This window comes from Lotus japonicus, chromosome 1 (genome assembly GCF_012489685.1).
Source record: "Lotus japonicus ecotype B-129 chromosome 1, LjGifu_v1.2".
NCBI lineage: Eukaryota > Viridiplantae > Streptophyta > Magnoliopsida > Fabales > Fabaceae > Lotus > Lotus japonicus.
Genome location: NC_080041.1, coordinates 133,816,655 through 133,887,320, shown reverse-complemented (window position 1 = coordinate 133,887,320; position 70,666 = coordinate 133,816,655). Strand labels below are relative to the sequence as shown.

Below are 70,666 nucleotides of genomic sequence, written 5' to 3'. Positions count from 1 at the left end.
TTAATTCAAATACAAGTATCATATTTACATGAAAATAAATTAAAAGTATAAATTTGCATTACAATAAGAAATTAAAATAAGATCAACTCATAATTGTTAAGTTTAAAATGAGTCTGATCGTTACACTTAAAAAACTACAAGATCATACGTATGCACATACTTGTCTTGATTTATTTTATATTCAGTTGTTCACAACATTTGTTATTGAAATGCATTTTAGAATACAAGATGTAGTTTGAATATTAGGATTGAAAAAAAAATCTTTATCTGTTGATATATTTTCATTCATTGCAGGAAGGATAACAAGTAGGAAGATTGAGTAAAAAAACTGGACCAACCATAATTCCTTAGTCCACAAAAAGAAAAGTCCATCGCTCTATTTTGTATATCTATTTGCACCAGTGAAAACGGACATTAACACTCAACAAAAAATGTATGAAATTCTTATTGTGAATTTGAATGAAAGTTTGTTCACATTGATTAAAACACACACTAGGACATACCGTCAATCATCCAATCTAGACATATCATATGTCACCAACTCACCATACACATATTCATTCACGTCATCCAAACAACCATTTCAGAATATTTCGTATCACCAGCATGGCATATTCCCAGACTTCTTGATAGATACTCATCATCTCTCCAGGACCACATTCAAATTCAACGCAAAACCATACAAAGGCAACCTGAGAAGTGCAGACAGTCTAATGATGCAATCACAAGAGAAAACAACAAAAGAATAGGCTAAACAAGTTCCACACCAAACTATTATTCCCGCAGGAGCAGACATCTCACCCTACAACAGACAGCAACAAGAGAAGTAATATTCTAATTCACCACAACATGAATTCAAAACTAGGCTACCATAACACTAGTAATTGCACAAACTTGTGTCCAATAATATGCTTCCTTTATTATTTGCTGACACAGTTCTAACCCCCAGATATTACTGGGTTCAGGGTTCAGATAAATTTAAAGTTATACAAACACCATCAGAGTTTCACAATAACTAGCAACAATAATACTTATAACATGTTTGAATTGGTAGTCCCACACAATAACTCAGTGTAGCTTCTTTTCTTAGAAATGATTATGAGACTTCCCACCGCAAAACTAAGAACGCGCACATCACTTAGTAGAGCTCTTCCTCCTTATGGGTGTAAATCACACAATCTGATTTTGGATATGAGACACATGTCAGGAGATAACCCTTCTCCACTTGCTGATCATCCAGGAAGGATTGATCTGACTGATCCACAGAGCCTGAAACCAACTGCCCTGCACAAGTAGAGCAGGCACCAGCTCTGCATGAGTAAGGTAGATCCACTCCAGCATTCTCAGCTGCATCCAGGATGTAAGAGTCATCAGGGGCTTCGAATTCGCTCTCCGCACCATCTGGTCCAATCAGTTTCACTTTGTATGCTGCCATTGCACACACTCTAAAGGACGACGATTTCAATGCAAATGCTTTAGACACATTCTTCACAGAGCCAAGAGATGATGCACTCTTGGTAAAAGCACAAGATCTCCTTGTGTGTGCTGTTCCGGGCAAAGGAGCTGTTGGAAGTCTCATGGCGGATATAGTCGACATTCTTGCACCTGAATCAAAGTAAATATATGTAGATTTTTTAGAATTAAACAGATTGAAAAACAACTATCAGTCTGGTTTCAAATTGTGGTCCACAATGTAAGGGGTTTTGCAGTCCCCCGCATTGGCGCAGCAACCGCAATTGCAGCCACATCGCATTTTTTCAAGTTGATATGTAAAATACAACAGTTGTGCAGATCTAACTTCATTCTCAATTATGAGCTAACAAGCAACTAAAATAACCAGAAAAAAGAATAAAAGCATCTGAAGTAAAATGAAACTAGCATCATATTTACAACATGTGAAAATGACATATGGCAATCTTTTGCGAAGTTAATTTATCCACTGTTAGAAGACAGTGTTGGCTATTATACCATAAAAATTGCAAGGTCATAGTTCAAGCAATTCCTTTTGCTTTTAGTCAACTTTAGGATAAAGGGTGACTCAAAATTTTCAGAAGTTCTATCTATCTAGATAATGGTCACTGGAATTAAGATTGTACTACCAGATATGGTGCAAAAATACAGATATAGTTTAAATAAGGTATATATGAAGTCCCAAACTAAATGTATCTTAAAAATCATTCCTGGGACTACAAGGGTATGCTCATTACACTAAAATTGCATGTGTCACCACCCACCTACAACAGCTAAAGAAATTGTAAGGTGAAACAACAGAATAACACAGACTATAAATGATCATCACCCTATAGTAAATTTATCTCTATCCTAAATCTTTCAAGTGAATTAATAAAAGTGTATAAAGTTGGTATTCAAGTGAGGTGATTCCTCCTGTCTATACTGTACCCAAAACTGTGTTTTCCTCCTTAGTGTACACTGATAATTCAAGTGAGGTGATTCCTCCTGTGTTTTTCAAATGATCTCGCATATCATATTGATCCCTATCTTTCCCCCTCTTCCTAGCCAACGGATTTTGAGATTGATGTATAATTCATAGAATTGGCCGTAGATCAAACAATTCAAAACATCAATTATATTACAGCATGTTTGAATCAGCTTATTTTTCCACAAAACCAATTCTGACACCTAGAAGCTACCACAGAAACTTTATAACACATGCAGAAACACAAGCACAACATAGATTTACATGGGAATCAAGAGCCTAAAAAACGTTATATTCATCATGTGAAATCAATCAAAATCTAAGATCATGAAAAAAGATTTAGCAAAAGAATATGGACAGAGACTTACAATGAAGTGAGTGATGAAGAAAACGGAAGAGGCGGCGGGGGTGATGAGAAATTAAGAATGAAAAGTTTGGTCAAAGGGTGTGGGAATATATAGAGATGAGGAAAATTGATTGATATTGGAAATGGAAAGTGACCTTTTGTGTGTTCGGCGGGTCAGGTCAGGGTGGGTTTTTACGAAGTCCCTTTGTTTTTATGTTTCACGTGCCCTTTGAGTTTGTGGCCATTAACTTGAACGAAACCTCATAGATTTTAGCCACTTGACATAAATAACTTTGAATTCGGACTCAGTCAACATGTTCCAAGTTCACTTCAGTAATGTGCATACTTGGATGAATTTGCTGAGGACCCCTCCCTTGATCATCATGAATATGCGACATTGATTTGGCAGAGCATTAGAGACCTCCTTAATCTTTGATTAAAGACAGCGCGACAATTGTTGGATTCATTTTTATTTTGGGCTCAAATCCCTTTTGAGCTTCCATCTCTCCTTTTATGGATGCTATATGGACTATGGACTATGGACTATTTTTGCTCGGGCCTAGTTGCCTTGTATTCTTTCTTTCCCTTGCTTGCTGTTCTTTCTTTGTTTTATTCTTGCCACAAAAACAAAAACAAAAACTCAGGAGTTCACATCAAATGTTCAAGGAGTACTAATTCAAGTCCAAAGATTATCTTAAGATGACAAAGTCCAAGCTCATCAAACCTTTAGAGTTATTCTAAGTCTTGTCTAGTTTGATAAAGGTTTTTTCCTTGTTAGTACTGCTTTGGAACTAAACCCTTATGATTCAATCATAGCAAAGTAGATACGGATATATCGTCCTCAGGGATTGTGTGAACATTGGTTCCACGAGCTAAATATTGATTTGAGCAGATGAAAATATGTTTGATAAAATTGTTTTTGTTGTTTTTGAATATAAATGAAAGCAGTCAAAGAAAGTTTACGAAGGTAACAAAGAAGAACACATATTCAGATTGCATTTTAACCTAATCCTCTAATTGTTTCCACTCAATCACTTATGTAAAGGTGCATTTCACTTATGATGCCGAGAGTTATCCACCTAACTATCCCTAGTCTAGGTGAATCTATCAGTTGGAATTCCTAGACGTAATCCCTTACCATCTAGAAAACCCAAAAAGAACACTAAAGCTCAAATTCTCTCTCAAAGACATTCCCAATGACCGATTCATCCTAAGACAAGGTACCCTAGGTTTGCGAATCTCTGTTGTCACTCTGGAAACTCCTGTTAGAACTCAGAACCACACCTGTCACGTGGAAGTCCACTATTGTTCCTACCTAAGATGTTCTAACCTTAAGACAACTAGTTCATTGAGTGGTTTCTCTCTTGAACCGGACCCGCAATTATCTCCCGATCTCATGCTAGTCCTTGGAAATCTAACGCAAATCAATCGATACTTGAAGCGAAGAAAGTAAAACTTTAACACAGTGTTGTGACCTAAGACATAGGCGCTCTACTTTCATTTATCTAAGCATTCACCAACTCATATCAACCTCTCGATCTATTTACAAATTAGTGAAGCTCATTTGACTATCAATTGATTGGTTAGAAGCATGAAGCATAGAAAGAAACACCATACATGAAATATTAACATTTACATTCATGAAAAGAGCTTACAACAATCAAAGCATCAAGTTATAACATCCTAAATACAAAAATAGAAACAAAAAGTACAAGGGATAAGGAAGAAGAGATGAAACCCAGAAGAACGGCGAAGCACCCACGGCGATAGAAGCTTTCCCAAGCTTTCCATCGCCTCCGAGAGGTTGTCACGGTCCTTCGGCGGTCGCTGCCACGCTCCAGAGCTTCAATCTGTCAATCCTAGACCCATGGACCCTTCCCCCATGAAGCCCAGCCTCCTCTGAATGGTTTAGGGAGGAAAAATGGTGAAGAATGGAAGAGATATGGAAGAGATCCTGAAAATTTCGTGGTCTGGCCTTTTATAGAATTTCTGGCCGACCTTAGTTGGCTCAAGCCAAGCTAAGTTGGCTCGAGCGAACCTTTCTTCATGCTGAAGTAGTTAAGACCGCCTTCAGTCCGCTCAAGCTAACTCAAGTTAGCTCAAGCGAACTATGCTGAAAATCTACTGTAAAGTGGTGGCTTGAGCCAACTTTTGAGCGAACTCTTTCCTTTGCTTATTTTTCATCTCTGTTTCCAGTCCGCTCAAGCTAAATTTGAGCCAACTTTCCTCACTTTATTTTCTTGCTCAAGATTCAAGCCTTCTTCAAGTGATCATCTTACTCCTACATCAAAATTAAGACATTAAATATTAAAAGCATAATATTTACATTATTTTTATGCTAAGACTAAATATTTTCTAAGCAAGCTACTTTGGGGATAAAATGATCAACAATGCAAGCATACTAGTCAAATAAGTGCCTATAATGATAATGAAAAACACGTAAAAATTGCACTTATCAACTCCCCCCAACTTAACACTTTGTTTGTCCTCAAACAAAAGGTCATGACTTTCATTCAACAAGCCTGGTCTTTGAATCCTCAAAAGCTCAAATTGCAAGATTTCTTAAGATTTTAAATTGAAGGATCCAAAATTAGAAATGTGATGCCCACAAAAGAAAAACACAACAGCGATACTAATGCACATCCACACTGAAAATCAATAGGCATACAATTCATTCCTATCTATCCAAAGAATACTCATTCACTCATCAGTTCATTATGTTCAAAGGAAGGCGAGTGTTTCACTCATTTCACTCACTGAATCACATAAATAAACTTTGTTACCCGTCTCCGCAATTATCAAGGCTGCATGTTCAATCAAGGATCTCTAAGGTCTTTGAGGGTTGTAATGTGGTTAGGCTTCAAAGAAATTTGGTTTTTCTGGATATGCAAGATACTCAACAAGCTAAGAGAGCAATCACAGTTCAAACCATTCACAAATAATAAATCACTCTTGTAACACCCCAATTCTAAACGGTATATGTATTGCAAATATCAGAGTGATAAATATTCTAACACCCATGGGGCATTACATAATCACTTAAAACATTATCATAATGCTCCTGTAACAGATACATAGCACATAAACTTTGAGATGAACTCATAAATAAACTTAAATGCTCTTGTGACAGTTAATTAGTCTTTGAACTAGTTCACTTTGACAAATAGTTATGCAGCGAATCCAGTGTCTTTAAAACTTAAAGAAAACATAGTATCTTGCCCACAACTTAAAACAGAAACAACTTCTCAAATAACAACTTAATTCAAATTATAACAGAAGGAAAACAAGCGTCCATTTCCCCCCCGAGTGCTACGTATCAGAGCAAGGACTCCAACTCGAAATAAAGGCTATAGACTACTCCTCCTAATTACCTGCACGTTACCAACAAGGGTAACATTCAAACAGAAGGGGTGAGATATCGAGTATCATAAATATAAGAATGGCAATAAATATGCTAGATTAATGCCACACCACTTCTTTTTATATTCATATAGCTCAGTTACTAAAACAGTCACAAATAACGTCATCGACTCGGATACAATTCGAACACAACAATGACTATGCATATGTATGTGGTACCAACAGGGCTTCAGCCCTCATCACGAATTGCCAATTATTGGAGGCACAAGGCATAAGCCTTCATCACAAATCGCCAATACAGGCCATCACAGAGTATGCAGATGCTATGCGACTCAAAAGGACGTATACATCTCATAATCATCACTTCAACATGAGGCATTGCGCCTATATCACTACATCACTAACATCGCTTAAAACAACACAATTCAGCACACATGCATTTTTATCAACTATACAATTACCCTGACATCTTAGGCAATTTTGGCACCAAATCAATGAAACAACTCACTTAAGCATGCAATCATGGAAGAAGCTATCACATATGGTAAATAAATTATGGATTTCATACTAAAGGTGTTCAGCCACATGCATCATTCTCATAGCTAATACATGGAACATAAAGACACTAACTTTCATACAACATGTAAGCTAAATCTAATTATATTTCCAAAACAATCAGAATTTCCGTAATCTGGAAAAACAGCAGGAACACCAGCCACTAAAAGCGGTCTCCTGAATTCGTTACTGAACCAAAAATCATGTATTTTATATGCCTAGAAAGCTAACTTAAAGTCCTACAATTTCTTAGTTGATCACATCTTCATTTGAGCACTCTAACTGGGCGAAAACAGGTCTCGAAGTGTACTGTCCAGCCCAGGAAATTTTGGACAGCAGCACAGCATCATCAAATCCGTGCATAAATCATATAGCAGTTCAGGAATTACGCTCACAGCAGAAACATATTTCAGTAGAGATAACCTACAGGATTCGTTACTTGTTCAAAAATTACAAATGACCTCAATTTGAAAAGCTAACAGAAAACTCTACCTCTTTCTAGTTCATCAAAGAATTTTCTGGGCACATTAACAAGGTGAAAAATCACGTTGAAGTTCACTGGCAGAGATAGCAGATACAGAGCGCAGAAAAACATGGTTTACTAAACTGAACTTACAGACCTCGTCTCTCAACCAAAAATTATGTACCATATCATTCCAGAAAGCTCTTTCAAAGGCCTACACTTTCTCAGTTCAACGCAACATTATTCGAGCACTCTAAACAGGCTCTAAAAGGCTTCGAAAGTCACGGTTCATACCAGGAAAATGACCAGTCCGTTTTATGTTCCAAAATAAGTGATTAAAGTTGTTTCTCATCAAACAAGACACAAAACCTAACAAGCATGCTACCTAACAGTCCTTATGTGCGTGATCATAAAGAAAATCAAAAGGGAACCTCAACCCAAAACTCCTAGCATACTATGGTTCTGCCCTCACCCCATTCAATCACACAAAAGAAAATCCCAAAATCAATGGATTTCAAATCAGATTTCCAGAACATCATTAACAGAAACAATTCTACATCTCCCAAATCCCTAATATCATTCACCATAATTCCATTAGAAACTCAAAATCCCACCCTTACCTTTGGATTGAGTGCAGCTCCCCGTTCCCGATCGAATTCTCCGAAGCCGATCCGCTCTCCCTCTCTTCCTGCTACTTCACGCACAACCTTCTTCTTTTTTTTTTCTCCTTCTTTCACGCGTCCTCTTCTTTCTTATTTTTTTTTTCTTTAGCTGCTTCCCCATCCTTATTAAACCATCTAAACCTAATTCCTCAAGGGCTAAACTAAAAATCCTAAAATCTCTCCTAGTCCTTGTCTCTATTTTTAATCCTAACTTTCACCCCCTAGCTCTCTTCCATTTCATAAAACACACTCAGCATCACAAAAAAATTATTTTATTTCATTAAAGTATTAATATATCACCTATTAAACCCCCCATACAATATAATCTTAATTAAAATAAAATACCAACATTATTTTAATTAAAAACGGGGTGTTACAACTCTCATGCTCTTACCAACTCTCTCATTCACCTTTTTCAATTATGCTCACCCTTTTGTTTTTCTTTCTTTGTCAATCTCTCTTCTTTTCTTTTCTTTTTCTTTCCCTTTTTTTTTTCTTTGCTTTCAAGTATGTACAAACAGATTGATACACAAACCACACAAAAATAGCACTATTATTCTTCTCTCCCCAACTTGAATACAATCATATCATGAACAAGTGCTCTTAACCTATTCAGCTTAGGAGAAATCATTGTCTTTCTTTTAAGGCTCAAGGTTATAAACAAGAACAAATCAGAAAAATATTCTTTTCCAGGCTCAAAAGGGCTAACAATGGAATTAACATGTAAATGGTAGGCTATATGGCTAAGTGGCTGTATATACCGAACAAAATATGCCTTGATCATTTCCAAGAAATTGCATACAACAATGATAACCAGAGACTCAAACAAAATCAATCATGCAACACAATGAGGAATCTCTCAGCTCACATGTGTTTAGGAACACTCCCTCACATTGGTTTGGATTCAAAGCATTCCCTGATTTTCCAAAAAAATTTCATGTTATGCCTTTGAGTTTCATGTGAATCATACAATCATATCAAATCATGCTATCTCTGAGTGCAAACACCAGTTAAATCAAGGAATCAAACAATTTAATTCATATTTGAACACATATCATGCAATTTAATTGATATTTCATCAACCATGCCCTATGAAATCAGTCAGATATCAATGACTACATAAAGTTTTAATTTATGCATATACCAAAATGCTAATAAGATATTGAAAATAAAAGAAAGAAGAACAAAAAGTACTCCCTCATAATGCTTTGCATTTGATCCAAGGTTGATCATCAAAGCTCTCACCCCCTCCAAGAAATATGGATTGTCCTCAGGCCAAACAATATAAGTATTATCATGAACCTGCCTTCAAGACACTTAAAATCATGTTAGAACACTAGATAGAGGAAAGGATAATCAAATCATGGGCTTAAGCATGAAAAAATTCAAACAACACCCTTTTTAGCTCTTCAAAACTCAAAACAGTGTTTTTGGGTGTGTAGTGCGCTTAACATTCGCTTGAGCCAATCTTTTCCAGGAACAAAATCATTTTCAGGGTCAGCATTTCGCTTGAGCTAAATTCACTCTCGCTTGAGCAAATTATGCAGAGAAAAACAGAATTATGCAGAAAAATAGTAGGGTGCAGGGGAATTTTCTGATATTTTACAAGTCTAACCCTCAAATTTCATTCCAAGCGTAATTCAAGCTCATTAATGATCAAGAAGCCTTTCAAATACTATTTTGGACTTGTGACAAATCTTAATTTCAATTTGTTAGCTTAAAAAACACAAGATCCTTCAATTCACATGCTATTTGCCACTTTTTCACAACTCACTGCCCTAAATTTTGATTTACTCAAGTTTCTTTCCCCAAAACTCATTCAAACCTCTATATATATCATGAGAAACTTGTGGAACATCTAGAAATGCACAATTAAGCTTACTTTCCACAAAAGCAAAATCTAAAGTCTAAGAGATAAAACTCAACTTATGAACTCAAAAAGTGCTAAAACACACTAAACTTGAAATTGAACAAATCAAAACAACAATACACAAAACATAATACATAAATATACTAAACTAACACCAACATGAGAAAACACAAAGGTCTTGGAGAGCAACCTGCATATTTATGCAGCAAATTCACTTAGGGGCATGGATTTCTTCCATTTTAACACAACCTCATACCTCAAATTTTGCAATACTTACCATCCTTGCTTTCCATTCATCCCTATGTATGAAAAACACTATTTTGGACCTGTGTCAAGTCTCAATTGAAGATTGTTAGCATTAAAAACACATGATCCAATTCACATTCCATTCCACATGCAAATTCAACAAGTCACACCCCCAAAATTTGATTTTATCACATTTGTTGCATCCAAGTTCATTGAACAGTCTTAATATGCTAAATAAAATTTGTGAAGCTCATAAAAACTCAGATTTTGGCATAACTTCACAAAATCACTATCCTAGTTCTAAAAACACATAAAAAAAAAACTCATGGTTTCCAAGACTTATGGTTCTATTGTGATTCAAATAACTCAAAAGAGGATATTCATATAAACTTGCAAAAGATCACTCAAGAACCAAAAGTGAGGAATCCTTAGGGAATTTAAAAACAAAAACAGGAAAACAAGAATAAGAAAACAACAAATATGTACAATTCACATATATAAAACAAACCTATGTATCAAAATCATCATTTCATGACTAATGACCTAATTGAGATTAGATTCACTAGCTGATTCATTCTAGGTCAGATTCAAAGAATTTCAAATCTCAAATCATGTTATAGGTGATCAGGCTACAACTAGCATTAAGAACGAGAACAAATAAGTGAAATTGACACATAAGAACAAAACATTGAATATGTACATTATTTACATTTCTTACAACTCAAATCAACATTCCACTAGTTTCACCAACATTTCAAACACAATCCCCGGCAACGGCGCCAAATTTGATAAAGGTTTTTTCCTTGTTAGTACTGCTTTGGAACTAAACCCTTATGATTCAATCATAGCAAAGCAGATACGGATATATCGTCCTCAGGGATTGTGTGAACATTGGTTCCACGAGCTAAATATTGATTTGAGCAGATGAAAATATGTTTGATAAAATTGTTTTTGTTGTTTTTGAATATAAATGAAAGCAGTCAAAGAAAGTTTACGGAGGTAACAAAGAAGAACACATATTCAGATTGCATTTTAACCTAATCCTCTAATTGTTTCCACTCAATCACTTCTGTAAAGGTGCATTTCACTTATGATGTCGAGAGTTATCCACCTAACTATCCCTAGTCTAGGTGAATCTATCAGTTGGAATTCCTAGACGTAATCCCTTACCATCTAGAAAACCCAAAAAGAACACTAAAGCTCAAATTCTCTCTCAAAGACATTCTCAATGACCGATTCATCCTAAAACAAGGTGCCCTAGGTTTGCGAATCTCCGTTGTCACTCTGGAAACTCCTGTTAGAACTCAGAACCACACCTGTCACGTGGAAGTCCACTATTGTTCCTACCTAAGATGTTCTAACCTTAAGACAACTAGTTCATTGAGTGGTTTCTCTCTTGAACCGGACCCGCAATTATCTCCCGATCTCATGCTAGTCCTTGGAAACCTAACGCAAATCAATCGATACTTGAAGCGAAGAAAGTAAAACTTTAACACAGTGTTGTGACCTAAGACATAGGCGCTCTACTTTCATTTATCTAAGCATTCACCAACTCATATCAACCTCTCGATCTATTTACACATTAGTGAAGCTCATTTGACTATCAATTGATTGGTTAAAAGCATGAAGCATAGAAAGAAACACCATACATGAAATATTATCATTTACATTCATGAAAAGAGCTTACAACAATCAAAGCATCAAGTTATAACATCCTAAATACAAAAATAGAAACAAAAAGTACAAGGGATAAGGAAGAAGAGATGAAACCCAGAAGAACGGCGAAGCACCCACGGCGATAGAAGCTTTCCCAAGCTTTCCATCGCCTCCGAGAGGTTGTCACGGTCCTTCGGCGGTCGCCTCCACGCTCCGGAGCTTCAATCTGTCAATCCTAGACCCATGGACCCTTCCCCCATGAAGCCCAGCCTCCTCTGAATGGTTTAGGGAGGAAAAATGGTGAAGAATGGAAGAGATATGGAAGAGATCCTGAAAATTTCGTGGTCTGACCTTTTATAGAATTTCTGGCAGACCTTAGTTGGCTCAAGCCAAGCTAAGTTGGCTCGAGCGAACCTTTCTTCATGCTGAAGTAGTTAAGACCGCCTTCAGTCCGCTCAAGCTAACTCAAGTTAGCTCAAGCGAACTATGCTGAAAATCTACTGTAAAGTGGTGGCTTGAGCCAACTTTTGAGCGAACTCTTTCCTTTGCTTATTTTTCATCTCTGTTTCCAGTCCGCTCAAGCTAAATTTGAGCCAACTTTCCTCACTTTATTTTCTTGCTCAAGATTCAAGCCTTCTTCAAGTGATCATCTTACTCCTACATCAAAATTAAGACATTAAATATTAAAAGCATAATATTTACATTATTTTTATGCTAAGACTAAATATTTTCTAAGCAAGCTACTTTGGGGATAAAATGATCAACAATGCAAGCATACTAGTCAAATAAGTGCCTATAATGATAATGAAAAACACGTAAAAATTGCACTTATCATAGTTCGAAGCACACATGGTCAAGGGCACATGCCCACGGCCAGATCAACCTAGCTAATGTTAGGTTGAACAAACATCAACCTTGAAACGAGCCTCAAAAATCAGAATCAACTATAAGAGGAAGTTTGAGATGACAATGTATAGGTGGTTCGAAGTCATCCTCATGCGGGGAATGGCTAGCCTATTGGTTAATAAAAACCAAAATGTTTGATCTCCTAATTCTCCTAATTGAAATAATGATACAAAATAACCTTGAGGGCCGTTATAGCACAAATTGTTGAACAACTACTAAAATTTAAATTTGAATTATAGCTCTAGAAGTATAATTTTCTAGCTTGATATTATCAATGATTCACTTTCTACTATATTAATATTTCCTCAAATTATTTGTTTTAGAGTTGTTATAGTGGGGCCACCCAAACTCATTGTGAGCAAACCTGCCAATTTTTTATATTAAAATATTGAAAAAAAAAAAACAAAATAAAAATCTTAAAATACAAAACAACTATTAAGAATTATTTTTGAAGTTTCTGAATGGTAGCTCAAGCGGTAAGAGTTGGGAGACATATCGGTTGGGGAGATAGAGGTCCATGAATCAATCCCGAACGGTGTAATTTATCTTTTCATGTAAAAATAATAATTTTTTGATTTTTTTTTACAAAATGTGATAATTTTTTGAAGAAATAAGTAATAATAAAAAATTATACAATTTGTAATTAAAATAAAAAAAAAATAGCGATCTGACTCGCGAACCAACTTGATTTAAATACTTATAACCCAGACTTGTTGACGGGTTAGGTGACCCGAGATAAAATAATACGAGGTTCTTTGTGAGCCATATTTCTATCAACCAAACTCACCAATTAAGTTGGCTCGAAGGTTCCATCCCATATTGACAACTTTATTAAATTTAATATTTTGAAGATATTATATATTAATTAAATTAAATGTGAAATAAGTAAAAAAAATCAGTTTTTTCTTTTTGAAAAAACCTTATTTTTATTCTTTATTTTTTTAAATAGTCTTACTTTAATATTTATGTGAACAAAATAATGGATCAAACAATTGAAAAATATTATATTAATGTTAATAGTTTTTTTAGATAAGCCAAATTTGTATTGATCAAGAAGTACAAGGGGGTACTCCAACTCAATAAAAGAGGAGAAACAAAAGCTAAAACACAGAAAAAAGAAAACTAAAAACAATAAAAAAACCAAAGCTCCACCACTGTTAACAACCAGCCTGCGTCTACCCCTAATTGTAATAGTAATGGCAATTGCTTGTTTAGTGAACTGAGATCTTAAACTTTGGGATAATCGAGCTCAGAATCTTTTTTTTTTTTTTTTGGTCAACTGATCAGGATCTAAGTGGAATAAGAGAGTGGATTTTTTTTTTTTTTTTTGAAATAAGAGAGTGGATTAGTCTTTCCTAACTTTGAGGCCCTTCTTATACGCTATTTCCCTGCCTACGTATGATTGTGTTGGGCCTGGATCCGATGGAATGGGGCCTTTGAGGCGATGGGCTCGTCTTTAGCCCAATACAAGGTCTCTAAGACGAGCTCTATGACCAACTAGATCTTCACGTGGACAGGAGAAATCAAAGTCTTCCAAATTCGTAAACATGAACGCTTACTGGCTTATGGTGAATCTGAGGGAGTGCCTTCCAAGCTCTTAAACATGTGTACTTATTAGGCTTATAGTAAATTGAGGGGATCAATAATATTTATAATATTGCACCTGTAAATTACAATTGTTTAACATATACTAATCTACAATAAAATTCAGAAAGGTATAGAAAAATAAACATCAAGGACTAATAATAAGTTAAAAAAAAAAATAGCATGAACTTAGAATAAATATGAATTAAGTTATTTTTTAGATAAATATGAAGATAGAAAGCACTTTTTTTTTTGTTGAAAATAGAAAGCACCTTGAACTTTTTGAATAAACATGGTTGGGGTGGGTATATACCGTCCTATATACATGCGTACGGTGTGGCTCGTTCTCTCGCCAATCAATTGTCGTTGAATATTGGGATGTGGTCCTTAGAATCAATCCGGATTTAAATGGTCTGGCTACCAGAACCCACGCGCCTAAGGCGCGCCAGCCCACGCACGCTCAGATTTTTTTCACATGCACACACAAACATTTTTTTTCAGGGTTATATAAAATTAAATTTATGATTCTATTTTAATAACTTAAAATTATAATTATAAAAAAGTAACTCGAAATTATTAAACACCGTACATAAAACATTATAAAGTCATGTTTCATTATATTAATTTTTGTTTCATTCTATACTTTTGGGTATGTTTGGTTCGGAAAGAAAAGGGGAAGGAAAGAAAGGAAAAGAAAGGAAAGGAAAAGGAAAGAAAGAGAAAAGAAAGTGAGATGATTTTTAAGGTTGTTTGGTTGAAAAGAAAGGGAAAGAAATAATGAGAGGAAAGAAAAGTGTGTATATATGAAATGACTTAAACATCCTCAACTATTTTATATTATAATCATTATTCAAAACTAATGTGAAAAATTATCTATTTTAAAATACTATTTTATTGTTGCACGCATTAATTTTTTATTATTATAAGAAATAAAATTTTCTTCCCTTTACGTAGAAAGTTTCAGAAATATAAATACTTTACACCAATTACAAAATAAATTAAAAACAGTTGTAATAATAAGTAAACAAATGGTTATTTAGTCTTTTCAAATTGAAGCACCAATAAGCTGCAGTTTTCTCTCCAATTTGGAAGGAAAGCTTTTTTGTTGTGGGTCCCTCAAAAATCAGTCTTTCCATCCACAGTAATAATGCAAGCAATGCACAATTTTCGATAATGTTTTCGTTCCCCTCACCCTTCTTTCCTCTATCCATCCACCGTTCCAAACATAGCATTTATGTCATGTTCTGCTACCAACCTTTGTTAAAATAGATTTTCTATAAATATATATGTCCAATATTCTTTAATTTAATTATAATTCACTTCTGCTATGGCTAATAATAAAACAAAGTGGTTACTGTCAAAAATAAAATAAAACAAATGGTTGGTAATCTTTCTAGAAGAAATGATAAATATGTATGGCAGAGTGTGAAGTTACGTAGCTTGCAGAGCACCGCGAATAAGGTCTGCAACAACTTCGTACTGTTGTTCCTTGGATTTAATTTGTGTTACTGGAATTTTGTGAAGTTTGGTTTTCCTCATTAAATTTGGGGTTGAAAGGTGGAGGATATTCCAGATCCACGCATACTTCTAATTTCCGTGACCTGGTATTCATTTTCATACTATCCTTTTTCTTCTAATTTGTCATTTCTTCTAGAAATATTATCAACCATTGATTACAAACTAACTCTTCCTCTTTGCCATGTGAGCTGTGTGATTTCATTTGTGTTCAATTTTAGGCCCACGGCGTATTCCATTGAACCAAAGACGTACCCATGACAACTGTTACACTTGCTCTATTTTTTTTCTGATGTACCTCGTGGGCTATTTAATATTTTCATGAATTAATGCCCATGCTTCTTAACTCTTACAATGTGTTTGGTTACACCTTATCGTTTTTGTGCTTTTGAAAAGGAAAATACTCCATACACGCGTATTAAAGGATACAAAAATAGGAAGAGAGGTGGGGTGTCTTCGGTCCCTCACGCGTTGGGAAGCACGGGGGTGTCTCCCCCCTTCAAAAAACAAAATAACTCTGATGGATTGGGATTGGCGGAGTCTGCTTTGCAGGCCCGCCCTCCTCAATGAAACTCATATCTTGGAACTGTCGTGGGCTTGGGAACCCACGTGCAGTTCGAGCCTTGCAAAGGCTCATCCGTTCATAAGTGCCCGATATGGTCTTCAGTATGGAGACGCGGAGGTTTTCCCATGAGATGGCTTCTTTGAGGAATATTGGTGGGCTTGGCAACCTCTTTCCCGTTGGTTGCTCGGGCTCAAGTCGATCTAGAGCGGGTGATCTTTGTCTTTTTTGGCGAGAGGGGTTGGAGGTGGAATTTATTAGCTCTTCACTCAATCACATTCTATGTATGGTGACAGACCCAGATACTAGCTCCAGTGTTCAGGTTCTTGCAATTTATGGGTGGCCAGAGGAGCATAACAAATGGCGCACGTGGGATTTAGTGAGGAGATACAAACCAGATGATTCGGTTCCGTGGTTATGCATTGGCGATTTTAATGAGGTACTGAGTCCCAATGATAAATTGGGGGGAGGCCCAGTTGATGTGGCGCGCTTGCAGGATTGTGCTAGAACTATAGCGGATTGTGGTTTGAGAGATGTTGGATACTCCGGTTACCGTTTTACTTGGTCTAATAAACGCAAGGCTCCGGGTACTGTGGAGGAGCGGTTGGATTACGCCTTAGTAAATGACAAGTGGCTTGAACAATGGCCGGTGTCTCATGTTTCTCACCTTCCGAGATACAGATCGGACCATAACCCCATTCGCATGTGGTTTGGTGTTCGACGTAAGCAGGAGGAGACTAGACGTGAGAGAATGTTTCGCTTTGAGGAGGTTTGGCTCCAAAAAAATGAGGAGTGCATGGAGGTTGTCGCGGAGGCTTGGAGCTCTGGGGGAGGGAGTTGTATTGATCGGCTTGCTTCGGTAGGCCAACACTTGGGCTCGTGGGGACGGGAGGCCTTTGGGGATGTCTCAGGGAAAGTGGCTGATTTACGGGTAAAGCTCCAAGCCTTACAGAGACGTGTACAATCTGAGCAAGTGGTAGAAGAAACAACAACGGTGGAGGGGCAACTAGACGCTTTGTTGGAACAGGAAGAGATTGTTTGGTGTCAAAGGTCCAGGGCAACTTGGCTTAGACATGGTGATAGAAACACGGGTTTCTTCCACAGGAAAGCTTCCCAACGCAGGAAGCGCAATTCAATTGAAGAAATCGAAACTGAGGATGGCAGAACAGTGGACGAGGTCAAGGACATTTACCGTGTTTTAGCTGACTATTTTATGTCTCTCTTTTCCTCTGCAGGTCCTATTGATATTGACTCAGTGACCTCCCTAGTCGCAGGACGACTAACAGCTCACCATCTGGAGATCCTCACTATGCCTTTCACAAAATAGGATGTTGAGGAGGCTTTATTCCAAATGCACCCAAATAAGGCTCCAGGCGCTGATGGATTGCCAGCTTTGTTTTATCATAAGTTTTGGCATATTATTGGTGAGGACATATCTCAGTTCTGTCTTCATGTCTTACATGGCTCTATATCACCAGGTATTATAAATCGAACTTTGTTAGTGCTTATTCCTAAGGTTAAAAAACCTTTGCATGCTAACCAGTTCAGGCCCATTAGTCTTTGTAATGTTATCTTTAAGATTATCACTAAGACTATGGCGAACAGATTAAAATTAATCTTGCCGGATATTATTTGTGAGGCCCAGAGTGCTTTTGTCCCTGGTCGTTTGATCACGGATAACGCTCTCGTGGCGTTTGAATGTTTTCACTTTATGAAAAAGAAAACAAGTGGCCGTAATGGCGTTCTGGCTCTAAAGCTTGATATGTCCAAAGCTTATGATAGAGTTGAGTGGCCTTTTTTGGCGAGTGTTTTAACACAGATGGGATTCCCTCTCTCTTGGGTCAACCTCATTATGAGTTGTGTAACCACAGTGAATTTCTTTATTTTACTAAACGGAGCGCCCCAAACCCCCTTTGCCCCGGGGAGAGGGTTGCGACAGGGTGACCCCTTGTCCCCTTATCTATTCATCCTTTGTGGTGAGGTTTTCTCTGCGCTTATTAATAAAGCAGTAATGTCCTCTTCTTTACATGGTGTTAAGGTAGCTCGATCAGCACCTGTGATTTCTCACTTACTTTTTGCAGATGATAGTGTAATCTTTGCAAAAGCTACGCCAGAGGAGGTGGAGAGTGTGAAGGAAATTCTTTCAACTTACGAGCGAGTTTCAGGACAAGTCATTAACCTTGACAAGTCAACGCTCACATGTAGCCGAAACGTGCCAGATAATTGTTTTAATCACCTTAAAGGGTTAATGAATGTAAAGGCTGTTGAGCATTTTGACAAGTATTTGGGTCTACCAACCATTATTGGTAAGTCAAAGACCCAAATTTTTAACTTTGTTAAGGAGCGGGTTTGGAATAAACTCAAAGGTTGGAAAGAAAGAGTTTTATCCAGGGCTGGACGAGAGGTGCTAGTGAAGGCGGTTGCACAGGCGATTCCATCTTATGTGATGTCATGTTTCCTCCTTCCGGATGGTTTATGTTCTCAAATTGAATCCATGATAAGCAGGTTCTATTGGGGTGGTGATGTTGACAATCGATGTGTTCATTGGCTCAAATGGGATTCTCTTTGCCAACCCAAATGCAAGGGTGGCTTGGGTTTCCGAGATTTTAAAGCGTTTAACATCGCTTTGGTGGGGAAGAACTGGTGGCGAATCATGTCGAAGCCAAATACTATGCTGGCACGGGTTTACAAGTCTGTATATTTCCCACGACAAACAATCTTTGGAGCTAAGAAGGGTTATAGACCAAGCTATGCATGGTCTAGCTTGTTGGGATCAGCTTGGGTCTTTGAGCAAGGAGGTCTTTGGAGAGTTGGGGATGGCAAAACGATTAGAGCTTGGGACGATAAATGGATCCCTTCCTCAACCCCAATGGTGTACCGCGAGGATGTGGCAGCGGAACTTCATGTCACTCATGTGTCGGATTTAATGCTTCCAAATGGAGGGGGGTGGGACCGTGACAAGGTTGAGTTCCTGTGCTGGCCACCTACTGCAACAGCTATCCTTTCTGTCCCCTTGCCCATGTATCATCAGGAGGATAGCTTTTTCTGGCCAGCTCCTGTTGATGGATGCTACTCCTCCAAAACAGGTTATCAATTCATCCGAAATCAGCATCATGCGCGTGTGGCATCGGGCTCTTCAGCTCCAGCTATGAGGCCAGCTCTTTGGTTGAAACTTTGGAAGGCAGAGGTAGCACCGAGGTGCTGCGAAACGGCATGGCGAGCATGCCTCAACTTGCTACCTGTTCGTGCGTTATTACACAGTCGAGGAGTGGCAACGGATCCATTGTGCCCTCGGTGTTTAGCGGCTCCGGAAACACATGAGCATGCTCTCTTTTTTTGTCCGTTTATCAAACAGGTCTGGTTTGCCTCTCCGCTGGGGTTTCGTCTTCATGAGGAGTGCTCGGTGCAAGAATTTTTTACTGAATTTCTGGGTGCAGCTGATTGTAATGGCATTGGTATGTTTTTCTCCATCTTATATTCAGTGTGGCAGACACGTAATGATCTTCTCTTCAGCGCGAAGCAAAGCTCTGTTGATCAGATCCTGTTGCGAGCGTCTAGCCTTCGCCCGTCGAGCAACCAGTTAACTGCTCCTCACCGCCATGGCCGCGAGCATGTTTCTTCATGGCGTCGACCAGCTGCAGGAATTTTTAAAGTGAACTTTGATGCTTCATTGCTGCAATCTCATGAGGCTGGGTTCGGGTTTATAGCAAGGAACAAGGAGGGGGAGGTCTTGGCTGCTGCTACATCGACCATGGGCCCGGTTCTTTCATCGGTTTTGGCAGAAGCACTTGCTTTGCGCTGGGCCTTGGGGTTGGCAAAGGAATTGGGGTTTCGCCGCATCTGGGTTGAGACGGATTGCTTGGTGCTATACAACTATTGGGAACGTAGAGAGGGTGGCTTCTCCCATTTGGAAACAGTTGTTAAGGATTGTCGTTTACTGCTTTGTAGTTTTGATGTTTTTACTTTTACTTTCGTTCGTAGGACCGGCAATTCTGTTGCCGACGCGTTGGCAAAACTTGCTTTTCGTTTAGGCTGTTTGTTTTGGATTGAAGAGGCTCCGTTGGAGGTTTCCTCTCTCATCCAGGATGATGTTTTTGCCTCTGTGGCTTCTTCTCTTTGAATGAAACCCAATTTCGAAAAAGGATACAAAAATTGACACTTTCAAAAAAAAAATTACAAAAATTGATAAATGATAGTGAGGAAAATAAAATGTAACTTTTTGATTATATACAATCGATGAGGATGTCGATATTATTTAATGAGTGGTGTTATATCACATGAGTGATTTTTTTTAATAAAAAAATATTAGTTGTTTTTTTTTTTAAACTCAAATATTAGTTTGTTAATTGTTAGTAAATTAGTTTCTTCACATGGTTTGGACTTGAACCCTCCCTTCAATGCCCTTCATTTTCCTTAGCTCATCAAATGAGTGAGTAATAGACACACGACTCAAGCAAGACCTTGTAAAATTTATAACAATATGTTTTTTTAGAAAATTGAAATAAAACAGAATAGCATAAATCCAAACCAAAACGGAACACTGGGTAGTGGTGGTATGATTTTAGACCAGACGAGACACTAGGTCCTTGGCTTCACGAAATTGTACGGTGTAGGGAGTGCTTTTGCAGCAGAGCTTCCTAGGGTCAGGATGGTTTGAAGTATGTTTGGGAGTCTGGCATTCGGAACATTGTGTGCAACGTGGATAACATGGAGATAACTGATGTGTTGGGGTCAGAACCGTGATACGAATGCATTTTGGCACCAACATATTATTGATGCTATTCAAGCGATGTTGGCTTGGGAGCGGAGTGTTGCGTTTATTTGCATTTCTCGCGCGCGAAATAGTGTGACAAATGCTCTAGCAAAGTTTGCCTCTCAGATGCATGCTCCTCCGCGTATTTTGGAAGGTTCCACCTTCACTTGTGATTCCAATGTTGTACATGGATGTTCTAGGATAGTTTGTTTTGCTTTTTTCCCTGCGTCTATTTGTTCCTTTTGTCAACAAAAAAACCAAATAAAAAACATGTGAAAAAGTTTTATGAGGTCGTTTGTGAAACTTCTCGTGTGAGCAAGCATTTCCTTTATTTAATTTAGGTGTTTACAAAATGAGTCTCTCCTCTAAAAAAGTACATAATTTTTAATCTTTTAAGTGCACTTAGTGCATATAATCCTTTAAGTGCGAATTTACATATCGGGGCATGACCTAATTAAAATAAAAATGTATTAAAATAATAAATTGATGTTTTGAAATTTATTAAATTTATTATTATTAAATTTATACAATATTAATTTAGTATGTAAATTGAAAAAATAATTTAAACTTTATAACATTTCAAGTTTGTTCATTTTAGTAAAAAAATAATATAGATTAATTAGTTATCCAATTAAAATAAATTAGTTGAAAGAATAAAATGAAATTTTATAAATTTAATAGATATTTTATTATTGAATTTAATTCTTACCATATGAAATTAATTATTTAATTTGGAAGATAAAATTGAATTTTCTTAGATCTTAAATGTGTCCATTTTAATAAATTTATATCGTTTTAATTATTTTGTTAAATTGCTCTTGTAATTATGACTCGGGTACGTCGAAGATCAAAGATCTCCTTAAGACTCAAGAATGCGGATTTTGAGATTCAAATCCTCAATTGAAGAGTTTAAACAATCACTATTATGACTGCTGCTGCGATAAACCCTTATTGGTATTTTTATCTATTATCTGCCCTCACAAATGAATTCTTTCAAATTTAATTACATTATTACAATTGAATTCACCTAAAAATGAAGAATAATTATTTATAAACCATTACATTTTATATAGTACATACACTACTAACCACACGTTTTTTCTCTCCATCTCTTTTCTTGATCAAGTCACGTTATATATCAAATTGATCACTTATGCGTATCACTCATACCATCATATCTTTGTTCTACCGATCTTTGTCCAAAAGTGAAACTAAGCATACTTTTAAAAGTGTGTCATCATTAGCCTTTTCAGGATTTTAAGTACTTCGATATCAGTGTCTGAAAACTTTCCAACCAGTCACCCAGACGGTGGAAACAAAGTAGATGAACAGTATCTGGAAAAGCAGAGAGCCTTTTGTGTAGCTGAAGTGGCTTCTCAATTCTCAGTTGAGAGAGGAGGAGGCTACTTGCAAGTTGCATAGACAGCCATGTCTTCCTCTTCCTCTTCCTCTTCCTCTTGGCTCACTTCCTTCTCATGTTCATCCCCAGTCAAACAAGCCACAGGGGACACTTTCATCTCAACTCTCCCTCAATGGCTCACCTTCATTTTCCTCTCCCCCTGTCCCCAGAGAGCTCTGTTATCCGCAGTCAATGTTCTCCTCCTCCTTATTCTCTTCATCTTTGCAATCACAAAGCTCTTCAAAAGGTTCACTTCCAATGGAAACTCTCAAACTGAACTCAACAAGCCCCTCATCACCAATACCAGATCATTCCCCACAACAACAACTATACAGTTCAAACTAACCTTAACTGCAACCATTGTTCTCGCAGTACTGTACACTGTTTCCTTCATTCTGGCATTCACCAGTTCCACCGAAGCGCCATGGAAGCAAGTTGATGGTATATTTTGGTTAATCCAGGCCAAAACCCATGCAGCACTTGCTGTCTCAATCATCCATGAGAGAAGATTCAAAGCTCTCAAACACCCTGTGTCACTCAGAGTTTACTGGGTTGCGTTTTTCATCCTCATTTCCTTGTTCTCAGCTTCTGGGGTTATCCGTTTTGTAAATGAAGATGTGGGTTTCATCTTTAAGCTGGACGACGTGGTTTCTTTCATTTCACTCCCTCTCTCGCTGTTTCTTCTTTTTGTGGCGGTTCAAGGTTCCACCGGAGTTGTTGTTCCGGCAGAAGAAACAGAGCCAGTTGTGGACGAAGGTGCTGACGTGTACGGTGATGCTCCGAGCAAAACCGAGGTTACTGGCTACGCTTCAGCTTCTGTACTATCCAAGGCGTTTTGGATGTGGTTAAACCCTTTGTTGATTAAAGGGTACAAGTCACCATTGAAGATTGATGAGGTTCCAGTAATTTCACGGGAGCATAGAGCTGGGAGGATGATAGCACTGTTTGAATCAAATTGGCCTAAATCAAAAGACAAGGGGAAGCACCCAGTTGTAATCACTTTGATTAAGTGCTTCTGGAAGCAGTTAGCCTTCACTGCTTTACTTGCTATTGTGAAACTCTCTGTGGTGTATGTTGGGCCAGTTCTCATTCAGAGTTTTGTTGATTACACTGCAGGGAAGAGAACCTCTGTGTATGAAGGATACTACCTTGTTTTGATTCTTCTTGTTGCTAAGTTCATAGAAGTCATGTGCACTCACCATTTCAATTTCCAGGCCCAGAAGCTTGGGATGCTTCTAAGATCCACTCTTACACCTGCTTTGTATAAAAAGGGGTTATTGCTATCATTCTCTTCTCGGCAGGATCATGGTGTAGGGACAATTGTGAATTACATGGCAGTTGATACCCAACAACTCTCTGATATGATACTCCAGTTGCATTCTATATGGATGATGCCAATTCAAGTTTTTATTGGCTTAGTTTTGCTGTACAATTGTCTTGGTCCCTCAGTGGTTACCGCGTTGCTTGGACTTTCTGCGGTGCTCGCGTTCGCGGTGGTTACTACCCGCAGGCACAACACTTTCCAGTTCAACATGATGAAGAACCGCGACTCAAGAATGAAAGCTGTGAATGAGATGCTCAATTACATGCGTGTGATCAAGTTTCAGGCTTGGGAGGAACATTTCAATGGAAGAATCTTGGGTTTCCGCAGTTCGGAGTATCAATGGCTTTCAAACTTGATGTACTCGATTTGTGGAAACATGGTTCTGATGTGGAGCGCGCCATTGTTGATATCAACTATCACGTTTGGCACAGCTATTTTGCTTGGTGTTCCGCTTGATGCAGGGTCGGTTTTCACTGCAACAAGTATCTTCAGGATCATACAGGAACCGATAAGGACGTTCCCACAGTCTATGATATCTCTTACTCAAGCAACGATATCACTGGGGAGGTTAGATAGGTTCATGCTGAGTACAGAACTGTCCAATGACTCAGTTGAGAGAGAGGAAGGATGTGGTGGACAAACTGCAGTGGAAGTTATAGATGGGACCTTTTGTTGGGATGATGAGAACCTGCAAGAGGACTTGAAAAATATCAATTTGGAGATAAAAAAGGGGGAGCTTACAGCAGTTGTTGGGACTGTAGGGTCAGGAAAGTCATCTCTCCTCGCTTCAATTCTCGGGGAGATGCGCAATGTTTCAGGAAAGGTATGATTTCTGGTTGAGAATTCAGAGCTATATAGGCATGTTTGGTATCACGATTTGTATAGGATCCAAGACATGTCTACTCAGAAGATAAGACTAGTAGTTTCTAATAAGAATTGATTATAAAACATTTCATCGTGGAACCAAGCATACTAATAGCCACATTTCACCCATTTAGGATGTTCGCATTGGAGTTGAATTTGGTTATGATTATATATTTTTGTCACAGGTTCGGGTTTGTGGGAGTGTTGCTTATGTTGCACAAACATCTTGGATTCAGAACGGGACCATTGAAACAAACATACTCTTTGGTTTGCCAATGGAAAGACACAAGTATAATAAAGTTATCAAGGTGTGTTGCTTGGAGAAAGATTTGGAATTGATGGAATATGGTGATCAGACAGAGATTGGAGAGCGAGGTATCAACCTAAGTGGTGGCCAGAAGCAGCGTATACAACTTGCCAGGGCTGTGTATCAAGACTGTGATATATATCTTCTTGATGATGTCTTCAGTGCTGTTGATGCTCATACTGGCTCTGAAATATTTAAGGTTGTTATTCTTGAAGTGATCGAGTCCTAGTCAATATTGTGTTTAATTTCACTGATTCCCTTTAACTGTTTCTAAAAGAAATGATATAGAATTCAGCTTAATAACATGTTTGGATCAACTTATTATTCTTCAGAATCAATTCTGAAAGTCAGAAGGTACACATAAAAGCTTCTCCCCACAATTGATTCTGACTTTAGAATCAATTATTGTAGGATTTCTAGACATGTACTCATTAACTAGTTGCTAATTTGAGTTTCCTAGTTTGAGTGGGTTGAACACAAAACCTTGATAACACTTGAGTGTTCTTGGGATATTTCATTTGAAGCCATAATCTTGTGCTTATCTAGATAAATATTCTGTTTGCTTCGCTGCAAAATCTGAGATTTTAATTATTGATGTATGATTTATTCAAGGAATGCGTGAGGGGAGCTCTGAAGGACAAGACCATTATTCTTGTAACACATCAAGTAGATTTCCTACATAACGTGGATCTTATTTTGGTAAGTCTCTTTTACCCATACTCTAATGCTTCATCTATTTTAATCTCTGCTTTGACTTGAGGAGTGAAGAGTATTCAAATACTAATATTTGCTTGCTAAAGGTGATGAGGGATGGTATGATAGTCCAATCAGGGAAATACGATGACCTACTAGGCTCCGGACTGGATTTTCAAGCTCTAGTAACTGCCCATGAGACCTCCCTGGAGCTGGTAGAGCAGGGTGCCGCCACACCGGGTGGAAATTTGAACAAACCAACAAAATCTCCAGAGGCACCTTCTGTTTACAATAGTGAAAGCAATTCTCCTGATCAGCCTGAATCTGACGAGAAAAGTTCTAAACTCGTCAAAGAAGAAGAGCGAGAAACTGGCAAAGTGAGCTTAAACATCTACAAACTCTACCTCACTGAGGCTTTTGGGTGGTGGGGTATCACAGGGTTAGTGTTTCTATCTTTGTTATGGCAAGCAACTTTGATGGCGAGCGACTATTGGCTGGCATATGAAACCTCAGAAGAGCGTGCTCAAATGTTTAACCCCTTCCAGTTCATTTCTGTCTACGCAATTATTACTCTTGTTTCGGTTATTGTGGTAGTGGTCAGATCCTACTCCTTTACATTCATGGGGCTAAAGACTGCACAACTTTTCTTCAAACAAATTCTCAATTGCATATTGCATGCGCCCATGTCTTTCTTTGATACTACGCCATCTGGGAGAATTCTAAGTAGGGTAAGAATTTTAGTGCCCAAGTATGCTATGTAATGCAAGAATCTAATCCATATTGATATTTGATATAAACTCTTACATTTCACATGTTAAGCAAACACTTATGATGACTTGTTTTTCTTCGTTTCAATTTTACAGGCATCTGCTGATCAGACCAATGTTGATATCGTTCTCCCCATGTTCATCAACCTTGTTACTGCCATGTACATTACAGTGCTCGGCATCTTAATCATCACATGTCAAAATTCTTGGCCAACAGTGTTCTTGTTAATTCCTCTTGTTTGGTTGAATATATGGTACCGGGTAAGAATATGATTACCCTGTGCCTCAATTGCTTTACCTGTTTTAGTTGCCACAAATGGGCTTATTCTATAACTTATCATATTTTGAAGTTATTTATGGAGTTTTAGTTCAAAGATGGTAGTAATTTGAATGGCTGTGGCACAGTTGATTTCTTAGGTACACATAATCTAGAGAACAACAAACATAAAGCTCTCATATTTGATAAAATCTGTAGTTACAAGACTATGAATTCTTCACAATTCAATATATCTACCGTACTTTGTCTTAACAATGTCCTTGTTTCCTTTCTCCTCTCTGGTTTTTCAGGGTTACTTTCTTGCTTCGTCTCGTGAACTAACTCGCCTGGATTCAATTACCAAAGCACCTGTTATCAATCACTTCTCTGAAAGCATTGCGGGGGTCATGACAATCCGTGCATTTAGAAAGCAAAAACAGTTTTGTGAAGAAAATCTCAATCGGGTGAATGCTAATTTACGAATGGATTTCCACAACTATAGTTCCAATGAGTGGCTGGGGTTACGCTTAGAATTGCTTGGGAGCCTTGTCTTTTGCATTTCTACTATGTTCATGATTATCTTACCAAGCAATATCATTAAACCAGGTAAGTTTACACCAAAGATTCTGAAGTTGTCTATCATCTGTTCAATTACTTAGTTATTATTATTGTGTCTATCTTCTTATAAATTAGGTACACTTTGCACACTTGTTCTGTTGAGTATAGGCCTTATCTTGGATAACACTGAGTAGCTTATTCTGTTAACCAGTGCTATTAAAATTGTTGTCAATTTTTTTTTTGACATGATAAACTGACTGGTTTGTGCTGCTTGATGTAGAAAATGTTGGTTTATCCCTCTCTTACGGGTTGGGCTTAAATGCTGTCTTGTTCTGGGCTGTATACTTCAGCTGTATCCTCGAAAACAAAATGGTGTCTGTTGAGAGGATAAAGCAGTTTACAAAGATTCCATCTGAACCAACATGGAATATCAAGGATCGTCTGCCTCCTCCATATTGGCCAGATCAAGGCAATGTAGATATCAAAGGCTTGGAGGTAACTTGAGTAACGAGTATAACCAAATTGATTACTAGCATGCTTGGATCAGTTTATTTTTCCTAAGAAACAGTTCTGGCACCTAGAAACTACTCATGAATGCTTCTCCCTAGAATTGATTATGAGTCATGACTTTAGAATCAACAATAGAAGGATTTCCAAACACGCGGTTGTGATGACATTGAATATTCTACATTCTAGTATCCATGTGGTTCTTGCCTTTCTGTTTAGGCCATTTGTTTAAGCAACTATCCTAGGCACAGTTCTCAATGTCGAGTTATTCATTATTAATTTTCCTTAAGCAATATTATTGTTTCCCTGTTGTAATGAATTGAGCTTCTGGTTAAACAGGTCAGATATCGTCCAAACACTCCTCTGATTCTTAAAGGCATTACTTTGAGCATTACTGGAGGAGAAAAGATTGGTGTTGTTGGTCGAACTGGGAGCGGAAAATCAACTTTAATCCAAGTTCTGTTCAGGCTGGTGGAACCTTCAGGAGGCAAAGTAATAATTGATGGTATTGACATATCCGTCTTGGGGCTTCATGATCTCAGATCTCGGTTCGGTATCATTCCTCAAGAGCCTGTCCTCTTTGAAGGAACTGTGAGAAGCAACATTGATCCAACTGGACAGTATACAGACGATGAGATGTGGAAGGTAAATAATACACCAATTCAATCTTTATGGAGCATTAATTTACGGACTAATAGCTTTTTTTTATTGCTTTAGAGCTTGGAACGCTGTCAACTAAAAGAGGTGGTGGCTGCTAAGCCTGAAAAACTTGACTCTTTAGGTAAAGGTTTTTACCATTTTTCTCTGATCTAGCTATATGAATTTGATCTCTTTTTACTAATGAGAATGTTGCTTAAACCTTGTAGTGGTGGATAATGGAGAGAACTGGAGTGTGGGGCAGAGACAGTTGCTTTGTCTTGGGCGAGTTATGCTTAAGCGAAGCCGGCTCTTGTTTATGGATGAGGCAACTGCTTCTGTTGATTCTCAAACCGATGGCATAATTCAAAAGATCATTAGAGAGGACTTTGCAGCCTGTACCATCATCAGCATTGCTCACAGAATACCCACAGTCATGGACTGTGATAGAGTTTTAGTCATAGATGCAGGTATGGTATTATCTTTGCATGAATAATCATCACGTACTATGGTGTTTTGACCTTAGTATTAAGCGCTTATGTCAAAATATATTTATATAGTCTCTTCCAAACGCCCCTTAAGTTCTTGTCTTGTTCTGTTTGTTATAGGGCTAGTGAAAGAATTCGATAAGCCCTCCAACTTGCTTCAGAGACCATCTCTATTTGGGGCATTAGTTCAAGAGTATGCCGACCGCTCCACCGGACTATAAGTAACTCTCATGTTCCTCTTGACATATCTAGCTCTGTCATCCATATATCAATGAAAAATTAGAACATCTTCGAACAGATGCAGTGCGAGGCATTTTGATTGATTTTAGAAGTACCATGTGGAGGGATGGTGTTCCATTGCTGGTGTTTTGGAGGTACTGCCAGTATTGGCAATCATTCAAGTATCTGTTAATTCATTGCTGGTGTATTCTGATGACATCGAAACATAGGTCCTGATTTTGGGCACTAGGTCACCAAGATTGCACATGTAATCATTTCACTTGATTTGTTTCTTGGGCTTCTTCCTTGAATTGAAGTTATTACTAGAATAAGTGTTTACTATAAAATAAAAATTTGACCAAACAAAATATCAATTTTCTCTGCTCATATTTAAAGTCACATCCTTTATATATTTTCAAGCAGGATTGCGGTATTTGGACTTTGGAAGATACATGAAAACACTTGTAATCTATACAATCAGTGCATTTGGTTTCATTAGCACGTATACAAAATTATAGCTATAGAGGGGAAGGTTTTCATTTTTGGAATTACAACATAAGATAGCGTTTTACATTGATTACGGACTAAATGGATGAGTTTTTTCGTAGCCTATCCCTTTTAAAGTACACGCTTATTTTTTGACAATGTATTTGCTCCATTTCTTTTGTCTAGAAAGATATTTACAAATTACAATCCTAGAAAGATATTTTTCTCTAACACAATATTTCCTCTCTAAATTTTCCACTATAGGAGGGGAGACAAATTAATTGAGTTATGAGGACCAATAAGACATAAGGTGTTAGTCTAGGGGTAAACAAACTAGGGTCTGTTTGGATTGCTGGTAGGGAGTGGGATGAGATGAAATATTTTTAAGTTCAATTGTTTGGATAGATTAATGAAGGGTGGGATGGGATGGAATGAAGTGGGATAGATTATCATCCAATCCCATTGAATCCCATCATATTGGTAATACGAATAGACAACTACAGTTCCTGAACAAATGGAGAGACACTTGTTAAAGACAAAAAATAAATTTGAGTTATGAGGGGTTCTGTCCCCTCCATTCCCTTCACTTTCCTTGTAAAAATTGAATCAAATAAGATACGTAAAAAAAAAACCCTTTCACTACCCTCTTTTTGTCTCCTACCTAACACTATGTTAGGTTTTATTTTTATGTAAGAAGGGGAAAAAAAACTACACACAAGCAAAGCAACAACTATTTGAAGCTACAAGTGAAATTAACTCCTCAAAGGGAAGATACCAATTTAGAAGAACACATTGTATGTGCAAGCCCATGAAGCCACACAATCAAGACAAAAATTAGCCTCTACGCGAAGGTGCTTGAAAGACATCAGGATTTATACAGATGTTAATAATCTCTTCTAACATAGATATCAGAGGAGAACAAAATAGGAGCCTCCAACAGTCTATTAGCATCCAGAGAATCATTTTTCTGTATCATTATCAGACGTTATATGATAATCTAGATCTCAAGCCATAAGAAGACCATACTATATGGCCAAGAGCTTCAAAAGCCAACCACCCATTTAGTAGAAGCGTTACAAAGTAGCTCTTCTTCCAATTAAATTGATGCTTGAGCAATAATAACCACCGGCATTTAGCTTAACCAGCTGAGCTTAATCAGCCCATAAAACCAGAGAAATTTCCCAGAATGAGAAAACTTTCTATTAACAATTAGCAAAATACAAATTATGGGAGAAGACTTAATATTCTTGTTTTAATAACCTAAAAATACTAATAAGTTTTCACTAAATGAATTTTCAACGATGATTATATGACTTGGTAGACATTAATAAAATTTTGTACCAAATCTTTTTATATTTTATTTGTATCAAATCCTTCGAGACTTGAAGATCATGTTTAAATGGGTAGACCTCTTCTAGTAAATTCTCCTCTATATATGCCGCTCAAAGATCGAACTCTAAACTAAATACTCAAGAAATCCAACTATCTATCAACTCTGCTAGTCTTTGTTTGATTTTTTTGAAAGTTAATTGTCAGCAATGAAAAAGACTTATGTTTTGCATACGAAAATTTAATCATAAAAAAACATATCCATTTAAAATAATAAATATGAAAATATCATAAAATTTAATATAGTAAATACGTTGATAATAATGATATCATTAATTACACAAACCCGGTGGCAAAACGACACCGTCTCAGAGTCGTGAAATTTTGATCTTATGTAAACCCTAAAACCTAATCGGCTAAACCTAAACCCCTTCTTCTTCTTCTTCTTCTTCTTCCTCTAGCTCTTGTATTTGCAGCGAACGAGAGTGAGAGACGATGGGAGGGTCACGAAGAAAATACAAGAAATCGAGAACCAAGGTTCGAGTAGGATTACCGAAGAAGAACCCTAGGCTTTTCAAGCCTGCTTTCTCTGTTCCCCCAAAGCTCTTGAAATCGATACCTGAATCTGAATTCGACCCCAAATGGGACGACAAAGGCAGCGTCAACGACAATTACAAGTCCTTCGGTGTTCTCTCCGATCCCAACTCCCTCACCATCATACCGGAAATCGATTCCCCCACTCATCTCTCCGATTCCGGCAGCGACCTCGAAGAAGACGGTAATTCACCCCCCCACGATTCCAATTTCTATTCCGTTTTTAAAGTTGGATACTTTGGCATACCATATCGTGTTTTATTTGTTTATCTTTTGTTGGGTATGTTGTAGATTTGAAATCAGCATTAGGGAAAAGGCGAAGAGATGGAAAGAGTGTACCCCCTCAACCTTTGACTGCAATGCAACGTGTTCATATCACTCGTCTGGTGGATAAATATGGAGATGATTATCAGGTTGAGTTTTGTTTTCATTTTTTTGTTGTTGAACAAGTTTGTGAGATGTATGTATGCTTATATGATTGTATGTTTGTTTTCTTTTGGGGCAGAGCATGTTCATCGATATAAAGCTAAACCCAATGCAGCATTCAGTTGGAACTTTGCAGAAACTGTGCCAGAGGTATCACATGTATAAGAATAAGAATCCCCTGATTTTGTCCAAGTGAAAAATGTTCCCTCCCTAGAATAGCTTTATGATGAAGGTGTTGGAACTTGGAAGCTGTAATTTTGTGTCATGGAAGGGGAAATTATTGGATTGGATCATTGTGGCTCCAAATTAGCAAAATTTTGTGAGAGTATGTTTTTTGTCTTATTTTGAAAGCTGTATGTGTTATTTTATTTTGACACTTTGACTCTTAAAGAGTAAGATCATTAGGAAATGTTGTTGATGCTTTGAAATTTGCACATGGGTGGAATTTTGCTGTGAAGATGCATTCCCCCCCCTGAAGAAAATCAATGGTAGATGTCATTTGTTTTGGATAGAATATGTTCATAGCTATTTTGTGCATGATACTGCAACATTGCTATGTTTTGGGATGTTGCTTGATTGTTGGAAATTTCTATAAGTTCTTCTAGGATATATTTCAGATCGGATGTATGTGGAATTTATCATGCTCCCAGAGACAAATTGAATGATCTGGATTATTGTTGATGTCATTAATTGATCATGGGATGTACTAGGCTTTTTGGTTTGTCGTTGAGGCCATGTTTGGTAGAGCTTATGTTATAGCAGAATTGTTTATCAAGTGTTTTGGTAAACTTATGAAAATAGCTAATAACTTACATATAAGCCATTTTAAACTTATTTTCGTAAGATGCTCTGATTAAATTGTGAATAAGTGCTTCTAACTACATATTAGCTATTGAGTTTATTTTAATAAGTGTTTCAAATTAACTTATGAAAAAACTTAGGTAATAAGCGCTTATTGTCATAAGCACTAAAGAGCATATCTAATGGTTGATATTTTAGTGGGTACCTTATCACTATTTTTGTGGGCTGGAAACGTAACATAGGAGGCATCGACTATGTGGATTTTGCTTCAATGGTGGTATTTTATTATACTTTTAGTTGGTCCCACAATATTCAATATATTTATATTTTTTTACTCCAACACACATTTTGGTTGGGTCCCATATTTTGCTCCAATGCACATTTTGTTTGAAGCATTAAAGAGTATTTTTGTGTTTTTTATTTAAGATCTTGGTTGGGACGGTGGTTTGTTGGAGATACGAATCTTAAATTTAAGGCACCAACAATTCCAACTCAGGCTTCTCAATTGTTTGGTATCTTGTAAGACACAAATCTTGAGTTGTGCTAGAGATGAGAGCATCTCTAATGGAGTCCTTATTTTGGGACCTTAAAATAAGATTCGGATCTTATTAGATTTCACCATTGGAGATATCCTACATGACATGAGATCTTAGCAAAAGCTAAGATCCGTGTCTTAGCTCAGGTACTCTCAAATGTGAGATCTTAAATAAAATAATATTTTTTTTCTCTTCTTCAATACCATAACCAAAGTAAAAATTAGGGAGAGAAATAAATAATATAAATATGTTGGGTACTGTGGGTCCAGTCAAAAAGTAAAATAAGATCCCAACCACTAGAGTGAAATGTGCATGAAGACCTTATGAGTGTCTTAAATCCTATGTGGCAATTTGGGCCCACAAAAATTGAGTTAAATCCCAAAATAAGTTCCTACCATTAGAGATGCTCTAAGGTGCGTTTTCGTTTGGGTTTTCTTTTCTCTTCTTGCAAGCGTTTGGGGCTTTGCGGTGCTATCTTGTCTTTGTCTTGGTGTTGTGATCTCTCTGCCTGAGAATTTCAAGTTTTTGCTTTATATATATATATATATATATATATTATTGATCTTTCTAAAAAAACTAATTAAACGCTTATGACAAAGTGTTTATTCATTAGGTAGTTCGAGAAATTTATTTAACTAAGTTGAAAATATGCTATAAATAAGTATAAACTCTTGTTCGTAAGATAACATGAAAAAATCATGAAAATAAGTCATAATTAGCTTATAGATAGTCATAAACTTTTTACATTAATTCTCACAAACACTTACGCAAACGTTTAAGTTAAGATAAGTTCAAATAAGCTCTTATAGATGGGTCTTAATTTACTTAAACACATCCTGAATTAACTAGAGAAGAATTTCAAGTAAATTGTATTTTCTAGTAAAGATCATGAATGTGTTCTGCTACCATTTTTTCGCTCGTACTTAACTTAAAATAGATCATTAGTTTGGTACTTGCTCAACGCCAAGATTCCTACAATGGCATATTTCTTCTTCTCGAGTATCCAACATTTGGGGAAGTTTCATAATCTTTTCCAGCTCCAACTTAGAACGTGCCCAACATTTGGGGAAGATTCATTATATAAGTCTTCTATACATATCTAAATAAGCCTATTATATAAAATGCTGGCTAAAGCCGTTCGTTTACCTAAAGTAAGGTTTACTTAAATTAAGGTTTACTTTGTTCTTTGTAGATATCTATCAGCTTCAACTTGACATTTTCTGTTCAAGTTTTAGGCTGACTTAGTTAGATGTCAACATAATATCAAAACTTTCTGGAGTACTATCATATGTGATAATTAATGATTCAAGAATCGTTCAAAAAATAATAATTCAAGAAAGCTGTACCAAAAAAGTAATCAATAATGAAGAATAAAAAATACACATGTTTTAATTCATGATGGGGTAGCTTTTTCAGTGAGATTTTTCTATCATACACAATATGCAAACTCGAATTAAACAAGTATCAGTTTAACCCACTGTTTTATTGCTCAAGTTTGAGATTTTTTAAAGTCAAGCAAATATACATCCAGTCTTCTTAAATTAAATAGACCATTTTGTAACCAAAAAAAATTAAATAGACCATTTGGAAAGATTGTTAAATATGGTAATTATAGCCCTCGCCTCAGAAAATTAGTAAGTTATAGGATGACTATAAATTATAAATTAATATTAGAAATGAAGATAGGGAAAGTTTGTAGCTGGAACCTGGAATAATTTAAAAATAATGACAATTATTTTTTGGTGACAAATTTAAGTATACAATTTAACACGAATATGTTGACATCTATGGACCATAATTTTTGGTCAATTAGTCTATGTGTCATGTTAAATAGAAAAAGTTTCTGACAAAAAAAAAGAAAAAACTTCAAGTCAACTAAGAGTATCTACATTCATCATACTCACTAAAATATATACACTTCATTTTTTTTACCATTCCCCATAATACCACATCATCTACATCACTTTACTAACTTCTTACTCCAACCCAACAACTCTATAGTGGATCCCACCATCAACATCGCATTTGTGTATTTTATTATTTATCTTCATTTTAATCTAATTATATTAATTGTAAGTGCTGGTAATAAATAAAAGTTCACTTTCCAAGTTTAGTGTAGAGTATCTATTCTCACGTACTCATTTTTGTCATGTTGGAATTGAATATATACTCCAATGGTAATAGATACTACCATTGAAAATGCTCTAAGGGCCAATACAACCTTGTTAATTTTAAAACCAAAATTAAATTAATTTTGTAGAAATGCAGAGAACATGCCACGTGTGCAGAATAAGACAAGAAATACTTCCTAGAATGCCATGTGGAAAATTGATTATTCTAAAAAATGCTAAATTATTATATAGTATATGTTAACTCTCACTCTTTAAAAAAAGGAGAACCTAATATGCACCACTTTTAGGTGGTGTAATTTTACACCACCTATTTTGATTGGGTATAGCAGGTTGACACATTATTTTTTTAAAGAAAAAATATCATTAAAAATTTATTATATATTAAATTTCTTTAAAAAAACCTCTGTTGACTTGTTATAGCAGGTTAAAAAAAGTGGTCTAAAATTAGACCACTTTAAAAGTGGTCCATATTAGGGGTCACCTTAAAAAAAAAACTCTCACAATATAGTTTTTTTCACATCGCTTAATGTGAAAAGTAAATAAAAATGTTGGGGTTGCCTAAATGACCCATGATAATGTTTGGGTTAAATAACCCATCATTCAATCACATTTGAGATAAATGAATTGAAAATAAATTAATAAATAAAATATAGAAATTCCAACTCACTTATCTTCAATGTGATTGGATGATGAGTTATTTAACTCAAACTTTATCCAAACTTTCTCTTGAGTTATTAAGACAAACTTTTTTATTAACATGGTATATATATATACACAAATCATTACTATTGATTATTATACTGTTGGGTGCGATGCGATCTCTTGGGGCTCTTGGTCTAACCATCTTTTTACCTTAAAATGCACGGATTGCTTGCAAGTTGTGCTAATTACCTAGAAACAGCAAAAAAAGAATATAATTTCAAAAAGAAAATGAATATAAGGTAAGCAATTAATTTTTTTAATATCTCATTAATTTTAAATAATAACTCTATAAAACTCAAACTAATTTTTTTTACTTAAATTAAGAGAAATATTAAAAATAATTTGACGAAATAAAGTATTCTTAATATATATACTTTTTATCAAAATTTTATTTATAAAGTAATAGAGAAATTATTAAAAAAATGTGTCAGGAATATAACAAAACAACTTTCCAAAAACAAAACGTTTCCAAGGAGTGACTGACATCTTTCCTTTTTCCTCTCATTACAAGGTCGGAAGTAAATTCATATATTATAAACACAGAGACCAGGTTCAATTCGACTCACCTAGTCCTTAACCAAAACCTCATTCATTGTTCAGGCTCCTGATTTTCTTTTTCCCAGGAGATTCATTCATTGCTTGAAGGACTGTCTGTGTTGTTCGATGTTATTGGGAAAACATGAAGTTCTGCAAAAAATACCAGGAGTACATGCAAGGCCAGGACCTGGAGAAGAAAAAGCTTCCTGCTGTTGGCTTCAAAAACCTCAAAAAGATCTTGAAAAAGTGCAGGAGAGACTGTGAATCTCTCTGTCAATCCCAGAAAAACATTCAAGCAGCTGAAGCTGCAGCCTCCCCTGGCCTCAGAACCTGCCCTGATCACTGCTCAGGTAATCAAAATCTTCCATTTTCTCTTCTCTGTTTCAAAGTTTTAATCATTTCCCCTTGGCAGAGAAAAATCCTCTGTTTCCTCTGTTGCCTTCCTCTGCATGCATGAATGATATGTTCTAGTTTGTGTAAATGAATACCAATTTTCAAAGCGTTTTTGGACTCTTTTAATAATACTGATGATGAGGTTTTGAATTTTGATTCAGTGTGTGATGGGACCTTCTTCCCTTCCCTTCTCAATGAAATGTCAGAGATAGTTGGCAGCTTCAATCAGCGTGCACAGGAGTTACTGGAGCTGCATCTCGCTTCTGGCGTCAAGAAGTACATTTTCTGGTTCAAAGGCAAATTACGAGGGAATCACACTGCTCTAGTTCAAGAAGGACAAGATCTGGTCAATTATGCACTCATCAATGCCATTGCAATTCGAAAAATACTCAAGAAATATGATAAGGTATGTCTGCCTGTTCTTCTTCTATGGATAAATATTACAATCATCCTGATTTCACAGGTGTTCTAATTTCATGTTGGTTCCATGTTTCGGGGTTTTATAATCAATTCTCATTCATTCACCAGAATCATTTTTAGTGTTTATATAGATGTTTGGCAATCAAAAGGTATATAGAGTAGCTTTTGCGGTTGACATAATCAATTGTGTGATTTCATAATTGGTTTTAAGAACATTAACCTATAGAAATCACTTTTCCCAATTAACGCATCCAAACATAAATTGTTTCACTTTCAACTCATTTGTACCAAAATGAATTCAGACACGCTGATCCAAACCAGCACCATTTAGGTGAAACTTATGAAGAGTTTTATTAATTTTTTTTAATATGCTGTTATTTCTACTTCCATTGCAGATTCATTCTTCCAAGCAAGGGCAATTGTTCAAGTCTCAATTCCAGAGCATGCACAAGGAAATTCTTCAAAGCCCCTGGCTTTATGAGCTGATGGCTTTCCACATCAATTTACGGGAAACCAAGGTGGAGTCAAGCAAGGCACCTGCTTTGTTTGATCAATTTTTTCTCACATTTAAGGATGGAAAACCATCACTTACTTGTGAGCTCTTTGATTCTATCAAAATTGATATTGACTTGACCTGTCCTATATGCTTGGTAAGTTAGCTTCTATGCATCAGTTGTAGGATGAATTCGATCTCAACTTTTGTGCTTTTGATTTGGATTGGATTGCATATACATTGAGGCTTTCTGTTTGATGATTACTAGCATGTTTGGATCAACTTTTATTTCATCGGAATCAATTATGAAACCTAGAATCTTTTTACATAAGTTTCTCCCCAGAATTGACTCTTGCTTCAGAACCAATTCCAAACATGCACTACTTCTTGGATGCAAGAAGATCATATGTTAGAATTTTAAACTAGAACAAATGATTTCTACGGGAGTGAATTTACAGTATTGGTAATGTTTTCTATCGGAAATGGAAAAGCACTTTCATGTATGGTTCTTCACTTATTTATCCATTGATATTGTTCATCTGGCTCCTTCAATGCAGGACACAGTGTTTGATCCAGTTTCACTGACTTGCGGCCATATATTCTGCTATATGTGTGCTTGCTCGGCTGCATCAGTATCTATTGTTGATGGACTTAAGTCAGCCGTTACTAAGCAGAAATGTCCTCTGTGCCGCGAGGTAAGCTACTAGATATGAAATTTACACTTCATGTTGTCCTACAATCTGATCATTTGCAACCAGTCATGGAATTTACACGTCAAGCTCTTAAACAACTTGATTATTTGAGAACGGGATTGTGAAACATGGGAGAATTTTTAGTTTAATTGATTCCATAACTTGTGTTAAAAAGGGTATATAGACCATATGAATAACTTATGATTTCACCCTTTACTGGTGATTAGAGCCAGCCAAGGTATTTCTCCCTTGTCTGGATCCTATTCTAAGCTTCATGTTCCACTTAGAATAACAAATTCTCACTTATAAAATGTAGGTTCTCTCTTTTGATTTGAGATTTGTGGTTTACATTAATTTCTTAAAAATTTTGTGTTGTAATACTGTTGTATCATGTCCTATAGTTCTTAATACTTGTCATAATATCCCTCATGTTGTATTTTAGTTTTAAATGCATGTTCCATGTGAAATTTGCTAGAGCTCAAATTTTAAGGCCTGTCTATGAAGTTTTCCTACCTAATAATTAGATCTTCCAGAATGAGCAAACCTAATATTTGAACTAATTAAAATAATTGCCAACTTATACTGAGTTCTACTTTGGATGTTGACAGAATGCTGTCTATGAAGGTGCTGTGCACTTGGAAGAACTAAACATTCTGTTAGGCCGAAGGTATAAAATTAGACTTTGTTCTACAATTTGAAATCTCTTATCCCTAAATTGTGTCTCATTCTCTGCTCTACTAATAAAATTTGGGCATATGCCAATTAAAAACTATCATGTAAGTTTGTAATATTTTGTCTACTTGTGTCTTTTTTAATTGACATGACAAAATTTCATTGGTGGGTCAAGAAATTGAGATACGATTTGGAGACAAAAAAACTTTATCCTTTGTTCCATTATATAACTCATGATTTTTTTAATTTGGGAGGGTCAAATCAGTTACTTCGTCTTGTGTCTTATTGCAAGTCTTTTGATCTAAAAATATCAAAAATATCAATACTCTTACAGATGTCCAGAATACTGGGAGCAAAGACTTCAGTCAGAGAGGGTAGAGAGGGTTAAGCAAATAAAGGAACATTGGGAATCACAGTGCAGAGCATTCCTGGGTGTATAATTGTAGTTTTAGGCTAGAAGGCCTCATACATTTGTTTGATTATAGTTTTACATGTGTTTCTTATGATCATTGTAAAGAAAGTGAATGTGCTTTCAAACTATCTGTAAGGTTATCAATGGAGTGTTCTTCAATAAGGGATTATTATTATATTACCCTGTTACTTAACCTATTTTTGGTCTATTTATTTTATTGAAACAGCTTACTCATACATGTATTTGAATAATTTAATTAAGAACTTCAGTGTTTTCAGATGATTATTAATAGTATGAAAGTTGAATCGTATGACTTAGTGTGTGTTTATGTGTCTCGTGAGAACGAAAAAATGTTTGATTCTCTTGATGTATGAGTGACACATCTAACATGTTATTGACCCACATATACGCTTTCAAAGCAAAAAGCAAAAGCAAAAGAAAGAGGGTTGGCTGGTTGGTGGGTGTGTTTAAAGCCATAGCCACACCCACAAAACACGAGATTTATTACTTTCTGAAATCAAAGAAACATATGTATCCACAAGATTTAATCATAGGTGTTGCCATTCAAATTGATCATTTCTGTATATCACCCACCCATGTACACAGCACATAGGGAAATTGGAGGGTGGTTTTGGACTGAACTCGCCTAGATTTATTTATTGTTGGAGAAGAAACCATTGATCTTTATCTTATACTCCACCCACTAACATTATCATATCATATTAATCTTATGATCATTGCCTTTTGAGTTTTGACAGTTTCTATATTGGGAAAGTAAGTGGAAGCATCACTAACGATTGTCGATAGAGCAATTCATCTCTTAAAATAAAAGCCAACAATTAATTAATAAACAAGTTCAGATATAGATCAGACTTGAGACGGGCAAACACTCACAAGGTCAATGTGTCAATTTAGGTGCAATTTCATCACCTTTACTAATAAAAAAAAGGGTTAAATGTGTTCACCGTCCCTGAACTTTGAGCGAGATCTGGTTTCCGTCCCTCGCCGGAAAATCTTCCTAACCCCATCCTCAGACTCAAGTGTTTGTACGGAAACCGTCCTTGCCGCCGGTATAGCTCCGGCAGCCGTGCACGTGGCCGTGCCACGTCATTTAATGAAATGACATGGCATTTAAATAAAAAAAAATTCTTTTAAAAATTATAATTAAGCCCTCTGATTTAACCCTAACTAAACTAAATAATCCTAAAACTAATTAACCCTAAAACCTAATTAAACTTTACTCCTTCAAAATCCCCAAATCCAAATTAGGGTTCACCATCTTCTTTCCCTTTCCCTCTTCCCTTCTCCATTGAACTGAGGCTGCACCTGCACCATCGATTTCTTCCCTTCTTCATCTTCTCTGTCGATTTCTTCCTATCTTTCCTTCTTGTCCATCGAATCCTCTTCTCCTTTCACACGATTTCCTGTCTTCTCCGTCGAATTCTCTTCTTCTTTCACGCGATTTCCTGGGTTTTCTGGTTCGTGTCCTTCAACCATGAGAAGACCGTGTTCATCTGGTTCTTGTGCATCCTCGAGCACTTACTCCATGCCTCCAAGCGGAATCTGTGCTTGTGGGGAACTAATTGTGTACCTGACATCTCACACTCCTGAAAATCCAGGAAGACATTTCTGGAGATGCAGGAATTTCAAGGTAAATTATCGCCTCTCTTTTTCCTTTAATCTGTCAATTTGAACTGCTATGTTAATCTGTCTCATTTTCATTGTAATTAAAGACCCCCAGGGACTGTGGTTTCTTCCTGTGGGATGAGGATGCAGGAGTCCAAAGTTCAGGAACACAACGTGTTGTTGATATGTTGAGGACAAAGTTGGAAGATTCAAAGGACAAATTGGATGAATTGAAGAAGAAATTGGAGGATACAAAGATGAAATTTGAGGACACAAAGATGAAATTGGAGGAAAGCAAGAACAAAATTAGCAAGCTTCAAAGGAAGCTTGACTGTGAGCTGCTGAATAAGAAAATGGCCTTTGCAGCCATACTGATTGTTGTGTTAGCTTGGGTTGTTAGCTTTTGCTTCCTTTATGGAAGAAAAATGTAATCTGAGAAGGGAATGGAGGTTATGTTGATGTTTTGGAAGTTATTTGGGTAGGTTGGTTGAGTTTAAGTAGAATCATGTAATGGAGTTTTTATTGTAACAAGTTCCTGAATTCAGAAGAAATGGCAATGGAATTGTTTCTTTTTTCAACATTGTTTTGATGTATATAATGTCTCATTTGTAATTGAAAGGTAAAAAGAACTAGAAGACACATAAAGTAAAGTGAAAGAGAGAATCTTTGACTAATGTAATGCCAACAACATCAAGCTTCATAATTCAATGTCAAGTGGTCCACACATCCACACATTCAGAATACAAAATGGTTCTAAACAAAGCTTAAGTGGTCCAAATTACATAAAAAACAACAGCAAACACTTCAACCCATGTGCTTCCTAAACGATATCAAAATGTGCACCCATGTGGTGTCAAAAGTAATGCCAACAAACCACAAAATATTCCCACTTGGTCTGTTCACATTAAATATCTTTCAGCCCTCCATTATTGCTCCACAACCGAGCCCTTACTAACCACAACAACCTTCAACCCTCTCATTTAGCAACTTGAGATTGGAGTGCCTGCACAACTTGAGATGGCTCCTCTTGAACAGCAGCAGATCCACCAGCAGATCCACTTCCACCACCAACATTAGATGGCCCTGCTCCATGAACATAGTGCAATCTTGCCATGTCTTGATCCCATTGTTCCCTTAGCATGGCAGGTATTTCATCAAACTGGATCTGATGTTGAACAATATGAATATTAATCATTATTTTTGATGAGAAACTTGTAGATCTGTTTAAAATAAGACCACATGTTATAAGTTTACTTACATTTGCATCTTGTGTGGCATTGATGACCTGAGATGCATCCTCTTGTGTTTCAACTGGCTGAGATCCTTGTCCTGCTGCAACTGGATCTTGTCCTGGTTCAGACCCTTGTCCTGCTTCTGGTTCTTGACTCTCCACTGGATTTGGGCATCTCCTTGAATTATGGCCATGCTGACCACACCTACTGCATTTGTGTTTAGCAACAGTCCTGCTGAGTCTTGTGCTACCTAAATCTTCAAAGGGGTCCCTTCTTCTCAGCTTCTTAGGCCTTCCAGGCCCTCTCTTCTTTATGGGAGGAAGTATCTCAGGGTCATTTGTAGGCTGCCATAACTCTTGGCCATTGATAGGAGTGATCTCATGCCCATATGTAGCTTCATATGCAGCTCTCTTATAGTATGGATGCACAAAATCTTCTGGTTTCATCCTTTTACATGCTATGGCAGCCACTGCATGCCTGCATGGTATGCCAACCAAATCAAACAGATTGCATGTGCATGAACTTTTGCTCAAGTCCACCACAAATCCCTCACCTGTTTGCAACATATTGCAGGATTAGGACAGCCATTATCCATGAAAGTAAACAATGTGTATAAATTCTTATTGGAAACCATACCTGATACAATGTGCTTCACTTCAAACCTCCATTATGAGGACATTGTTGGAAACCAATGAGAAGCCTTATCAGTCTCCCATGCTAACCTCCTCAAAGGCTTAGGCATTACCTCCCCTCTATACTTGTGAAACTTCTCCCTCAAGGTTGCAAACCTTCCCATCAAGTATGTTCTGATCCAGTCCATCATGGTCAGAATTGGCTTGTCCCTTGCCAATAAAATTGTGGAGTTGAATGACTCTGACAAGTTGTTCATGAGCACATCACACTTGGGGTAGAAGGTGAAGTCATGCTTGCACCAAGTCCTGGTAGGTATTCCCATCATCCACTCCCATGCTGCATTATTTTGTTCCCTCAGCTCCAACATTTTTGCTTCCCACTGCTGGCGATAAGTAGCCTTTGCTGCTGCCATCATAATGTTTCTAATTACAACCCCACCTCCAAACCTCTTTTTGAAGTTTGCATAAAGATGCCTCAAACAAAACCTGTGTTCAAATCCCTCCAAACAGCTCAGTAGCCCCTATTAGCATGTACGCAAGCAGAAATTCATAATCATGTAGTATAATGAAATAAGGATGTGTAATTCAGGTTCCCTCTGATACGATTGTCCTGCACGATGCTAAGACAAGAGGTTCGACAATCGCTTAACAATAAAACAGAACTTAACAACAAAACAATAACACTCAGAAGTTGTTCACCCAGTTCAGTGAAAACTTTCACCTACGTCTGGAGGGTTTGCACCCAAAGAAAGGAAATCCACTATCTCAAGATTCAGGAATTACAGACACTCATGAACGACTCAGTTCATAGTTCACTTCCTAATCTACCCAGTGTATTTCTACTTAGAATCCCAACCTAAGTATGAGAGCCCCTCTCACTTTCTCTCAATCACTGCCACAGTGATTGGTGAACACAATGAACAAGTAAAGTTTGAACGCAATCAAACAACACAGAACCTCTCTTTGCTTTATAGAATCAGTGAGCAAAGACAGATTCACAACTAACACAGGACGAAGCACAATAACAAATCCTAAAACTCTTAATCTCTCTTTCAGCTTCGGTGATCTTCACGTTTTAGGTCTTCATCCTTTTATAGACTTCAGCAGCGGTAGCATGGGCTTTAGGGTTAGCACGGGCTGAAGAAACAGATTCCAATAACAGCAATTTGAAAACGCAATCTTGATAGATTCGGTTTCTTATTGCACAAGTAAAGATAGAAATCAATCTTTTAACAAAGATTGTTTCAACAAATAACAACCCAACAACTAAAACCCTTTTGGAATAGTTACTTGCTCCTCAAGTAACTCAAAAACATATCTTCAGCAAATCTTCAGAAGGCCCATAACAGAAACACAAGCTGAGGACTGATGTCCTAGCTTCACGAGGTCAGATGCCACGGCATCTGCTTCGACAATCAGTTGTTTTGACAAAATGCAAGGCAACATGTTCCAACAATCTCCCCCTTTGTCAAATTTTGTCTAAAACAACTCACAATCAGAGAGGATAAAAACTAGAGAAAAAACTCTCCCCCTTAGTCAGAACTCCCCCTCAAACAAACGCATCTACACAACCCACTATCATACTTCAGAAGGCATAGTCGGAACAAAACACTTTAGCAGCACAAACACACAACCAGAGGTACAATCAGCCTTAGCACATGATAACATCAAAATGGATCAGTTTGAACATCATCGTATCAGAAATACTACCATCAGAAGTACTGCTCATCAGAGGCAACATTTCAGAAACAAACATAGCCATCGTCTTGAACTTGTCTTCAGACCAGAGCTAACACTATCAGAACACACATAGCACAGTAGAAACAGAAGCAACTTCTCACAACTTCTGAGAACATGAACATCTGAACCAAAACAAACTTCTGATCTGCGAACATCTGAACAACTTCTGATCTGCGAACATCTGAACAAAACAAACTTCTGAACAAAAACAAACTTCTGATCTAAAACATCTTCTGATCTAAAACATCTTCTGAACTAAAACATCTTCTGAACTAAAACATCTTCTGATCTGCGAACATCTGAACTTCTGAACAAAAACAAACTTCTGATCTAAAACATCTTCTGAACTAAAACATCTTCTGAACTGAAACATCTGAACAGAACCAACTTCTGAACCTCAAACTTCTGAACATAAACAACTTCTGAATCACAAAACTGCTCAAAAACAAATTTCTTCTGATCTGAAACTTAAAACTACTCCCCCTTTTTAGCACAAATTTGCAAAGGGTGCATCCAAAACAAAAGACAAGATCAAAATCAAAGCAAACTATGCTTCAGAACCGGACTTTTCCTTGGAACCTTCGGCACTTCTCTCTGTACTTGCTTCAGATCCTTCCTCCTCGTCGCTTTGTTCAACATCTTGACGTTCTTCTTCTTGTAACTTGAGTAGCAACGCATCAACTTTGAGCTTCCTGGCAGTACTCACCCGGATTGTTTCTTGTAAAGCCTTGGAGACTTCCAGTAATTCAGCAATTATGGCCTTAGTGTCAGATGCAGTCACAGTAGGCGCAGATGTTTTGCTAGTTGGTAAGGCAATGTCGAGAACATGTGGGTCCATAAACAAACGTTGATCCAAAGTGATTGGAACACCACAAGACATAGCCACATCATCAGCTCTGAGAATCTGAGGATGTTGCTTCAGAATGATCTCAGTAAGAAGTGATGGAAACGAAACAGGCAGCTTCACAGCACAAGTATCAGCATGCTTCAATGTCTGCTCAAACACAAAAGTTCCAAAATCAAAATCAATAGACTTGCCTATCCGATAGATTAATTTGGCAAGCGTTGCAGAAACTCCAGAAGTATGCTGAGTAGGAACCCAATTCACAGCACCAATCCTGTTAAGAATAGCATACTTCACACTCAGATTTCCAGTAGAGAGCAGCTTCTTGCTAGGCCACTTCTTCACATAACCAGCGCTAAGTTCCTTGGCCACAACATCCATGGACACTTCTTCATCAACAAAGGCAATAGCACTTCTGCCAAGTGCTTGATTGATCACAGCAGGTGAGAACACAACACATTCAGCTCTCACATAGACTGTCCTGAATTCTGCACTATCAGGACGTTCCACATCAACAGAGAGATTTACCAAGAACTCTCTCACAAGCCTCTCATAGCACCTACCAACATTCTGAATAGTCTTCATCAGACCTGCTTTCTCAATAAGTGCAATAACATCTCTACATTCAAGAACATCAGAGCCAACTTCCCTTTCCTTGGCCATTCTCCTCTTGCAAACAAACTTCCACTTCTGAACATTCTCTTCTAAGTGAAAAGACACTCTATCAATAGGAACGACAGGAACATTCTGAGGAATACGCTTACCAGAAAACTTCTTTTTCTCAGAAGATCGAATGTTCTGAACACCGACTTCAACATCTGATTCAGAGTCTTCAACGTCAACTGGAGTCTTCCTCTTCTTCTTCTCAGTGGGAGTCTTGTCTTCCTTTTGCTTTCCCTTACTCTTCACACTAGCCTGTCGGGACTTGTAGGTTATAGGTGAAGACTTGGATTTCTTTGATGGAGTAGGAGTGACTTCAGGAGAAGAAACCCTTCTTTTCTTCTTCATCCTCGCAGCAACACTATCAGCAAAGGACTCAGTCAGAGGAACATCATCAGAAGCATCATCAGAGATGTTCTGAACAGAGGCTGGAGCCTGGTTTGGCTCTTCAGAATTGGTACCCTCAGAGTTACCATTCTTTGGATCAGCATCCTTTGAAGAGGATGACACAGAGATGTCTGGCTGGGCAGCATTGCCTGAATCTTCATGAGAAGTGGAATCCTTTCCAGAATTTTCTTGAGCAGAACTTTCCTTAGACCTGGATGTCTCAACATTAGGTACAACATCAGGCACAGTAGTATCTTCATCATTGATCTCCTCTTCGTTAGGAACAATTGGGGCTATGCTGTTCTTGACCTGTGATTCGTAGACCTTACACGTTGGGTTTTTTGATCGCATCTTCTTGAAGACTTTCTTGGACACAGAAGATGGTTGAGAAGTATCACTCTTCAAACCCATACACTTGACTCCTTTTGCAGTTCTCTCAATCTTAGCCTTGACAGATTCCTTCCTTCCTGAGCTTTGAGACATGATGAATCGAGAGTAAATACAAACAGAGTACAGAACAATGAGCACAACTTTCAGATGAACGATGATAAGTCTTGAAAAAGATAGATGCACAAGCGGTTGAGAGAACACAATTTGACCGTTGAAGGTAGTTATAGGATAAGCGAACCATGAAGTAACCTTCTCTCTGCTGATGTCACAACGGCAGTTAATGATGAACAAAAATAAACTAGCCGTTGACACATATGGACACGCTAATTGCTATGCATCAAAAAGGCAAATCCCTAGATTTCCTCTTAATTTTTCAAATGTAAGTGCATCAAGGGGTTTTGTGAAAATATCAGCCAATTGCTTGTCAGTTGTAACATGTTCCAAGTTGACAATTTTATCCTCCACCAAGTCTCTAATGAAATGATGTCTAATGTCAATATGCTTGGTCCTGCTATGCTGTATGGGATTCTTGGAAATATTGATTGCACTGAGATTGTCGCAGTACAATGTCATGACATCCTGCTCAACATCATACTCTTTCAACATTTGCTTCATCCACATGAGTTGAGTACAACTACTTCCGGCTGCAATATATTCTGCTTCAGCTGTAGACAATGAGACACAATTCTGCTTCTTGCTAAACCATGAAATCAGATTATTCCCTAGAAAGAAACATCCACCAGATGTGCTTTTTCTATCATCTGCACTGCCTGCCCAATCGGCATCACAGAACCCAACTAACGAAGAATTTGTATCATGAGTATAGAGAATACCATATTCACTCGTGCCATTGATGTACTTGATAATTCTCTTGACTTGTAGCAGATGACTAGCCTTAGGAGCTGCTTGATATCTTGCACATACACCTACTGCAAAGGTGATATCTGGTCTGCTGGCAGTGAGATACAACAAGCTTCCAATCATGCTTCTATAGAGACTTTGATCAACATCTTCTCCTTGCTCATCTTTGGACATCTTGATGTGTGTAGCAGCAGGGGTTCTCTTGTGACCAGCCTTTTCAAGACCAAATTTCTTGACTAGGCCTTTAGCATACTTACTCTGAGATATGAACATGGAATCCTCCATTTGCTTGACTTGTAGTCCTAGAAAATAATTCAGTTCACCAACTAAGCTCATCTCAAATTCAGATTTCATTTGTTGAACGAAATGTGCCACCATTGAGTTAGACATTCCTCCAAAAACAATGTCATCCACATAAATCTGTGCTATCATGAGCTTTCCTTTGTCATTCTTTACAAACAGAGTTTTATCAATTCCTCCCTTGCAGTAACCATTGCTTACGAGAAACTCAGTTAATCTTTCATACCAAGCCCTAGGTGCTTGCTTCAAACCATACAAGGCCTTCCTCAACTTGTACACATGATCTGGATGATGTGGATCTGTAAATCCTTTAGGCTGTTCAACATAAACTTCTTCATTCAAATAGCCATTCAGAAAAGCACTCTTCACATCCATCTGATAAAGTCTGAACTTCAAGAGACAAGCAACAAGCCTTGCTTTATTCCTTGTGACTGTTCCAGCTTCATCTGATTTGTTCTTGAAGATCCACTTGGTGCCAATGATGTTTACTTCTTCAGGTCTGGGCACTAACTCCCACACTTCATTTCTTCTGAACTGCTCTAGCTCTTCTTGCATAGCATTTATCCAGTATTCATCAGTGAGAGCTTCATTAACATTCTTGGGTTCTATTTTAGAGATGAAACAACTGTGAGCAATAATACTTCTGGATCTGGTAGTCACCCCTTCTTGAAGATTACCAATAATGTTTTCTTGAGGATGATTCTTCTGAACCCTGATTGATGGAGCTTTGTTTGATGTGATATCTTTGTCTTCCTTTTCATCAGCACTTGTTTCTGACTCATTGTCTAGGGCGGTTGCTGGAGCATTGGCTGGAACATCAGTACCATCATCATCTTCATTCAGAACTGCTTCTTCCTTCTTGCTTGGTTCATCATCCACAGTCACATTCACAGATTCCATCATGGTCCTCGTGCGAGAGTTAAAAACTCTATAAGCTTTGCTGTTCATAGAATACCCCATGAAAATTCCTTCATCACTTCTAGGATCAAGCTTCCTCTTAGGATCACGATCTGCAAGAATATAACATTTACTTCCAAAGATGTGAAAGTATTTTACAGATGGCTTTCTACCTTTCCATAGCTCATATTGTGTAGAGGATGTCCCTGCCCTGATGGTGACTCCATTATGTATGTAACAAGCAGTACTCATAGCTTCAGCCCAGAACTGGTGTGGAATCTTCTTAGCATGTAACATTACTCTGGCTGATTCCTGGAGAGTTCTATTTTTCCGTTCAACAATTCCATTCTGCTGTGGAGTGATGGGGGCAGAAAATTCATGGCTAATACCTTCTGTTCCACAGAACTCCAAGAATTTTGAATTCTCAAACTCCCTTCCATGATCACTTCTGATTCTTACAATCACACAGTCCTTCTCATTCTGAAGTCTCAAACATAGGTTCTTGAATATTTCAAATGTCTCTGATTTTTCTCTCATAAATTCAACCCATGTATACCTTGAAAAGTCATCTACACAGACAAACACATACCTCTTTCCTCCCAAGCTTTCAACTTGCATGGGACCCATGAGATCCATGTGAAGCAATTCCAGAACCTTCGTTGTGGTCTGATGCTGGATCATCTTGTGAGACACCTTGGTTTGCTTACCAATCTGACATTCTCCACATAGCTTCCCTTCTCCCAAGCTCAGATTGGGCAATCCCCTTATTGGTTCATCAGCTATAACTTTTTGCATGCTCCTGTAGTTGAGATGCCCTAGTCTTTGATGCCATACATTCACCTCACCTTCTTTAGTTAACATACATCTGGAAACATGAGCTTTTTCTTCTGATGTCCACATGTAACAGTTGTCTTTTGATCTGACTCCTCTCATCACAACTTTTTCATCATCAGTGGTCACAACACATTCTATCTTATTGAACTTCACATCATACCCTTGATCGCACAGTTGACTTATGCTGATTAGGTTGGCAGTTAAGCCATTTACAAGCAACACATTGTTCAAGTTAGGAGATTCTGTGCTAACAAGCTTTCCTACCCCCTTGATCTTTCCTTTAGCTCCATCTCCAAAAGTAACATAGTTAGTGGAGTGACTTCTGATATCTTGCAAGAAGCTCTTGTTTCCTGTCATGTGCTTTGAGCAGCCACTATCAAAATACCAATCTTCTTCTGATGATGCTCTGAAGGACGTGTAGGCTACCTGACATCTGACTTCACCCTTGGGCTTCCATTCCTTCTTCATCTTAACAGGCCTTTTATCGTGCATCTGAGGATAGCCATATAACCTGTAACAGTAAGGCTTTATGTGACCATTCTTACCACAGTAGTGACACTTCCAAAGTACAATTTTCTCAAGCTTGAGCTGGGATTTCCCATGTTGAGGTACATGTCGAGGCAATGGATCTGACAACTGATAATTTCTGGGCTTCTTGAATTCAGTTTGTTTTGCAGCAGACACAAACTTCTTTGATCCTTTTTGACCTTCTTTGTTCGTTGTTCTGTAGTCAAAACCAATTCCCTTCAGACTCCCTCCTTGCTTGCTAGTTTCTTTCAGAATCTCATCAAGCATGTCAGAACCACTGTTTAGCATTCTAACAGACTTATGAGTGGCTTCAAGTTTTCTTGTCAGAATTGTTACTTCCTCTTGAAGTCCTGCATTAATCAATATTAGGTTAGCTTTTTCCATAACATCAGCATTATTAAACTTACTTTGCCATTCCTCCAGATCCTCCTTCAGTTTTGTGCTGAGCTCTTTCAACCTTTCATTCTGAGACACAAGTTGCTCTATCTCACTTTGCTTTTCTCTCACAAGTTTACATGCTTCTTCCCACTTGTTGTGTAGCAGCTTGTAAGTTTCAGCCAATTCCTCATCAGAGATGTCTTCATCACTTGTCTCAGACTCACAGATAGTTCCAGAGAAAGCATTGACTTTGTTTGCAGATATCTCCTCCTCATCTTCAGTGTCTTCATCTGACCAAGTTACCATCATACCTTTCTTTTGCTTCTTCAGATAAGTGGCACATTCAGACCTGATGTGACCATATCCTTCACATTCATGACATTGAACTCCTTTGTTCTGAACAGGTCTTTCTTCTTCCTTGGTCTTCCTCTGAGAGTTTGAAAACTTGGGTTTGTTATCGAACTTCATGTCCTGGGCATTAGGTCTGGTTCTTTTGTCAATCTTCCTCAAAGCCCTGTTGAATTTTTTTGCTAGCATGGCCAGAGCCTCAGAAAAATTTTCACCCTCACAGTCTTCATCATCACCTTCATCAGTGTTAGACACAAAAGCAATACTCTTATTCTTCTTCTCAGATTTTCCACTCAGTTTCAACTCAAATGTCTGCAAGGAGCCAATAAGTTCATCAACCTTCATGTTCTCAATGTCTTGAGCCTCCTCAATTGCAGTGACTTTCATAGCAAACTTCTGAGGAAGAGATCTCAGAATTTTCCTTACAAGCTTCTCATCTGACATAGGTTCTCCCAAAGCAAATGAAGCATTAGACAAGTCACGGACACGCATGTGGAACTCTGAAATAGTCTCTTCTTCAGTCATCATCAGATTTTCAAATTGAGTAGTAAGCATCTGAAGTCTTGACATCCTTACTCGAGTAGTTCCTTCATGTGCAGTTTTCAGAATTTCCCAAGCATCCTTTGCCACAGTACATGTATTGATCAGCCTAAACATATTCTTGTTAACTCCATTAAAAATAGCATTTAGAGCCTTTGAATTTCCAAGTGCAGCTTCATCTTCAACACTGGTCCATTCTTCTTCAGGTTTTTCCACAACAGTAGTAGAGGTGCCTTCAACCTCAGCCTTAGTGGGGTGCTTCCAACCCTTGACAATAGCTTTCCAAGTCTTGTTGTCAATCGATTTGAGAAAGGCTGTCATGCGAACCTTCCAGTAGTCATAGTTAGTACCATCCAGAATGGGTGGCCTGTTGACTGATCCTCCCTCCTTGTTATCCATGAGAACTTGAATAAAACTCCCTGGAGCTCACCCAACCAGAACAGGGTGCCTGCTCTGATGCCAATTGTAATTCAGGTTCCCTCTGATACGATTGTCCTGCACGATGCTAAGACAAGAGGTTCGACAATCGCTTAACAATAAAACAGAACTTAACAACAAAACAATAACACTCAGAAGTTGTTCACCCAGTTCAGTGAAAACTTTCACCTACGTCTGGAGGGTTTGCACCCAAAGAAAGGAAATCCACTATCTCAAGATTCAGGAATTACAGACACTCATGAACGACTCAGTTCATAGTTCACTTCCTAATCTACCCAGTGTATTTCTACTTAGAATCCCAACCTAAGTATGAGAGCCCCTCTCACTTTCTCTCAATCACTGCCACAGTGATTGGTGAACACAATGAACAAGTAAAGTTTGAACGCAATCAAACAACACAGAACCTCTCTTTGCTTTATAGAATCAGTGAGCAAAGACAGATTCACAACTAACACAGGACGAAGCACAATAACAAATCCTAAAACTCTTAATCTCTCTTTCAGCTTCGGTGATCTTCACGTTTTAGGTCTTCATCCTTTTATAGACTTCAGCAGCGGTAGCATGGGCTTTAGGGTTAGCACGGGCTGAAGAAACAGATTCCAATAACAGCAATTTGAAAACGCAATCTTGATAGATTCGGTTTCTTATTGCACAAGTAAAGATAGAAATCAATCTTTTAACAAAGATTGTTTCAACAAATAACAACCCAACAACTAAAACCCTTTTGGAATAGTTACTTGCTCCTCAAGTAACTCAAAAACATATCTTCAGCAAATCTTCAGAAGGCCCATAACAGAAACACAAGCTGAGGACTGATGTCCTAGCTTCACGAGGTCAGATGCCACGGCATCTGCTTCGACAATCAGTTGTTTTGACAAAATGCAAGGCAACATGTTCCAACAGGATGAACATGATAACAAAGAAAGATAAATTACTTTACCTTCTGTTGGTCAGATATGAAGATCCACCTTCTATCTGGACCAATATCAAGCAGTAGCAGATCAAGGAACCACTGCCAGCTTTCCTTGCACTCTGACTCCACTACAGCAAAAGCCAAGGGAAAGTTTTGGTCATTAGGATCCCTTGCTACAGCACATAAGAGAATACCTCCATACATTGTCTTTAGATGACAACCATCTAATCCAATAAAGGGTCTACAACCCTGAAGAAATCCCCTCTTACAACCTTCTAGACACATATAGAATCTGCCAAACCTAGGTTGTATGCTTCCAGCAGGATTCTCCAACTGCATTTTGCATGTATTTCCTGCACAAACCCTCCTCAGTTCAGCACTGAATTTATATAGCAATGTGTATTGTTTGCTTGCATCTCCCTCAACTATCTGCAAAGCAAGCTGTCTTCCCTTCCAAGCTCTATACCTTGTGATGCCAGTGGAAAAACCCAACCTCATCTCATCAACAACATCATTGAGCCTCATTGTCCTTGAACCCCTCAGTTTCTCCACCAATTTCTTAGCAACAAATTTGGAAGTAGCATTCTTATTGTTGAATACTCTGGCACAAGTATGAGGGCCACTCAATGTCTTAATTGCAAAAGTTTGTCTCCCACCCACTTTGCTACACAACATAACCCATTTACAATCCTTCTTGCAAGCAGCCCTAACCCTGGTTGTGTCATTTTTGGGGAAATAAATCTCCCTTCCCGTGAGGACAGCATGGTCCTTAGCAGCAACCTTAAACTCTTCCAATGAAATAAATTCCATACCTACTCTAAAGTTAAATTCTGCCCTCATATCCTCATCATGAAACCTCATACTCCTGTTCCTCACAATAACATCATCATCATCACCTTCAGACATACTATGTAACTCTTCATCTTCCCAAGTAGCCTCCATTTCATGGTCACCATCAAAAGCGTCATCATATTGAGGAAGCACATTTTCTGCCCCACCACCATGTACTTCATAGGTACCTTCTTCCATTTGCCTTATCTGCTCATTTAACAAAGCTTCAGCAACACCAACTGGTATGCCTTCAAATCCGTCATCATTAACCTTTGCAGCTCTTTCCTCTTCACTATCACTGAAATGTACAGAAGCTGTGGAATCCTCAGTGTCACTTGATGGATTGAAAGAATCATCATCTTCATATACATCATCAAATGTAGGATGTTTTCCATTCTTCTTTCCAGTAACAACCACATGCACATTGCCAACAGTTGGATCATTGGCAGCAACTCCATCAGCAATGGGATCATTGGCAGCAACTTCATTTACATCTCCATTTGCAATGGCATCATTGTCACCACTAGCATCTACATTTGCAGCAGCATCTACATTACCATTATCAACAACGGTCTCCCTTTCATCATCACTATCTAGAAGCAACAATACAGGTAACCTCTTATTGGACTTTGACTTGACAACATTGCTTCTTATCCTATCAGACTTCCTCACTGGCAAATTGAATTTGGCAGGCCTCTTTGTTGGAGAAAATTTTTCAACACAAAAATTATCAAGACCAGGTAACTTCAGTGGTGCATCCACTTGCTTCTTGGATGGAGGTTTAAATGGCTGGTTTTTCTTCTTTGGAGGCTCCACAGCCACTTGCTTCCCCTTGTTCTTTGGTTCTTTTGCTTCTCCTTTCTTCTTTGTAGCCTCCACAGCCACTTGCTTCCCTCTCTTCTTTGAACCATCCAACTGCTTGTCCTTATTCTTTGGATCACCTGATTGAACTTTCTTGGCTTTCTTCTTTGAACCATCAAGTACCCTGAGGAGATCAATTGGAGTAGTTGGCAGTTCATCAGGAGCATGCTTAACAAAGAGATGTACTTCCCCCCTCTTTACAGCATATTTACCCAACTCTATTGCCTCTTTATCAGTGGACAAAGGCCTGAAATTGTGAATTGCAAAATCCTCGTCTTTCATCCAAAACACCTGGAACTTTCCTTTTGTATACCCCAGCTCAGCAACTACATCAAGACTCTCAAAATAACTCCACCTATCACTATCAGCATCCACAGTGTTTTCTTTGACATCTACGTAGTGCAACCTTGGCTCCTCAACAAATTGTCCAGAGTGATGAATAGTGGCTTTGAAAGCCATCCTGATAGAAATGCAGATTAATTACATGCAACATCATGATAGAAATAGAAAGGACAAAGGAACATAATGCTAACATGACCAACAACCCAATGCAAGAATGCATGACCCGACACAACCAAAGCCATACACCCTACCAAAATCGTAAGAACAGAGAGATAGGCAGAAATAGAAACCAAGGTAGAAATAGAAACCATGTTGAGCTACAAAAGAGATAGGCAGAGCAGAGGACACACTAACCTTCGTCTCCGTCAATTCCAGTCGCCTTCCTCGCCGTCGCCGCTGTCAAAGTTCGTCGTCGCCGCCGTCAAAGTTCTTCGCTCTTCGCCTGGGATAGAAAGCTAGGTTTCAACTGAGAGAGATTGAAGGGTGGGTCGAGAGATGGGTGAATAGTAAGGGGTAAATGTCAAGTTTTAATTAGGTTTTAGGGTTAATTAGTTTTAGGATTATTTAGTTTAGTTAGGGTTAAATCAGAGGGCTTAATTATAATTTTTAAAAGAATTTTTTTTTTTATTTAAATGCCATGTCATTTCATTAAATGACGTGGCACGGCCACGTGCACGGCTGCCGGAGCTATACCGGCGGCAAGGACGGTTTCCGTACAAACACTTGAGTCTGAGGATGGGGTTAGGAAGATTTTCCGGCGAGGGACGGAAACCAGATCTCGCTCAAAGTTCAGGGACGGTGAACACATTTAACCCTAAAAAAAAAATTGAGGGCTATTGTCTTTAAGTGAATAGTCAAGTGAGGCCCATGTCATATGTTCAGTTTAGAACTTGGAAAACCTTTTCTTAGAAAACTTTTACCCAGAATCGGGAGGGGTGGTGAAAATTTGTAGATTGTAGGACTGAGATTGTAAGATCCTACTGATTATATGGTATAATATTGATGATATTGCTCGAACACATCTTAGTCGAAGAGGCAAGTGATATTATCTCAGTCATGCGAGAAATTAACAACCGGTAACTAACTACTGAATGATTTTTTTTTAAGATATAACAGCATACCATAATTAGAATAACAATGTACGATATACTCCTAATTTAATAAAACATATACCTTCTACACATATTTGGCACAGTACAAGATGAAGTAGAGGAATTTCATCTTCCTCAAACTAAGGCAACTGGAAATTCATGTAATCTTGTGTTGTTCCAGAAGGAGGGTTCATGTAAACCCAAAGCAAATAGATAATAATGGAGAGCAATCCAGACTAAATATGGACAGACAATGGTTGGAATTTACCCTTTCCTTCCCAACAGTCCCTTTGCAAAGGGGTAAAGATGACACAAGACCAAGAAGCTAAAAAACACCCCTCCAACAAGGGTACTCCATTGTGGAAATGGGCTGTACAGAGTCCTGTATACGCCTATAGCAATAGCAATCATGTGCACCAAAATAATGGTAATTGGAGGGATCATTAGAAAGCTCCACTTTGACTTATAAAGATCAGCAAACTCATCATCTCCAATTTCTGGAGTGGCTGATTTTGAGATGTCTACTCCTGCTATCACCTTCAACAACCCTTGTAAAACAGCGGCATGATGGGCACTTGTTCCACCAATTAACCAGAACTGTTTGTTTCTCCACCAGTCATGTAGAGTGATTCCTGACCACTTGATCTCAAACAGTGCAATCCAATACTGTGTGATTGTGATTCCCAGCAAGGACACTAGAAAAGCTGTGTTGAGGGATTGGACTATAAACTGTCCTGAGAGTAGGGATATTGCAGGAAGAAAGCAATAGATAATCAGAAACATTGAAGTGAGAGGGTACATTCCCAAATTGAAATATGCCACCTTTTGCAAGAACTTCATTCTAGAACTGGCCAATAATGCATTGTTCTTTGAGAAGAAAATCTCAACAGAACCTGTTGCCCATCGAAGCACCTGATGCAGCCCGTCTGATAGGTTGATTGGAGCTGTTGCTCTAAAAGCATTGGTCACACAGTATACAGAGCTCCACCCTCTATCGTGCATTTTGTAACCAGTCACCACATCTCCTGTAACGAAACCATATATCCACCCCACTCCTTTTCCCCATTCAGTTTTATCCTCATAGAAACAAGATATGACACCCATTGCCTCTGAAACAGTAGCATCATCTAATGGTTTGCGAGCCACAGGTTTGCGAGCCACAGCAAGAGAACATGCTGGCCTTGGCCATACATGCGATCCGTTTACTTCAAAGTCTTTAAGATAGCTTCCCTGGTATTCTGCCACAGGAATGGATGCAGCTAGAGAAGTAGAATTGCCAAACCTGTACTTAATATCTGCATCATCATCATGTGGATCAATTAGCACAACTACTTCATCTTCCTTTTTTGACAAATGTTTTGTAGGTTTAGGAGGACTAAAGCCATAAAGAGCTGTTCTTCTGAGTATGCAATCTGTTCCGACATATATTGGACCTTGTAAGCCATCAAAAGCTCTCATGCCCACTTCAAAGAACACTGGGTTGTGATTTGCATATCGATCAATGTGGTCAATTCCCTCAAACCTTTGAGGGAATTGAACATAGCATATATTATCACCACCCATGGCAAGCATGAAGCACATACCTCGCCCAATGGCCAAGGAGTTGTAGATGTGATGATCAAAGTCTAGATTCAGAATGAATGGACCATTGGACATGATGGCACTAGTGCGAACAAGAGCATTCATGGCTCCTGCTTTCTTCTTGTGATCATATCCTGGTCTCTTCTCACGGGACACATAAACAAGCATAGGCAACCTAATATCAACATCTGTTGAGTCAATCAAGTTCTCTCCATCAGCTTCTTTACCAAATTCTGGTTCCACATTTGGTGGAGCTAACACTACCTGTAGAAGAAACATTAGAGCACAGTGTTAGACAGTGCTCTATAACATTACATAATTGATAATAAACACAAATGAATTTGATAGCATTGAAGATGTTACCTTAATTATACCAGCATGGTCTCCTTTTGAATGTTCAGGTTCAGCTGATGCCCATGTTCCTGGCCAATGAGAACCATCAGACATCCATGTTGCTTTAGGAACCTTAATTGGTTCTGTGACACTGGAACCAGCTTCCATCTGCTTCTTCTTGGCTTGTAACTCCTCATGAGCATTGTTAGCATTTGATCTTATTCTTATGGATTCTGGTAAGGAATTTATTCTCAATTTGAATTCATCATATCCCCTATGCACGGCTTTCCTCTCCCTCATAAAGTCTAACCGCACCTTAGCCTTGAGAAAATCATGCTTTTGTCGAAAATATGCTTCAGGAATTCTGGGCTCTATTTGGTGCTTTCTGCAGAAAGGAACCCACGCCCTTGCAAATTTAGCAGTCTCAGCAAGAGCTTCAAATGTCAACAGAGAGCCACCATCATCAGACAAGTAACAAGCAACCTTTTCCACAGGATAATCAACTGCCAGAATAGAAAGAATGGTATTTGCAGTAACAAGAGGAGGCTCTTTTACAGGGTCTAGTGTGGAAACAAAGACATCAACCCCTGGGATATCAAGCCTCCCTTTCGGGGTCTGAAACCGCTCTTTCAGAGCAACCGCAAAAGTAAGCCTGTTCACCGGGCAGAGCTTAGGGAGCTGATCAAGAAGCCATGAAAAAGCAAACCAAAGCTCACAAGTTATGGACATTCCCCACAAGCACATTGCCTCATGGTTGGGGTGTCTAACCCTCCATGTAAGGAAATAACCAAGAGCAACAAGACGCAGCAGAATAAGCCACCTGAAAAAAAAATACATGGGAATGAGAATTGACATGAGTGAAAGCAAGTCCTTGTGGATTGGAATGATGAAGCGAGTGACGCACCTATATGGGTAGAGAATGCGATCTGGAACTTGAGACGTATAGGCCAAGGGTCTACGAGCTTGGCGTATATGTTTAGGCCAATAAACGGTTCCAAAGCCACGGCCTGGAACTAACCAGAGAGTGGGGTCAATGGCAGGTGGATGGGAGGCACGTGGCACGGGACTTGTTAGCCTCATGCTTCTGGTCGCCGTCACCGGAGACGAAGAAGAAGGAGATGAGGCCGTAAGGAATCAACAAGTGAGATGGAAGGGTTAAGGGTATAGGAGATCAGAAAACAAAGCTCAAATTCATGAGTGGCCCCCGCCCCGCCCATAAGGAATTTCAAACGCACCGTTTCCTTTTAAAGAAATAAAAAATGCTTAATATTATTAAAAAAACACTTTTTAAGTTTTTAGTCTATTTGATGGCAACACTCAAATGCTAAAAAAAGGGTCTACGAGCTTGGCTTTCAAAATTAGGACGGGTAACACTTAAATAAAAAATGCTCAATGTTGATGGCAGCTATCGCGAGAATCTTAATGCTATGGGAGGTGGTGGTGTGCTCAGAAATGACGCCGGCGAGTGGGTTTGTGGCTTCATGTCTTGTGATGAATGGGGGAGTCCCTTTGCTGCAGAGGCTCAAGCGTTGCAGATGTTCTAAGGCTAGCCTGGGATAGAGGGTTTCGTAGTATCATTTGTGAGTCAGATAACTCGGAGCTGGTGGCTACCGTTCGAGGTTCAAATAGCATGGACACTCACGTCCATGGTCCAACTCTGCGAGTGATTCACGACTTAATGCAGAGGAACTAGAGGGTTGAGCTTGGGTGGATTGCTCGTGATGAGAATTTAGTGGCAAACTGACTTGCCAAACAGAGTTCTCTTCATCATGTCCCTGGTGTTAGGTGAAGGTATGAAAACGGTAGAAAGGGGGGTTTGAATAACGTTTTCAGTATAAAACTTCCACCTTAAAGATTTTGACAAATCTTTCGAGAACTTAAGTGCTAAAGATAAGAGATAGAAAAGCACACAAGGATTTTATCCTGGTTCACTTGATAAATCACTCAAGCTACTCCAGTCCACCCGTTAAGGTGATTTCTTCCTTCTTAGAATGAAGGCAATCCACTAATCAGGTAAGAGTTACAACTGCACTTGAAACCTACAAGTGACTAACAATTACACTGACTTAGCTCACACTAAGATTCACTCTCTTAGTCTTCTCTAGGATCCGATCAACCTTGATCTCCTAAAGGAACTAAACAAACTGTTTATCAAAGAATCGTTTACAAAAGATTTGCTTCTAAAAAGCTAATAGTAAACTCAATGAATTTCAGATGAAAGAAAACTTAGAAGATTTTCGAATATGTCTTGCGTATGTGAATGCTTCTTGCTTCTAGCCGTTTCTTTCAGTCTTCAGCCTCTTTATATACTCCAAGGATTAGGGTTGAGCGATGCATGGGAAATGCTACCGTTGGAGGGCAGTTATGGAAAATCCAGCTTCTGCTGTGGCTGAGAACGTTAGGTAGGTCGTCAGGAAGGTACAGTTGCTTTTGTACTTGGATAGCGACGCGACCTTTAAACCTAGGAGACTTCTGATCAGAGGAATGCTTCGTATTGGAACTTGTGAAGCCGGTTGATCAGAGTCAGAGGGAAAGCACAGATCCTCTGACCATTGTATCTTCTGATTCTGGACTCAGAGGGAAGAACATGGCCTTCAGAGTTTCTTGCTTCTTGACTTCAGAGTTTCCACTATTCAGCTTCTGGATCTTCAGAGTCTTCTACACCATCAGAACATCTGAACCTTCAGTGCTTCTTGGTTATCAGAACTTCTGGATCTTCAGAGCTTCTAGTGACTGAGTCCTCATCAGAGTTTGTATAACTTCAGAACTTCTGAAGCTTTTCCACTATTCATCCTGAACATGGTGAATGCGAAAGCGTTGCTTGGGTCACTCTTTATACACAGTGCTTCTGATTAGTGTGAGATTGAGTTGAGGTCAGAACCTGCAAATAGCACACTCAGAAAAACACGTTAGAGTACCACAATTGTTCATATCAAAAGGTTAACTTGTAATCATCAAAACATAGAGTTGTACTACTAGATCAAAACTTGATCTTACAATCTCCCCCTTTTTGATGATGACAAAACTAAAATTTTTGATGAACAATTCTTAAACATTAAACTGAATTCACTCAGAGTTTAGAGATATAGAATAAGACTTATCCTGATGTGAATAGTTTATCTTGCTCATTCTGAATTCAAGTCACTGCTTGATTCTGAGCTTAGCTCCCCCTGAATCTAATACTTGATGAAAACGTTAGTAAAGTCTAGATTCTGAGCTAAATAATATAAGAGTTCAGAGTGAAAAACTTATGACATAGATGAAAATCGAGTAATCAGAGCGCATAAGTAATCAGAGTCATGGACAAGGTATCAGAGTCTTGGGTATCAGAGTCAACTTATAATCACTTCAGAAGAAGTGAAATGTATTCCTTGTATTTGCCCAGTGACACATCTATGGTCATGAAGGTGGAACTCTTAACATCTCCAAAAGAAAAAATAAATCACACTAACACATCTTACACATCAAAAACTGGGTTTACTCTCCCTTTTTGTCATAAGCAAAAAGCTTGGGGTGTGAAAAACTTAGCTTGAAGTACAAGGTACTCCCCCTTAGAGAAGGTCTAAGTTTAAAGAAAAAGAAAAAGAAAAAGATGCAAGAATCAGAGTTAGGCGAATATAAATGGAAGAGTTAATGCAAGAGAAGAACGTTTACCACCGGTCAAGTGAGTAAAGAGAAGGGTCAGTTACCAAGAACTTAACCTCGAGAAACCGTAGGAGCATTAACTTTCAGAGAGAAAGTGAAGCCTATATAAAGCGTTGGAGAGAAAGGTAAGCTTCACACCTCGAACAATTTCAGTAAAAAAATGGCATCATACATCGTAGCACTAGAAGAGCTGAGGAAGAAGGCCTTCGAGGAGGACTTGTTCCTGAACATCAGACATCCAGAGGGTACAGCGACCATCTCGGTGCTAACACGGACACTGCTGGAAGAGGACCTGCGTCCAGAGTTGGAGAGAGACCTGAAAGAATTTCTTGCCTTCGTTGAGGAGGTGCAAGAACTCAGCCGGCTTGAACTCAAGCTGCTGGAAGAAAAAGAAGGTTTGGAAGAGAAGCTCAGGACTTCAGAAGAGATTCTGGAGATGGATGAGCTAAAGGTCAGACTCAGCAACATCCAGCATGTACTGGAGCGTCTGGAGAAGGATAGGTCTGAGCAGCGCCAGGAGTGCAGAAGAATGAGGAGGGATCCTCCATTCTAGACTTAGGGAAAGAATGTATGATGTAACCATAAAGTTATTATGAATAAAAAGAGTTTTGCAATCATATGGGACACAATTATATATAGATATGCATAGATTCACAAACGAATAAAGTAGCATAAATAAGTAAAAAGAAACAGAGTTTGACAAAAATAAAAAAGTTAACGAAAAAGAAAGAAAAAGAAGAGATCCTAAGATTAAGGTTTGTCAGATCGTCGCAGAAGTTCCATCATCATGTGCTTCATCTCAATCAGCATGGATTCATGAATGTCAAGACGCTGTTCCATGATGTCGAGTCTGGATGAGCTTGTCTGAGTAGAACTGGAAGGAACATTCTGAGCAGCTTGAGGATCTGGAATGGAAGCAGAAGCAGCAGGAGTAAACACAACTGGTGCAAGTGCTTGGCATCTAAGAGCTTCAGCCTCAGCTTCAAGTCGCTCTGCCTCAAGTCTGGCTTGTTCAGCTTGAGCTGCTGCTAGACGTGCAGCTTCTTCTGCTTGAGCCTTCTTTCTCTTGGCTTCTTCAATGGCTTCAAGAAGCGTGTTTCTCTGTTTTTGTTCATGAAGAGCCACCCTTCGAGCAAACCTTTGCTTGGCAGCCTCAATGCTCTGACTTCCCTCTGCATGCAGGAGCTGCATCATAATTGGAACTTGAGCCACTAGCCAAGTGCCCAGATTGTTCCACTCATCAGCCACACATTCAGCATTCTCACTGAGGTCAGTCTGACCGTGCACATTGCGGAGCCTCAAAGAGGCTTCATGATAGAAAATATTGATGCACTCAGAGAGAGATGTGGGTTGGAGGTTGGGTTCAGGAGAGGCTGGGTGATTGCTGCTATGAGCTTCAGAGGCACCTTGTGGAGAACCAATGTTAATCATTTGATCATTGGGGTCAGAGGTTCCAAGGTGAGGATCTGAAGTTTCAACCAGAGGATGGGGTGATCTAACCGAGGATTGGTTAGACACTGAATGTTCGGGTTCAGGTTCTGGTTGAATAGACTCTTGTTGGTCAGGGACAGGGTGAGCTTGTTGAGCCAAAGGGTCTGCCTCTTGTAAAGGATTAGCCAAGATAGGTTCATCTGGGTCTACTAGACGTTCAGGTCTAGGGCCAGGATATCTCCTAGGGCTTGGACAAGTTAGGTAATATTCCTCTAAGGTAGACACCTTTTCTTTTCTAACCTCCATGAATTTTCTAATGGATTCAGAGTTATTGGAGGGAGAAGAATCAGCAACATTGGTTGGGAAGGATACAGGTGTAAAGGCTGTTGAAGAGTCTGTATCCGTGGTTCTGGCAGCAGGACGTTCTGATGCTCTGGGAACAGAGTGATCAGACGTTCTGGGTTGTGGTTCTGTTTGGTTTGGCTCTTGTTGTTCATGGATGATTGGCTCAGAAGATAATGGGTCGTACGGAATGGTAAGGAGAGAGGTTGGTTCATCTGACCTAGAGGGTTGGTTCTGAAGCAAATTCCAGAGAGGTGCTTCAGTAGGGGAAGGTTGAAAGAAGGAAGATCTTGGGGAATGTGGTGGAGAGGTGGTTTGTGCGGCTGGTTGGGATTCAGGAATAGGAGTGAGGGGATTTGAGGAGTGTTGGAGCAAGGCAGAAATAGGGAGTGCATCAAATAAATTCAAATCATCATCAGAAGCAAGTGCAGGCTTACTTGAATGTGCTGATGATCGAGTCACTCTGACAGGAGGTTCAGTCCTTCTGACCACCTCAGCAGCTGGTTCCACCCGAGTAGGCTTCACCACGATTCTGACTTTCTTCTTCTTCTTCTTGGGAGGACCATCTTCATGATCACTATCATCACCATCATCAGGCTTTCTCTTCGTCTTCTTTGTGACCAGAGGGACATCAGATTCCTCAGAAGATTCGTCCAGAACCATCTTCCTCTGAGCTTTCCTCTTGGGAGGAGAAGGAAACTCTGGAGCTGGTGGTAGTCTGCTGACGAAATCATCAAGGTCAATTTCGAATCCTTGAGCCCTGAGGTCTTCAACATAGCATCTGATGGCGTCAGGATTGTCTGCCTGAGTCCACAGAGGGTAGTCATTCAGAGGCATCCTTCTACCTCTGATCTTAGAAGATGTGTCTTCATGAGCAGGAGCAATCTTCTTCTGGACCAAACCCATCTTCTTCAGAGAGTTTGCAGTGAAGACATCACTGACAATTGTGCTCAGATCCTCTACACATCCAGCATTGACCAGATCTTGCACCAAGTTGCTTTCAATGAGAAAGTCTGAGAGCAGTCTTCCAAAAGGGATATATTTGATTGCAGACTTGATGGAGGCAGTGGTGCGAGACTTCCGGATGCATTCCTTCAAGTAGGAGAACAGGAAGTAGGGAAGGCAGATCTTCTTCTGATCTTGGATGAAGAACAACATCACCTTCTGGTTGAAGTTGATGTAGTCTGGAGAACTGCCCTTCGGTCTCTGGTTTATGCAGTGAAGCAGGATCTTGTGCCAGATCCTGAGTTTGGGGTGAAGATCCATCACCTTGTAACTCGTCTTGCCCGGTTTGAAAGTGGTGTACAGGGCCTGGTTGATTGTATCCTTGGTGCTGGGTTTCAGCTTCGATTCCGTGAGTTGGAACCGATACCCATAAGCAGTATCTGCACCCAGCAAGTTCACGAAGGACTTCTCCGTGATGATGATCTTTCTGCCAAGAATATGAGATACCACCTGAGTATCATCGCAGTCGGCGTGCTTCCAGAATTCCTTGACCAATTTATCATACACCGGTCCTCGAAGTCTGTTGAAGTAATTTCCCCAACCTTGAGCTTGGACTTCAGGACGAAGATCATACCCATGTGTAGCCAAGTTGTCGAGGTTGAATCTCCATTCTGCCAGGACTTGGAGTTCCTCAGGAGGATATACACAGTGAACGGCACAGCCCCGTTCTGCAATTGGAAGAATCTGCTCTTGAGCTTGACCTTGATCGGGTGTCGGATTCTCAGGGCCCCTTTGACCCGTTGCCAGACCAACTTCCATGTGAGGGAACTGAGATGCATCTGCAGTAGATCTTCTGGTTTGTCTCACCATTTTTGAAGAGGTTGAAGGTTTGAGGTAGAAGATGAAGGTTGGAAGATGAAGAAAGATCGAGAAAGAAATCGAGAAGAGCGGTTTTGAAAAGTAGAGAGAGCGAGAGCAAAAACCGGAAGTGAAAGAGAACGTGTGTGTATAGTGGGTTTTATCAAATAACCGTTGTTGATTCAAAAAGCACTTTAAGATCAACGGTTGAAAATTAAAGATAGATAGTAACAGTAAAATACACAATCACACACAGGAGAGAAGCACATCTACACGCAATCATAACAGACTGTCACACGGGCACAAGGAACTATGCATCAGAAAAACTGACACACGCGTTGTTGTCTCAGCTTCAGAGTCAGTACCAGTGGGCACACACACTCTGATTGAGTTACCTTCTGGACTAGACATCTTCTGATCAAGAAGTATCATAGTCAGAGGTTCTGGTCCATCTTCACTCTGGACAAAAGTCCATGTTTAGATTTTTCAGAATAAAATTAAATCTATCCTCTGCTAAGGGCTTTGTAAAGATATCTGCCCATTGATGGTCAGTATCAACAAACTTCAGAAGAAGTACGCCCTTCTGTACATAATCTCTAATAAAGTGATACTTTACCTCAATGTGCTTTGCCCTTGAATGCAAGATAGGATTCTTACTCAATGAGATTGCAGCAGTGTTATCACAATAGATTGGGATATTGCTCTCAAGGATCTGATAATCCTCCAGCTGATGTTTCATCCAGAGCATCTGAGTGCTGCATATTGCTGCTGAGATATATTCTGCTTCTGCAGTTGATAGTGCAATGGTTGATTGCCTCTTGCTTGCCCATGAGACTAGATTGCTTCCCAGAAATTGACAATTTCCAGAAGTACTTTTTCTCTCTGTTCTATCTCCAGCATAATCAGCATCACAATAACCTGAAAGCTTATACTCTGATGTTTTCTTATACATCAAGTCAAGGTTAGTGGTGCCTTTCAGATACCTTAGGATCCTCTTAACAGCAGTTAAGTGGGTTTCCCTTGGATCTGATTGGAAACGAGCACATAAGTGAACACTAAATAATATGTCTGGCCTAGATGCAGTTAAGTATAGAAGTGAACCTATCATGCCACGATAGAGCTTCTGACATACTTTACCACTTTTATCTTCTTTCTCCAAAATGCATGTAGGATGCATTGGAGTCTTGGCCACTGTAGATTCCAGCATATTGAACTTCTTCAGAAGTTCTTTAGTGTACTTGCTCTGATGGATATATGTTCCTTCTGGTGTTTGATCAACTTGTATTCCCAGAAAGTACTTTAATTCTCCCATCATACTCATCTCAAATTCAGCCTGCATCATCTCAGAAAATTCTTTGCATAGAGATTGATTAGCAGAACCAAATATAATATCATCAACATAAATTTGCACAATTAAGATATCATCTTTATAAGTCTTGCAAAAAAGAGTTGTATCTACTTTACCCCTTACAAACTCATTCTCCAGAAGGAATGAGCTAAGTCTCTCATACCATGCTCTGGGAGCTTGCTTCAGACCGTAGAGTGATTTCTTCAATTTGAACACATGGTCTGGTTTCTTCTCATCTTCAAAACCTGGGGGTTGATGAACATAGACTTCCTCTGAGATATAACCATTTAGGAAGGCACTCTTTACGTCCATCTGATGTAGAACTATGTTGTGATTTACTGAGAAAGAGATCAACAGTCTGATTGCCTCCAGTCTTGCTACTGGAGCAAATGTTTCAGTGTAGTCTATTCCTTCCTGCTGGCTGTAGCCTTGAGCAACTAGCCTTGCCTTATTTCTGACTACATCTCCTTTCTCATTCAGCTTGTTTCTGAATACCCACTTCGTTCCAATAACATGGACACTCTCAGGCTTCTTCACTAAGCTCCAAACATCGTTCTTGGAAAATTGATTCAGTTCTTCTTCCATGGCCAGAATCCAATCCTTGTCCTGAAGAGCTTCATCTATGGACTTGGGTTCAATTAAGGACACCAATCCTTTCAGACTGAGCAAGGTCTCTTCAGAGGGTCTGAAGGCAGATCTGGTTCTGACTGGTTCGTCTTTGTTGCCCAGAATCAATTCCTTAGGGTGAGCTGCAGTGATTCTGCTCTTCTTCAGAGTTTGTGAGTTAGAGGGACCAGCTTCTTCCTCTGGTTCATCTTCCTCTGGCTCATCTTCCTCTGGAGCTTTGCCTTTGTCAGAAACATTAATGCTTAAATCTGCAAACTTTTCAACTAGCTTTGACTGGTCAGAGTCAAGCTTATCGTCAAATCTAACATGAATAGATTCTTCAATAGTCTTAGCATCAGTATTATAAAATCTAAAACCTTTAGATCTCTCAGAGTAACCGAGTAATAGACACTTAGAAGACTTAGCATCAAATTTATGCAATCTATCCTTAGTATTGAGAACATAACAAACACAGCCAAAAGGATGAAAATAAGAAATGTTGGGTTTTATGTTCTTCCACAATTCATAAGGAGTCTTATTCAGAATTGGTCTCACAGAGATTCTGTTCTGAATGTAACATGCTGTATTTACTGCCTCTGCCCAAAAGTGCTTAGCCATGCCAGTTTCTTGGAGCATGGTTCTAGCCATCTCCTGAAGAGTTCTGTTCTTCCTCTCAACAACACCATTTTGTTGAGGAGTTCTGGGACAAGAGAAATCATGTGCAATTCCATAGGAATCAAACAGACTCTCAAACTTATCATTCTCAAACTCTCCACCATGGTCACTTCTGACACGCACAATCCTACAAGCCTTCTCGTTTTGCACTTGAGCAATAAAGGTAGAGAACACAGCATGAGACTCATCCTTGCGGGTTAGAAACTTTACCCATGTCCAGCGGCTATAGTCATCAATGATAACCATCCCATATCTCTTGCCACCTATAGACTCAGTTTTCACTGGTCCAAAAAGGTCGATATGCAGAAGTTCCAACGGCCTTGAGGTTGAGACAACATTCTTTGCCTTGAAAGGGACTTTTGTGAATTTGCCTTTCTGACATGCTTCACAAAGAGCGTCTGAAGCGAACTTCAGATTGGGTAAGCCCCTGACAAGGTTTAGCTTGCTCAGCTGAGAAATCTTTCTCATACTGGCATGCCCTAACTGTCTATGCCATACCCACTGCTCTTCATTAACAGACAGAAGACACTTCACATTCTAAGCCTCCAACTCAGATAATCTGATCTTATAAATGTTGTTCTTCATCTTGCTGTTAAACAGAACAGGGCCATCGATCTGACTTACAGCCCGGCAGGACTTTTGATTGAATATAACATCATAACCCTTGTCAGCTAATTGACTTATAGACAATAAGTTATGTGTTAAGCCGTCTACCAATAACACATTATCAATGCATGAACTACTATCTACACAAATAGTACCAGTACCAACAATTTTACCCTTTTCATTTCCTCCAAAGCCAACTTCGCCTCCAGGCTTAAGTTTTAGCTCTCGGAACATACGCCTTTCTCCCGTCATGTGACGCGAGCATCCACTGTCCAGATACCATGATTGGTGTTTCAGTGGAGCTATCAAGGATATCTGCAACATAGATAATCTTGTCCTTAGGTACCCACTTTCTGGGTCCTCTCTTGTTAGTTACCCCAGAGGTTCTGATCACCTTGGGTGCCTCAACATGATATTTTAAAGGAATATTTGCATGATATTTAGTCATAGAGAAAGATCCCTTTTTAAGAGGGTGTTTAGCAACTTTAGCAGGTAAAGGATCAGGCAATATGGTGTAAGATCAAGTTTTGATCTAGTAGTACAACTCTATGTTTTGATGATTACAAGTTAACCTTTTGATATGAACAATTGTGGTACTCTAACGTGTTTTTCTGAGTGTGCTATTTACAGGCTCTGACCCTGACTCAATTTCACACAAATCAGAAGCACTGTGTATAAAGGGTAACCCAAGCAACGCTTTCGCATTCACCATGTTCAGTATGAACAGTGGAAAAGCTTCAGAAGTTCTGAAGTTATACAAACACTGATGAGGACTCAGTCGCTAGAAGCTCTGATGATCCAGAAGTTCTGACAACCAAGAAACACTGAAGGTTCAGATGTTCTGATGGTGTAGAAGACTCTGAAGATCCAGAAGCTGAATAGTGGAAACTCTGAAGTCCAGAAGCAAGAAACTCTGAAGGCCATGTTCTTCCCTCTGAGTTCAGAATCAGAAGATACAATGGTCAGAGGATCTGTGCTATCCCTCTGACTCTGATCAACCGGCTTCACAAGTTCCAATACGAAGCATTCCTCTGATCAGAAGTCTCCTAGGTTAAAAGGTCAAGTCGCTATCCAAGTACAAAAGCAAGTGTACCTTCCTGACGACCTACCTAACGTTCTCAGCCACAGCAGAAGCTGGATTTTCCAGAACTGCCCTCCAACGGTAGCATTTCCATGCAACGCTCAACCCTAATCCTTGGAGTATATATAGAGGCTGAAGATTGAAAGAAGCGGCTAGAAGAGAAGTGAATACAAGAAGCAACACACGCGCAAGATATTCAAAATATTCTAAGCTTTCTTTCATCTTGTAATTTATTTTAGTTTACACTCAGCTTATTCAGAAGCAAACCCTTGTAAACACCAACCTCAAACAGTTGTTTGATTTTTCCTTTAGGAGATCAAGGTTGATCGGATCCTAGAGAAGACTAAGAGAGTGAATCTTAGTGTGAGCTAAGTCAGTGTAATTGTTAGTCACTTGTAGGTTTCAAGTGCAGTTGTAACTCTTACCTGATTAGTGGATTGCCTTCATTCTAAGAAGGAAGAAATCACCTTAACGGGTGGACTGGAGTAGCTTGAGTGATTTATCAAGTGAACCAGGATAAAATCCTTGTGTGCTTTTCTATCTCTATCTTTTGCACTTAGTTCTCGAAAAGATTTGTTAAAATCTTTAAGGTGGTAGTTTTTGTACTGAAAACGTTATTCAAACCCCCCTTTCTACCGTTTTTCATACCTTCAATTGGTATCAGAGCGCAAGTTCTGATTACCACACCTAACAGTGTTCAGTGATCCGGGCCGGTGTGAAAAACAATGGCTGCCACCACCAGTGAAACTCAAAGAGATGGTTACAACGCAAAGCCTCCTATGTTCGACGGTCAAAGGTTCGAATATTGGAAAGATAGACTGGAAAGTTTCTTTCTGGGTTTCGATGCAGATCTCTGGGATATTATTGTGGATGGCTATGAGCGTCCAGTTGATGCAGATGGCAAAAAGATCCCAAGGTCAGAGATGTCTGCAGATCAAAAGAAGCTGTACTCACAACATCATAAAGCAAGAGCAATTCTTCTAA

General features: G+C 38.6%; 8 protein-coding genes across 9 annotated transcripts; 5 read left to right on the top strand and 3 right to left on the bottom strand.

Annotated features, from left to right (window-relative positions):
- Nucleotides 1–894: 894 nt before the first annotated feature.
- On the bottom strand, nt 895–2,963 carry LOC130731111 (ferredoxin, root R-B1-like). Its single transcript, XM_057583299.1, has 2 exons — nt 2,806–2,963; nt 895–1,605 (listed from the first exon to the last, which is right to left on the bottom strand). The coding sequence occupies exon 2, from the start codon at nt 1,595–1,597 to the stop codon at nt 1,139–1,141; it is 459 nt and encodes a 152-aa protein (XP_057439282.1). The 5' UTR covers nt 1,598–1,605; nt 2,806–2,963; the 3' UTR covers nt 895–1,138.
- A 19,104-nt stretch (nt 2,964–22,067) lies between these two features.
- LOC130731110 (ABC transporter C family member 4) lies at nt 22,068–29,428 on the top strand. The gene is made up of 11 exons (XM_057583298.1): nt 22,068–24,461; nt 24,688–25,008; nt 25,422–25,508; nt 25,610–26,230; nt 26,366–26,530; nt 26,837–27,131; nt 27,364–27,578; nt 27,930–28,235; nt 28,308–28,371; nt 28,457–28,696; nt 28,835–29,428. The coding sequence occupies exons 1-11, from the start codon at nt 22,344–22,346 to the stop codon at nt 28,933–28,935; spliced, it is 4,533 nt and encodes a 1,510-aa protein (XP_057439281.1). The 5' UTR covers nt 22,068–22,343; the 3' UTR covers nt 28,936–29,428.
- Nucleotides 29,429–31,151: 1,723 nt separating this feature from the next.
- Nucleotides 31,152–32,492, top strand: LOC130731109 (nucleolar protein 16). The gene is made up of 3 exons (XM_057583297.1): nt 31,152–31,526; nt 31,634–31,755; nt 31,848–32,492. The coding sequence occupies exons 1-3, from the start codon at nt 31,244–31,246 to the stop codon at nt 31,962–31,964; spliced, it is 522 nt and encodes a 173-aa protein (XP_057439280.1). The 5' UTR covers nt 31,152–31,243; the 3' UTR covers nt 31,965–32,492.
- A 3,880-nt stretch (nt 32,493–36,372) lies between these two features.
- On the top strand, nt 36,373–39,766 carry LOC130731108 (probable E3 ubiquitin-protein ligase BAH1-like 1). Of its 2 annotated transcripts, XM_057583296.1 has the most exons (7): nt 36,373–36,489; nt 36,563–36,826; nt 37,031–37,275; nt 37,685–37,939; nt 38,340–38,477; nt 39,083–39,141; nt 39,481–39,766. In XM_057583296.1, exons 2-7 carry the CDS (start codon nt 36,619–36,621, stop codon nt 39,584–39,586), a joined length of 1,011 nt encoding a protein of 336 aa, XP_057439279.1. In that variant the 5' UTR covers nt 36,373–36,489; nt 36,563–36,618; the 3' UTR covers nt 39,587–39,766. The 2 variants fall into 2 exon arrangements, with proteins under 2 accessions (XP_057439279.1, XP_057439278.1); XM_057583295.1 differs by having other exon boundaries at nt 36,406–36,826.
- Nucleotides 39,767–41,007: 1,241 nt separating this feature from the next.
- On the top strand, nt 41,008–41,764 carry LOC130731107 (uncharacterized protein At4g04775-like). Its single transcript, XM_057583294.1, has 2 exons — nt 41,008–41,209; nt 41,292–41,764. The coding sequence occupies exons 1-2, from the start codon at nt 41,054–41,056 to the stop codon at nt 41,613–41,615; spliced, it is 480 nt and encodes a 159-aa protein (XP_057439277.1). The 5' UTR covers nt 41,008–41,053; the 3' UTR covers nt 41,616–41,764.
- Nucleotides 41,765–53,124: 11,360 nt separating this feature from the next.
- Nucleotides 53,125–54,135, bottom strand: LOC130726623 (uncharacterized). The gene has a single exon (XM_057577928.1). It carries the CDS (start codon nt 54,133–54,135, stop codon nt 53,125–53,127), a length of 1,011 nt encoding a protein of 336 aa, XP_057433911.1.
- On the top strand, nt 54,079–55,224 carry LOC130731106 (uncharacterized). Its single transcript, XM_057583293.1, has 2 exons — nt 54,079–54,548; nt 54,630–55,224. The coding sequence occupies exons 1-2, from the start codon at nt 54,182–54,184 to the stop codon at nt 54,884–54,886; spliced, it is 624 nt and encodes a 207-aa protein (XP_057439276.1). The 5' UTR covers nt 54,079–54,181; the 3' UTR covers nt 54,887–55,224.
- Nucleotides 55,225–56,371: 1,147 nt separating this feature from the next.
- LOC130726612 (cellulose synthase-like protein D5) lies at nt 56,372–59,225 on the bottom strand. The gene is given in 4 exon segments (XM_057577920.1): nt 56,372–56,482; nt 56,484–58,076; nt 58,176–58,965; nt 59,050–59,225. Coding segments are annotated over 4 exon segments (2,670 nt in total).
- Nucleotides 59,226–70,666: the final 11,441 nt, after the last annotated feature.

Bases quoted from the DNA above. Each gene is read 5' to 3' on its own strand.
- LOC130731111 (XM_057583299.1), bottom strand. From the start codon at position 1,597: ATGTCGACTATATCCGCCATGAGACTTCCAACAGCTCCTTTGCCCGGA.
- LOC130731110 (XM_057583298.1), top strand. From the start codon at position 22,344: ATGTCTTCCTCTTCCTCTTCCTCTTCCTCTTGGCTCACTTCCTTCTCA. The intron at 26,231-26,365 runs GTAAGAATTTTA...TCAATTTTACAG, and splicing joins CTGGGAGAATTCTAAGTAGG to GCATCTGCTGATCAGACCAA. The intron at 28,372-28,456 runs GTAAAGGTTTTT...TAAACCTTGTAG, and splicing joins TGAAAAACTTGACTCTTTAG to TGGTGGATAATGGAGAGAAC.
- LOC130731109 (XM_057583297.1), top strand. From the start codon at position 31,244: ATGGGAGGGTCACGAAGAAAATACAAGAAATCGAGAACCAAGGTTCGA. The intron at 31,527-31,633 runs GTAATTCACCCC...GGTATGTTGTAG, and splicing joins CAGCGACCTCGAAGAAGACG to ATTTGAAATCAGCATTAGGG. The intron at 31,756-31,847 runs GTTGAGTTTTGT...CTTTTGGGGCAG, and splicing joins AATATGGAGATGATTATCAG to AGCATGTTCATCGATATAAA.
- LOC130731108 (XM_057583296.1), top strand. From the start codon at position 36,619: ATGAAGTTCTGCAAAAAATACCAGGAGTACATGCAAGGCCAGGACCTG. The intron at 36,827-37,030 runs GTAATCAAAATC...ATTTTGATTCAG, and splicing joins CTGCCCTGATCACTGCTCAG to TGTGTGATGGGACCTTCTTC. The intron at 38,478-39,082 runs GTAAGCTACTAG...GGATGTTGACAG, and splicing joins AATGTCCTCTGTGCCGCGAG to AATGCTGTCTATGAAGGTGC.
- LOC130731107 (XM_057583294.1), top strand. From the start codon at position 41,054: ATGAGAAGACCGTGTTCATCTGGTTCTTGTGCATCCTCGAGCACTTAC. The intron at 41,210-41,291 runs GTAAATTATCGC...TTGTAATTAAAG, and splicing joins GGAGATGCAGGAATTTCAAG to ACCCCCAGGGACTGTGGTTT.
- LOC130726623 (XM_057577928.1), bottom strand. From the start codon at position 54,135: ATGGAAGAAGGTACCTATGAAGTACATGGTGGTGGGGCAGAAAATGTG.
- LOC130731106 (XM_057583293.1), top strand. From the start codon at position 54,182: ATGCCTTCAAATCCGTCATCATTAACCTTTGCAGCTCTTTCCTCTTCA. The intron at 54,549-54,629 runs GTAACCTCTTAT...TGAATTTGGCAG, and splicing joins ATCTAGAAGCAACAATACAG to GCCTCTTTGTTGGAGAAAAT.